The sequence below is a fragment of the Podarcis vaucheri genome, assembly GCF_965113315.1.
Source record: "Podarcis vaucheri genome assembly, chromosome: 5".
NCBI lineage: Eukaryota > Metazoa > Chordata > Lepidosauria > Squamata > Lacertidae > Podarcis > Podarcis vaucheri.
The window spans coordinates 23,966,380-24,027,327 of record NC_138763.1 but is presented as its reverse complement, the minus strand read 5'-3'; the positions used below and the strand labels follow the sequence as shown (position 1 = coordinate 24,027,327).

The following is a 60,948-nucleotide window of genomic DNA, read 5'->3' as shown; positions in this document are numbered from 1 at the left end:
TGGGCCATTGGAGCTGTTGGAACAAGGGGTTTCTGTTCTTGAAACTAGCTTTGGTCAGCAATCTGGCAATAGCAGCTTGGTCCTGCTGAAGTTTCTGAATGCTTTCCAAAGGTATTTCAGTAATCCAAACAGGATGTAACTTTCAAAAATTATTCAAAATGAGAAACAAAGAGACGTCATTCCACTTCACATACCACTGGCTCACAAACCACAATCCTGCATTTGGTTGGTGTTCTTGCAGCATAAGCCTAAACATCTTTACATGGGAGTAATCCTACACCCATCGGAACATGTTGTTGCTGTTTAGTCGTGTCCGACTCTTCATGACCCCATGGACCAGAGCACGCCAGGCACTTCTGTCTTCCACTGCCTCCTGCAGTTTGGTCGAACTCATGCTGGTAGCTTCAACATCGGAACATAGGAAGCTGCTTTTTACTGAGACTATTGGTCCATTGAGCTCACTATTGTCTACACTGGCCGGCTGCAGCTCTCCCAGATCACAGGCAGGGACCCTTCTGAGTCTTACCTGGAACTTCTGCATACCAAGCAGGGGCACTGCATTGAGCTCTGCACCTTTCCTCGCAACTTGTAAGTCCAATTGAACTGACTGAACTTCTGATTAGAAATTTCCCTGTACGCCCTACTAAGTTGGGTAGAATTCGCCACTTGCGTGAGCTAATTTTAATCACTAGAATCCTAGAACTGTAGAGTTGGAAGGGACCCTGAGAGTCATCTGGTCCAGCCCCCTGCAATGCTGGAATCCTGCAAACAGCGGTACCTGGGTAGTCTCAAACCACCAACCTTCTGGTTAACAACCAGATGCACTGACACATTGTGCCACTGGTATACTAGAGCTAATGAGATGGGATAATTTTAACTTGGTAGAATAGTTCATAATACCAGTGCTATTTTTCTAGAGAAAAAAGGTGCCAGAACTCACTAATAATAATAATAATGATAATATTTCTACCCTGCCCATCTGGCTGGGCTTCCCTAACCACTCTGGGTGGCTTACAGCATATAAAAAATTGTAAAATCATCAGACATTAAAAATTTCCCAATACATGGCTGCTTTCAGATGTCTTCTAAAAGTTGGATAGTTGTTTATTTCCTTGACATCTGATGGGAAGGCGTTCCACAGGGCGGGCGCCACTACCGAGAAGGCTCTCTGCCTCCCTTGTTCTCTTATAACGGCAATGGTGCCCACCTAAGTGGTGCCGGAACTGAGTTCTGGTGAGTTTTAGCAGAAAAAAAAGCCCTGCATAATACTTTATATGATTATGGCAATATTGTTTCTCTAACTTGTCTGGGCCAGAGGAAGCCCCATCTGTACTATATATTTCAAACAGTTGTGTGTTAAGGGTGCTGTTAAGGGAATAAGGTAAAAGGTAAAGGGATCCCTGACCATTTGGTCCAGTCGTGACCGACTCTGGGGTTGCGGCGCTCATCTCGCTTTATTGGCTGAGGGAGCCGGCGTACAGCTTCCAGGTCATGTGGCCAGCATGACTAAGCCACTTCTGGCAAACCAGAGCAGCGCACGGAAACGCCGCTTACCTTCCCACCGGAGCGGTACCTATTGATCTACTTGCACTTTGAGGTGCTTTCGAACTGCTAGGTTGACAGGAGCAGGGACCGAGCAACGGGAGCTCACCCTTTTGCGGGGATTCGAACCGCCCACCTTCTGATCGGCATGTCCTAGGCTCTGTGGTTTAACCCACAGCGCCACCCGCATCCCACCTCGCAGAGCTACAGTTTTTGGACTGGTTTAACAATCCATCTACCCAGGGAACTCTGGGAATTGTGTGGGGAATAGGGGTCTGCTAGCAACTGTCAGCATCCTAAATGAACTGCAGCCCCCAGGATTCATTGGGGGAAGCCATGACTGTTTAAAGTGGTAGGATCTGCTTTAAATGTATAGTGCAGAGGGGCCTGAGAGGTGGATGAACAAGCAAGCAGGTGAACAGTTCCAAGGGCACTTACCAGTGGCCCTTCTGTTGGGGTGTGAACCCTTCGCAGATGCTCAGCCATGCTGACCTTTGACCCTAACCCTGAAACTCAAATCCATCAGTGAGTTGTCAGCCTCTACCAGCAGTGGAGTTCAGCTTTCCAAAGGAAGTTCAGTTTCCTAATGCTCAAAGCAGCAGAGAGTTGATGTTCTGCTAAGGTCCGCTTTCCAACTAAACAGGAATTGATCTCTGGGGTGATGGCAGAAATCTGACTAATTTAGCTGAGAATGCTCTCAATACTGAGCTTCCCAGTTTTCAGTGTGATGTGAAATGCATTATTCAGTAGTCTGAAGCCACCCGGTAAGCTTGGGTGTAAGTTGCATCTGCTTTCCATATATTCCCAAGCTTTTTCTGCTTCCCTGCAAAGGGCTGGCTGGAGCACATCTCTTTGAAGTCACCTTCAAAAAAGGTCACTTTGACAACACATCCTTTTGCCTGCAAATGTCAGGCCTGTGTTCTGGTGTACATTAAAGGTCACAGGAAAAGAAAAGGGGGTGGGGGGATTCAAAGAGGGAAAGGATGAAATCATTTCTCATTAGATATTTAAAAGGGTTTTAAAATTTTAAATCCAAGAGGGCTTCTAAAAATGATAAGCAATGCTCCATTTCCAGTGTTCACTAATGCATGAACCAGAAGAAGGAAGAGGAACTGTGTCTCCTTTCGCACAGAGCAAGTAGCTCTTGACTGACAAATAAATGGGATGTGGTTGTTTACACTTAGGGATGCCTGAGAAATTCAGTTTCCGTGGGTTCTGAGCTGAACTGATTTGATCTGCACCTCCTGGGCTAGTGTGCAGGTCTAAACTTAATTATTTGGATTTTACGCTTCTTCAGTTTTTGCGACACAGTTCTTCACTCCAAGAATATACCAAAATTTGTTTAAAGTGTATTTTATGAGGAAAAAAAATGGGTTTAGAAATGTGTGCATTGAGATAAAATTCATATATATATATATAGTTATGTAGTTATATAGTAAGTTTTTAAATAGATATTTAAATGCGCACACAGTTTATCGCAAAATGCATAGGGCAATAGCCAAACTTCATCATACTCCAAGTAGACTCATTGTACCCAATGTATTTGAGTCCCATGGGCTGTATTCAAAGAAGCCCTGCTCAGAGTATACCCATTGAAATGAATCAACCTTAGTTATGTTCATTAACAACAGTGAGTCCATTCAGAGTAGGACTAGTATTGAATACCAGCCACAGATTTCAGTGGGCCTGCCCTGAGTAAGACTTACTTGAATATCACCCCTGTTTAAATCAGCAGGAAAATTTGTATTTTGATGCAAATTTTCATATGAATTTGGGTTTGTTTTAATTCACTGATTAATGTGGACATGGGATGGAACTGCGTCATGAATGAACACATGCAAAATATTACCATGAATTCAGAAAAAAACACAGACACCGAACAGAGCTCAGTTTACAGAATTGCTGTACAAGGAAATTTATTCACTTTCTATCATACAACAGCAGTACATTACTTTACAATCAGGTTGAGCTGAGGACCACTTTTATGCTAAATTTTAATGCATCTAAAGTCTAACCCAAGATAAACACAACTAACCAGCGTTAAAGTATCATCTGCAAAATTGTTTCCTACACAAAATATTGAACTCTCTTAAAAGAAAAGACACCCAGTTGAACAGGATTCTAAAAGCCAGGATGGTTTTTACTATTTCTAACAACTTTGGCCTATAATATTCCCTTCACCGTCTTGTTGCTAGTTCACAGTTCCAAAATATTTTTGCTTAGTTACAATTTGTAATTCAAATTAGGAGCTCCCTGCTTGGGAACAAAAACACTGACAAAAGCAAAGTAAAAAAAAACAACCTTATTTCTAGCAGAACTTCTCTGGGCAGATCTGCACCCCACCACATACTGATTCCAGCTATAAAAATGTTTTCTTTGGTACATCCACAGGTGTCCTGTGCGAGAATCTCCTGCTTTGTACCATTACCTTTAAAATGTACTCTCAGCTTGTTTCATCAAGGAATTCTCCATGACCCTTGGAGAAGTTGGAGTGAGGAAGTGTAACAAGCCCATCACAAGCATTTTGAGAGCTCTAAGTCAACTTCTGCAAGTTGCATTTCACTTCTGGGCTGCAGTTTCTCACCTCTGTTCTAGCAATTTAAAAAGAGGGATCCCCCTCACTTCCACCCTGTTCTCCATACACCATAAGAATACAATTTGCATCCATGGACTTCCAAGTTGCAACAACAAATGATGAACCGAGATTGGAGTTCCAAATTAATAACTTGAAAGGTTGAAAATCCCCTTTTGTATTAATGAAACTCAGTAGAGTCTGAAATATAAATTAATCACTGCCATTGGCAGACTGATGGCTTCAACACAGATTAAAAGCAGAGCACCAGTGAATCTCAGGCACCCCTTCTGTTGCCTTTGTAAGATCATGACCAGAGTAAGAAGTAGTTGATTCAATCAATTAAATGTGGGTTTTTTGGGCAATCACTGCCCTTGTGGGATTCTTGTGGAAACAGGTTACCTGAAGTAGTCAAAAATCTTAAATCACAAGAAGATGCGTGGGGTAGTGCTTAGAGTGTCAGACTAGGACTGAATAAAAATGATAAAAAATTGTCCAGGGTCTGGTGACTTCAGTGTATCTGAAGAAGTGTGCATGCACATGAAAGCTTATATCAGAACAAACTTAGTTGGTCTATAAGGTACTACTGGACAATTTTTTTTATTATTATTTTGATGGCGGCAGACCAACATGGCTACCTACCTGAATCTAGGACTGAAGAAACTCAGGTTCAAATTCCCACTCGGCCCTGAAGCTTACTGGGCGACCTTGGACCAGTAACCAAACCTCAGCTGAAACCTATCTCACAGGGCTGTGGTGAGGTTACAATATTGGGAAAGACCAAGTAGTTCCACCAGCTCCTTGTAAGACAGTTGGAATTTAATAATAATAATAATAAATTTTTATTTATACCCCACCCTCTCCAGCCAAGACCGGGCTCAGGGCGGCTAACAACCAATAATAAAAACAAGTTGATTAAAATACAATTTAAAAGATTAAGATACAACATTAAAACATTAGGATGCAGTCTCTTCATAGGAGGAGAAAGGAAAAAGAAAGAGGGGGAGGGACTCAAACTGATTCTAAGCCAAAGTCAAGGTGGAACAACTCTGTCTTACAGGCCCTGCGGAAAGAAATCAGATCCTGTAGGGACGTGGTCTCATGAGACGGAGGCCGGAGCCAGTGTTGAAAAGGCCCTGGCTCTGGTTGAGGCTAATCTAACTTCCTCAGGGCCCGGGACCTCTAGGGTGTTGCTATATATGGACCTTAAGATATTGGGAGCTCAGAGCCGCAGCATATGAACGTGCCACCATCTTGGAACGGAATCCAACTCTAAATGAACTTTAAATGAAATAAATAAGAGTTGGTAAATTTCAAGACTTGTTCTACTAGTTATTCCCATATATGAGTCAGGGCCTAATATTAGTTAACCAGTTTCCCATTGGTATGTGACTACAGTAATGCAGCACAGGTACAGTGAAGAATTGACTTCCTCATATGAGATCTGAAACATGGTGTGCCCATAACTACAGGAAGAATCATTTGGCATCCCTGTCTACAAAATATTTAAGGCTACATTACTTTCCAACTTCATATATTTGGCCTGTGATCATATAAATTGTAACTCATAAGAAGAGTTTTGCAGTACTGACATGGTATTGAATTTGTCATCGCTGGAGAGCCCAGTCTGTGATCCAGGTAAGCGACAGTGTTTGTATTGAATTATCAAAACCAAAAGTTGCAACGCAGGGTCTCAGCTTTTTGGATAGCTTGTGCAATACGATACAAAGCAATTATGTCAAAATACATGTTTCCATATTTACAAGATGTGAATACTTAAATTTTAATAAACAGTTTAGAAGTAAAAAACCAAACGATGCAAAAAAACTCACGTAATTTGTTGTTATTTATATATGCAGATGTTTCGTAACTGATCTAAAATGTGAAAACATTTTAAAATTCACCGTGTTAATGAAATGATTGCAAATGTGTGTTTTAAATGTTTAATGCTCTTTAATATTTTAATTTGTGAGTAATGAAAAACTGAGCAGTATGTTGCATCATATTGTTTCTGACTTTTGTTCTTTGGTACTGATTAGTCAGGGATTATCTTCCTTTCTAATTTTGGTTACTCAGGTTTAATGACAGTTTGCTGTCATGCTAGAGTTGAACATTCATTAAAACTGGACAATCTATATGTGTTTTTTTGAAACAGCTTAAACTGAACATATAAATTTGCTTCCTTTAAATCCTATACTATAGCTATCATCAGAAGTGTAACCCCTTCCCCGTGTGATTAGTATTGGGTGTAGGGTAGAGTTGGGACAAGCCCATGGACCCTGTCACATTCATTTCTCAACTATGCAGCCATCCATGTAATGGGCATTGAACTTCTACAGAACATAAGGAGAGACCTACTGGATCAGGCCAAAGTCCCATGTAGTCCAGCATCCCATTCTCACAGTGGCCAACCAGACGCCAATGGGAAACCCACCTGAGTGCAAAGCACTCTTCCAGCTAGAGATTCCCAGCAGCTGGGATTCAGAAGCATGCTTGCTCCAACACTGGAGGTAGTACACAGCCATTATGGTTAGTGCCCGTTTTGGTTCTCTCAATTTCTCATTTTCCCCAGTCTTAAATTCAGCTCTTCACATTTCTGCTATACTTTGCAGGTCCATATATATATCTTTATGAATTTTTTTTCAGCATTTCAGTGCAAATTTCTCATAATAAGCATGTTTTTGCGTGCAGTTTTGACTAATGTACACATTTTTGGAAACAATTTCTTATAATGCAATTTTGTAAATTATTTCCACCAATATATTGTTTTATGCACATTTTCCTCTTAATATGTGCATTTTTGTCGACATGCTTGGGTGGGAGAACTGCATTGCAAAATTCAAATTAATGTGAATTTTGAAGGATGGCTGTGTTTCAGTTCTCATTTTGTTCTGAAAAGTGCAAATCTGATAGATTTGGCTTTAAATGCATACTAAATTTAATTTCTCCCCATCCCCAATCATCACTGCTGAATTCCATGGTTTATGTGCTGTGTTTGTCCTCAATCTTCCAACATTCAGCATCACTGGATTTAGAACCCTGGAGGAGCTTATTCTGAAACATTTTATTATAATAAAAAAGTTTTGAAATAAATGATTAAAAATTCTGGTCGGAAGCAGCTCTTCAAGCAGATCCTGTATATTTCCAAAGGTAGGTAGCTCGTTACTGAAAACCAAAACAAATGCAATAAAGTATTAATTTAGAAAAAAAAGATTATCTCCTCCCTTCCCTGGTAGCCCATTAGAGCTGCTTTAAAAGCTTTAACTACAATTCTGCACGCAGTTAGGCTGCTTAAATCCTGCTTAAATGATATGCAGGATTGTGACCCTTGCTGCATTATATCTTGATTTCTATCTTAAATGTGCTGACGTTTTCCATTGCCGCAGCAATATTCTTAACTCTGATTTCATGTCCAAGCAAAAAGAAAAAAGGAAAAAAAAAGAACAGAATGTATTGACTTGGAAAACCCAAATTATTCAGTTCTGAAGTAAACTGTTTATTTTAGTTGCTGGCACCGCTTTCTTCTCTTTTTCTGTATGCTTTGTTTAACATTTGTATCTCCTCTTGATAGCCTTCTTTCTCCATGTGTTGCTTTTTGCTATTCTGCCTGTGGGCTTCCACAGTGTCTGGGATTGATATGTTAATATCGTTGTTGGGATTGTTTGACGGTATGAAGAGCGAATAGGAAGCCGTTTCCCCTAAATCACACGAGACAAATCTGTTCTCTTTCCGAGAATAGCGCAAGGATGGAGACCGGACTTGGGTTGATGACTGGCTGATGTTGCTGATGATTGACACTGTGTCCATAGCTTCTTCGTTGTCACAAATTTCAAGCACTTCTAAATGGATCTTGACGCTCGTGTCAGCAAATGTGGTTGGAGAATCCTCAGGGTTTGGCTCATGACCCACGCTCTTGGAGCGATACACTTCAATTTTCTTCGATGTGGGTGTTATTTTCTGTCCCTCCGTGCTTACCTCATATGTAGATAAAGAGAGGGTTTTTCCTGTAGGTGCATGGAGAGATACGGTCCCTTGAAATGCACACAAAGGAATTGCTAAGGAGCCACCTGAACGCTGGAAAGAAACAAAATTGTTAATATTCCTTAATGTCGCTTCCAAAAGTCAACAAGCCATTGTTAACAAACTAATTGTGCCTCACTTATTATATTCATTGCTGAAAACACAGCAAACCAATTATCCCTACTTATTTGCATTGCTGAAAATGCACTCTTCGCTTTCTTAGATGCCATGAATTTAATCAACAGTATGAAAACATGTCCCCTTTCTTAAATTTCACGGTTCTTTATTGAGTTATAATACTACAATGCAAGTTCTACAAAAATGGTCTGTGATGTATTGCTATGTGCATAGGTTTAATCTTCCCCATTCTTCCATTCTGTTACTGATTTGCTCTGTGCTCCTTCCTCTACAACGTATAGCTCATGTTCTGAGTCGCTCTATAAAATGATGTTCTGTGTTCCCTTTTCACTATAATGGGGAATCTTAAAGCTGCTATAACTTTTTTGCCTTTTGGTCAAAGTGGGTGAAATTTGCAGGCACGAGAGTGCCTTTAGAATGGATTAAGCCTGCCCAATTGTATACAGATAGGTCCAGGAACTTTTTATGGGGGAAGTAAAAGGGATTCACTTTCCTCCATGGTCCCAAAGGAGGAGTAAGTGGAGTGTATTCTGACGTCTACATTTTTAAAACTTCACAGTTTCACACTGGCTTTTCCAGTACTTGCTTCTTTCCTCTGACAGCCTCAAGCTATATGTCCTATCTAGAATGCTACCTGTAGAATTCTAAATAGTTCTGGGTTGGTTGGTTTTCTGAAATTAAAGCAGAGCCATGTAGGAATTGGGGTTGGGTTTTTCGTTTAACTCTTTAAATAGAGCATTTAGCGTTTAAAAAAGTAATCTGCTACTGTGGTTTAAAATAAATACAGAGCTCTTCAGTGCTGTGCTGGAAACATTTTGGACACCCTCGCTTGTTTCAAATCACACAGACCTAGAGAAACATAGATATATAGAGGGGCAATGAGCTATAAGGCATAGAAAAGAAAAGGAAGTCCTAATCCAACTTTGATTGGTATCCATATCTCTCTTTGACTTGGGAGGGGGGAAGACCCTTAAATCAACAGATCTGCTGCATTATTTGGCTGAAGCCCCTAATATTTAACTCTTCTACAACTGACTTAACCTATCCTCATAAAACTGCCCTCAATCCTATGTGAGCTTCCATCTTCATAACATCCCAACCCCAGAAAGCGCAAGCCATGTAAGATGCAATTAACAAAATTTGTAAGGAAATGAAAGCGAGCAGAGTACAAGAGAAATAGTGAATGGCAATTAATAAAACCAAATTAAATCAAGTACAGTGGTGCCTCGCAAGACGAAATTAATTCGTTCCGCGAGTTTTGTCGTCTTGCGATTTTCTTCGCCTTGCGAAGCACGGTGTCGGGAAAGTTTTGGAAAAGCTTCAAAAATCACCAAAGTCTTAAAAAACCTCAAAAAAGACTACCACACCGCGTTCTATGAGTTGCTCCTCGAAGTCAAGTCGCAACTGTATTAGCGGTGTTAAGAAAAAGGAAACAAACTTGCAAGATGTTTCCGTCTTGCGAAGCAAGCCCATAGGGAAAATCGTCTTGCGAAGCAGCTCAAAAAACAAAAAACCCTTTTGTCTAGCGAGTTTTTTGTCTTGCGAGGCATTTGTCTTGCGAGGTACCACTGTAACCATATTAAACATGAAAAGGCTACCTAAATAGACAGACTTTTAAAGCATCCTTGGTTGCTATGGATGACTCAAAGAGGTGGGCTACTTACGCAGTGAATGTCGGCTGTGGTTGTGAGAATGACATCTGTATTTTGGGTGGGGCAGTACTCTGGGAATGGGAGAATTGTGTGAAGAGCCTGTTTGCATGCTATTGGTCCCTTGGCCTATCACTCAAGCTTGATATAACCTCCTCTAGTTCCTTGCAAGTATTTATGGCAGGGCAGCCAGAGGCAGAACCTTTGCAACACCCATTGTTCAGTGCTAAATGAAGGATGTGCCAGAAGACTTAGGACAGCCTTTGGACAGCCTAACACTGAAGTAGCTGGGTAAGAAACCCCAACGAGGTTCTGATTATTTCCTTGCTCCTGCAAAGAAGCCAAGTGGAATGCAATTTGCTGCTTCCAATGCACAGCATCAAATGATAATCATTTTTACTTGTCTTCTGTTCTGAAGTACAATCTATTATATTGTACTTTGATTGTATATTTCTTTTTTCATATGTATTGATGTTCTTCATGGCTCTGGGGTCCTTTGGACCAAAGAGCAGTACGTATATAACTAAACCACACCATACTACACCATGCCCCAGGCTACTGGAAGCTGGAGCCAGAATATCAATTGTGGTTCAACAGGGCCACGTTATTACAAAACTGGGAAGTAACCAAAACTCCATCAGTAAATAATTGGACTCTCGATATGCTGACTTTGGTGGCACATGAAAAAATATTTGATTACATGGACTTACAAAAAGAGGCCTATTCACAACAGTGTGACAAGAATTTCACATTCTACTGAGGTGGATGTGAAAATGAAGGTGCTTTTTCTAAAGGCGTATTGCAGGAACCTATACATGAAGCATCAACATTAAATCAAGGGGAAGTGATAGAACATATGCTTCCTCTTAATGCAGGGATGGTGGACTTTCTCAGCTGGGATTTCTCGCATTGCATTCTGGGAAACCTTCCAGCAGTCACATGTCAGTGGTGGGCACTGGTGAGGGCTGCTGGCCTGAGGAGAGGAACAGTGGTCTTGGGAGTGACAAGAAACAGAGAGAAATGCTCAAGGGTCCACATTTGGCTCCAGGGCTGAGATTCCTTATTCCTGTTTGAATAGATTATTCTTCTTTTTTTCCATTTTTTAAAATTCATTTTATAACACAAATAAACAACACAAACAGAAAAACAAACAATACAAACAAATTCTTGTCTTATCCTTATTTTTTCTAAACATTGTTAGGTGGGCTTCCCCAAGTCCCCCCTATCTGATTTTCATTTTACCTCATTTTTAGCAGTTTACATATATCATAATTTCTAACCATTTTTTTAATGACGCTTAAAGGTAAAGGTACCCCTGCCCGTACGGGCCAGTCTTGCCAGACTCTAGGGTTGTGCGCTCATCTCACTCTATAGGCCGAGAGCCAGCGCTGTCCGCAGACACTTCCGGGTCACGTGGCCAGTGTGACAAGCTGCATCTGGCGAGCCAGTGCAGCACACGGAACGCCGTTTACCTTCCCGCTGGTAAGCGGTCCCTATTTATCTACTTGCACCCGGGGGTGCTTTCGAACTGCTAGGTTGGCAGGCGCTGGGACCGAACGACGGGAGCGCACCCCGCCGCGGGGATTCGAACCGCCAACCATGCGATCGGCAAGCCCTAGGCACTGAGGTTTTACCCACAGCGCCACCCGTGTTTTATGACGCTTACTTTAACCATAAAAATCTTCACATTTTATCAGTTACAAATAATACTATTTTAAAATACACTATCTTCTACTTCTAACCCTACAGCCTATATCCACTTCCAAAGCTATTCTAAGATTTAAATATTAACATATTTTTTTTCAAATATTCCTTAAACTTCTTCCATCGTTTCTTCTCTCTGGTCTCGGAGCGTCCCAGTCAAGGACATTCCCTAATGTACCTTTATCATGCTAGCCCATATCCCGAGACTGCCCCCTGCTCCCTGCCCCCACTTTCAATAAGCGTGGGAAAGCTTGGAAAACGGATTTGTCTGTAAAAGTCAGGAAAGGGTGTCTCATTTCACAATGGAGATTGTCAAGCCAGGCAGTGAAGGAGTTTCACAATTTACTTCCAAATCATCTGTATGAGGCTCATGTACACTGCAATGCTCTAGGCAGCTGCCTAGTGTTACCTAGTGGCTGCTTTGCGCAGCTGTCAGAGCTCTGGCTGTAAACATCTGGGGGATGCTTTGCGCTCAAGGCTCAGACTGCATTAATGTGCACAGCCTGGAGTTTCAGTCTGAAATCCACTTAGTACATCTGAAGCACCCAGGAAACTGAGATGAATGAAGGCTGATTGTTCTAACACCGATCAAGTCCAAAAAGTGATTATGGTTTGAGGCGTGTCTAATTAAATTTCTGGAAGACAGGACTGTATCTCACAGGCCATGCAAGAATTCTTGGTGTTGTTCCAGGAGAATGAATTCTTGCTGAATAGAATGGGAACTTGTAATGACTATGGATCTGTTTTTTCTCTTGTACATTTCAAAAAATAAGAGATGCAAGATATCTTTGAAAGTGCCACCTTGTCTCTTTCCATTGCTTTGCTTGCCTCTTCCTTCCTCCCCTCTTTCCATGGTTTCCCAAAATGTAAAATTTATCAAGAAAGCCAGGGGTGCCTTCCAGATGTTATTACAGAATCACAGAGTTGTAGAGTTGGGAGGGACCTCCAGGGTCATCTAGTCCAACCCCCTGCAATGCAGGGATCTCCACTAAAGCATCCATGAGAGATGACCATCCGACCTAAGAACCTAAAGTAAAACTTAAGTCTTCAAAGGTATACAGTTTCTTTAGAACATAATTTTTACACCACATTTGCATTGATTTTAGCTCAAGGTAGTACGAGACCAACTTGATGATGATCGCTAACTTAGATGGCGTTCAAAGATGATTTGTTTGTGAGGTTGAGGCTACTAGCCATGATGGCTATTCTCTGCTTCCACAAGGAGAGGCACTAATGTTTCTGAATACCAGTTGCTGTAAACTGCAGGAGTGGAGAGTGCGCTTGTTCTCAGGTCCTGCAGGTTGGCCATTGTGAGAACAGGCTACTGGTTTTGATGATCTAGAAAGGCACTTCTTTCTTCTTATGCTGTACTGATTTTTGGATCTTTCATGTAGCCTAGCCTAATTTGGTGGGAAACTGCAGCTCAGAACTTGAGCACATCTGCAGCACAAGGCCCCATGTTCCATCCCTGGCATCTCCAGATAATACTGGAAAAGATCCCTGTCTGAAACCTGCGAGAGCCACTGCCAGTCAGTTTAGACAGTGCTGAGCTAAACAATCATAGAATCGTAGAGTTGGAAGGGGCCTAGACTGTCACCTATTCCAATACCCTACAATGCAAGAATCAAAGCTAGGTGGTCCAATGACAGGACTTGGTAGAAGGCAACTTCCTAGGTTCCAAATTTCACAGTTCAGCACTTTTTCTAACTTCATGTCTTTGAATTAAGGCCACTTAGCTCTTCACAGGTAGCGCTGTGGTCTAAACCACAGAGCCTAGGGCTTGCTGATCAGAAGGTCGGCGGTTCAAATCACCACAACAGGGTGAGCTCCCGTTGCTCGGCCCCTGCTCCTGCCAACCTAGCAGTTCGAAAGCACGTCAAAATGCAAGTAGATTAATAGGTACCACTCCAGCGGGAAGGGAAACCGCATTTCTGTGCGCTGCTCTCGTTCACCAGAAGCGGCTTAGTCATGCTGGCCACATGACCCGGAAGCTGTACGCCAGCTCCCTCGGCCAATAAAGCGAGATGAGCACCACAACCTAATGGTCAGGGGTCCTTTTACCTTTACCTAGCTGATCACCACAGGATTTCCTTGCATTCTGGCCTTTAAACTGACCATTAACTTTGTTGCCTTTAGCTAGCAAACTCATGTGAAAATGATGTTCCAGTGAATCTACCAGTGACTTGATTTTGGCTTGAGGCTGAGTAGACACGGAATCCCCTCTCTTCAATGCATAGACCTTGTGTCCAAACCACCTTGCTTCTCAGTGGGTAGACCTGACGCCCCCAAATCATTTGGCTTTTCCATGAGTAGACCAGGCACCCAAATATCCCTGCTCTCTGAAAATCCCTGCCCCTTTGTAGCCTGGATTGTGTTGACTCAAGTACTGGACTTTGCCTCAAGGGCTGATTCCTGACCTCATCAGCTTTGTAAATGGGTGTAGCGAGGATTTATGTTAGTGGAACAGGATTTATATTGTCAGAAGCAGAACCGAGCTATCTGCGATATGACTGGTCAGTTATTTAAATACTTTTATTTACTTAATTGGTTTAGGGGTGGCAGCTCCCCCCCCCCCGGCTACACTCATGGCTCTGTTCAAGTAACAGAATGTTTTATTTAATTCCAGCTGTATTGATTCTAGAATGTTTAATTACGAAAAGGGGTTCCTGTTTCTAAATCACTCCTTTTTGTGAATATTAGGTGAGCACTGAACCAAAGGTTGTCATGAACTAAGTACAGTGGTACCTCGGGTTAAGAACTTAATTCGTTCTGGAGGTCTGTTCTTAAACTGAAACTGTTCTTAACCTGAGGTACCACTTTAGCTAATGGGGCCTCCCACTACTGCTGCACCACCGCTCCGTGATTTCTGTTCTCATCCTGAAGCAGAGTTCTTAACCCAAGGTACTATTTCTGGGTTAGCGGAGTCTGTAACCTGAAGCATCTGTAACCTGAGGTATCACTGTAACTGATAATGCCTCATTTCTACCCTCCCAGTACTTTCTTCTCCTTTCCATACCCAGCTTTGAGACAGCTGCTTTCTGTACCTAGAAGGATGCCTGGTTTTCTAGTGGGAGGAGCCAAGAGCACCTCTGCCAATAGAGTTGCTGCCTGTAAGACCGATGCGGACAAGGTGGTAAGTTGGAAACTTACATTAATAGTATCTACTTAATGAACATAGAATCATAGAATTGTAGGGCTAGAAGAGACCCCAAGGGTCCAAGGCTGTGGCCTTGTTCATTGAGGCAAAGGCTCACTCAGGAAGAAAGGCATACAGGCAGATGTAAAAGGCTTCCTTGCCTTTTCTCTTTTTCGGAATTTGATGAGATATTGATGAGAGGGATGGCTTGCTTCTCAACAGAATGCTTTTGCTGAACCGACTCTGGATAGGTTTCACCAGCCTCTTGGGACAACTGAGAATCTCCGCACATTGCTTTAGGAAGCTTTGCTGTATTTTCTCTCGACTTGCCACCTCTTCTTCTGACTGCTGCGAGCAACTTATTTCAAGAGCACATCAAGCTCATTTAGGTATACAACAAATTGAAGGAAACAAGATCGACTGTGCATTGGGCCCCCTTAGATGAGCTTTGCTGCTGCTGCTGATAAATACAGGTTGAGACAAATAAGCCACAGTGCAGCTTACCAGATTGCCGGCAAAGATGTCAGAAAATGACACACTCTCAGTTGATGTATAGACCCAGAGACTGAAGTTGTTCGCTCCTCACACTGTATTGGTGTGCTATATTCATTTGCTCAGACACAGCAACATTTGCTGCAAATATTCTTCCAGTGTGAAGATTGCCTTCTATAATAGGTTCCTACATTTCCTGGGAGGATAGGGAACTGCTGTGCCTTTAAGAACTGCACTGAAAGGAAAATTCCATCAGGCACAGCTTTTCTCTCCTATAATAAACTTCATCTGTCTGCCCTAAAGCTACCTACATTTAGTTCCCTGCAATTCTTAGAGGTTCGTCTTCCAGGATAATTTTCAATACACTTGTAAAAGGGGACACTACGAGAAGCATTTTGAAGGGTGACATAGCACATCAAAAACAGGATAGGGATTATGCAAACAAATTATCCATTACCATAGCCGAAAACCCCATGCAAAGGTCAAAGGATGTAAATTTAGCTTTTATGTCTTGTCTTGGAATGTTTCTGGTTTTCCTTTTAATGTGAATTTGCTTCCACGTGTAAATGTGGACATTGTTCTGCCCGATCACTGGTTTCCATGCAGTCTGGGGTGGCCTCTTGTATTCTTGCTCCTCCAGAAGGAGATCCAGATTTATTATAGGCTTTTTAGAAAAGACAGCAATTATGCCCTGTGTGCCTCTGTGTGTACGTGCTGGTGCTTTTTAGAGACGTGGAAATACTATTTATTGCAAAGGAGGAGAGGGAACAGGAAGCATTTTGCATGCATTCTAAAAATAATGTTGTAGCTTACATTCCTTTGAAATTATTTGGAGGACAAACTCGATGCAGTTTATAACTGGTTTTGTCTTAGTATTTCCCTTGTGGAAATAGGCTTGTTAGATTTTTAATAAGCTCTTTGTTAATAATCCATAAACATCTCTTATATCGATCCACAATCTCTTGGTTCCTCCCAGACTGACATCTTGTTATCTACTTTTAGTTACTTCTCCTACTCTGCATACTTTTATCTCAGTAGTCCTTGTCACATGATAGAGCCACATTTAGTGTATGCATGGTTCTTTCCCACATCCCACATATTCAGTATGAGTACAACTGCATAGACAATCAAGGATCCTCAAGATATTTCTCAAAAGCCACTGCTTTCAAGACAGAGCCGCAAAACGTCAAAGGAATCACCTGGGATAAATCTCAGGTGATTCTTTGGACATGCATACATACACATGTACACACACATATAAAACTGCCCTCTTTCTGGGAGAGATTATTAATATCCTGAGTGAGATAAGAATGTTTGTAAACCTTGAAGGGTTTCACTGCTGAAATTCCATGGCCTCTCTCCAACCAAGTTATACTCAGAGTAGACCTACTAAAATGTATGTACCTAAATTAGCCATGTCCATGCATTTCACTGGGTCTACTTTGAATCTGAAGTGGTTGGATACAACCCCATGTTCTCAGTACTTGTGCAGAAACAACAATAACCTCTGGTGCCTGCTGCTTTTGCAGCAGCAATAGCAGCTGGGTAGACCTACAAGCCTCCTCTTGTCACATACCCCTCCTTCCAGCAGCCATTTCAATTCATGTGATTCTCTGTTTCAGATAAGAACATGTATTCTAGTTTACAAGAAACTCATGTGGCAAAAAGACACAGGAAAATTCTGATCAACAAAAGACTTGGGAATGAATTTATATCTTCGAATAAAGAGAAAAAAAGGGGAGTTGTCTTATATATCAAAAACAAAATTGAATCTCACCAAATATTCAAAGATGAAGAAGGAAGAATTATAGCAGTCCAAATCAAATGGCAAAGCGAAAAATTAATAATTGTCGGGATCTATGCACCAAATGGAAATAAGACTGATTTCTATAAAGTATTGGAGGAAAAACTATTTGAATATATGGATCAGAAAATTATAATAATGGGAGACATGAATGGAGTGGTATCATTGGAAATGGATAGACTAAGGGATGTAAAGAACAAAGATGGGAAACTGCCTAAGACATTTTTTACGATGACGAAGAATTGTAACCTGATCGATATTTGGAGACTTAGACACCCATTGGAGAAACAATTTACATATTATTCAGAACCGAATCAGTCAATGTCAAGAATAGATCAAATATGGGTACCGAACGAACTGACTCCAAGAATCCAACAAATCGAAATACAAGCCAAAGTAATCTCAGATCATAATCCAATAAGAATGGAGTTAAAAGGTTTTGAAGAAAGAACTTTTAGATGGAGAATGAATGACAACTGGTTGGATGATCAGAAGGTTGTTGAAAAAGCACAAAAGAAACTATCCGAATATTTTATGGACAATATGAACAAAGGTACTAAGATGAACATAGTTTGGGACGCAAGCAAAGCAGTTATGAGAGGTTTTTTTATCCAGCAGAACTCATTGAGGAATAAAAACAAGGAAAAAAGGAAAAAAGAGATTCTAAGGCAGATTATGGACAATGAGCAAAAATTGATCAAAAAACCAAACAATTTGAAAATAAAGCAGGAAATCAAGTCTCTCCAAACTCAATTTGCAATGATAGTAAATAAGGAAGTTGAATGGAACATTAAAAGGTTGAGACAGAAAAACTTTGAGTTTGCTAATAAATCAGGAAAATGGCTTGCGTGGCAACTTAAAAAGAGAAAGGAGCAGAGCATAATCAACAAAATTAGGATAAATGGCGAAGGGACAGCTAATCCGAAAGAAATTAGGAAAGGATTCCTGGACTTTTACAGGCAATTATACAGAAATAAAGAAAGGAACAATATGAAAAAAATAGAAAGATATCTAAGAGATAAAATGGTGCAGAAGATCCCGACAGATCAAAAAGACCAGCTGAATGCCCCAATAGAAAAAGAGGAAGTAAAAGAGGTGATAAAAGAGCTGAAGAGAGGGAAAGCTCCGGGACCTGATGGATTTACATCTAGTTATTATAAAGAAATGAAAGACGTGTTGATGATCCCTTTGATGGAAGTTATGAATAACATTTTAAAAGAAAGAGACATCCCAGAAACGTGGAAAGAAGCATATATTACACTGATTCCCAAACAGGATTCGGATCTAACTCAAGTTAAAAATTATAGGCCTATCTCACTATTGAATACGGATTATAAGATATTTGCGAGAATCTTAGCGAAGAGATTGAAAAGGATATTAACAAGATTTATACATAAGGATCAAGCAGGTTTCCTACCAGGCAGACAAATGAAAGATAATATAAGAAATATAATTAATGTCCTAGAATATCTGACTGCTAGGAATGATAAACAAGCAATTTTAATGTTTGTGGAAGCTGAGAAGGCCTTTGACAATGTTATATGGGAATTTATGTTGAAAAATTTAGAATATATGGAGGTGGGGAAAGAGTTTTTCAATGGTATAAAGGCAATCTATACAGAACAGAGAGCAAAACTGATAGCTAACAATGTCATTACTGAAGATATAAAAATATCTAAAGGAACAAGACAAGGTTGCCCACTTTCGCCATTGTTATTTATAATGGTTCTGGAAGTCCTTTTAAATGCAATTAGACAAAACAAGCAAATAAAAGGGGTGACAGTAGGTCAAAATGAGTATAAAGTTAAAGCCTTTGCCGATGATCTGGTAATGACCATGGAAGAACCAATAGAAAGTGTAAAAGAGGTATTGGATGAGATGGAACAATTTGGAAAGGTAGCTGGATTTAGACTGAATAAGAGAAAGACTAAAATGATTGTAAAAAATATGGAACAAACTAAGATTGAAATAATGCAGCAACAAACGGAGATAGAGGTGGTGAAAAGGGTAAAATATTTGGGAATTTGGTTATCATCTAAGAACATTGATTTGTATCAAAATAACTATATTCCGGTTTGGAAGGGAATAAAGAAGGATCTGGAGGTGTGGGGTAGAATGAAATTATCCTTTTGGGGAAGAATATCCATGGTAAAGATGATCGTACTGCCAAAGATGTTATTTTTATTTCAGACTATACCCATTATAAAGGGTATAGGAATTTTCAAAGAATGGCAAAGAGTGATTTCAAGGTATATCTGGCAGGGGAAGAAGCCAAGAATAATATTTAAGTTATTGACGGATGTAAAAGAAAGAGGTGGCTTCGCCCTGCCAGATATGAAACTATATTATGAAGCAGCTTGCCTATGTTGGTTAAAAGAATGGATAAAATTAGAAAATAAGGAATTATTAGATCTTGAAGGTTTTGATAACAGATTTGGTTGGCACGTGTATTTATGGTGTGGCAAGAAGAAAGTTCATAAAGGCTTTGGAAACCACATCTTCAAGAGTTCTTTAATTGAAGTATGGGATAGAGACAAAAATATATTGGATCCAAAAGTCCCACATTGGTTGTATCCGCTGGAGGTAATGAGCGTTAAGAAAATTAATATGAGAGGTAAATGGAGTACATATGGTGAATTGGTAATTAAAGAAGGAGGAAAATGGAAACTGAAACCATTTGAACAAGTTAAAGATCATGTATATGATTGGTTGCATTATTTTCAAGTAAATGAAATGTTCAAAAAAGATCTGAAAGAAAAGGGTTATGTAGAAAAAGAATCTATTTTTCAAATAGACATAATAAACAATGAATATAAAACTCTGTCAAAAATGTATAAGATATTGTTGGAATGGCATACGAAAGATGAAGAGGTTAAATCGGTAATGATACAGTGCGCAAAAGATTTTGGGTATAATATTCAATTTGATGAATGGGAAAAATTGTGGAAAGAGAATATAAAATTTACTGCATGTACGACATTGAAAGAAAATGTTATGAAAATGTTTTACAGATGGTACATCACACCTGTAAAGTTAGCAAAGATGTATAAGATGTGTAACAAATGTTGGAAATGTAAAGAAAAAGAAGGGACGTTTTTTCATGTGTGGTGGGAATGTAAGAAAGTGAAAAGCTTTTGGGAAATGATATACAATGAAATGAAAAAAATGCTAAGATATACTTTTGTTAAATAACCGGAGGCTTTTCTTTTAGGGATTGTAGGAAAGGATATAAGAAGAAAAGACTGTAAACTCTTCCAATATGCAGTAATGGCAGCCAGAATCTTGTTGGCCCAGAAATGGAAGCAAGAGGAAATACCGACGATAGAAGAATGGAGACTGAAATTGACAGACTATGCGGAACTAGATAAATTAACTGGGAAAATCAGATACACCAAAGACCAAAAGTTCATCGAAGACTGGGGAAAGTTCGTAGATTATCTGAAAAACATATGTGGCGTGAACACAACGCTAGTGGGAATTCAAGAGGCACTGTAAAAATAGAGAAGTATTGTTAATATGAAATAGTGGGAGAAGGGAAGTATAATGGCAGTACGAAAGAAGGGAATGTGTAACTAAAGTTATAAATACGGATGATTGTCAGAGACGCTGAAGGAAGTTCAAAAAAGAGACAATTGGTTGTATTTTGGATAAAAATGTATAATTGTATGGAAAATCAATAAAAATTTATTATAAAAAAGAACATGTATTCTAGCCACAAAAACTGCTCTAGTAGGCAAATAACGTCTTCTTAAGCCACGGCACATGTGAAAGTTACAGTTATCAGGTGAGAAGGATAGCACACCAGGCTGCTATAGAATACCTGAGATGAAAACCAAGAGACTCAACATGACATCCACCCATTAGTAAAGATATCAGGAGAACTCCACAAGTTGCATTGTTTTGTAACAAGATTTGGAATAGATGGCCACTGTAAGTTTATGACTGCATGAATACTTGACCTGATAAGAACATAAGAAGAGGGCCCATCTAGCATCCTATTCTCACAGTGGCCAACCAGGTGCCTATGGAAGCCTGCAGGCTGAATCTGAGTGTGACATCACTCTGTCTATCTGATATTCCCAGCAACCAGCATTCAGAAGCATACTGAGTGGCAGTGGAGTTAGAATGTAGCCATTGTGGCTGGTAGTCATTGATAGCCTAATATCGTCCATGAATTTGTCTAACCCTCTTTTAAAACCATCCAATCTGGTGACCATCAACAGATCATGTGGGAGTGAGTTCCATAGTTCAACTATGATATGGACACGAGAAACCTTTCCTATTTGCTCAGGCTCTTTTAAAATGTAGATATTTTATCCTGCTCTTAGTTTGCTGGCTGTTTATTTTGCCTTGTTATATTTTGTAACGTTTCTTTCCTCTGAGAGTTGTATACTGCCCTAGGATCTTTTGTTGAAGGTGGTTCAGAAATATTCTAAACAGAAATTAGAAAAACTGGTGAGTACAGTTTTATGGCTCAGTTTAATCTTTGAGCTGAATGCATTTGCATAGATATATTTTAAATTAAAATGGAATTTTGTCCCTGAAAATGTTGAGAGTATAACTTGTGTATTCCCCCCCCCCAACCCTTCATGCAAAGTATTTATTTCTAACCTCGAAATACTGAACTCAACTGATTGAGGGCCAATTCACTTAATCTGTTATGATGACCTTCGAACATCAACGCCTACCCATGCTGTGCTTTCTGAGTTAATGGAGGATTATCTTGACTGTCTGAAACTCATATTGCTTCCCTGTCATTGTTTTCCAGCACTATTCTACTTTCCCGCTTTTGCTTTTAGAACGCTTGTGTATTCTGTACTGAGAACAAGGTCAGACAACAGGCCGTAACATTCATCCTTCAACATCAAGTGAAATAAGCAATTTAAATGGTGACAACGATAAGTGTTTTGTTATGAATTGTACCACAAAGGAAAATTTATAATGGGTGCTACAAAACTGCCTTGCTTAGGCTCCTATTTGTCATAGAAAATAGGGAGCAGGAATTACAGATTTTCTGTAATTGGCTTAGAGGACAACTATTTGCATGAAAACTCAGCAGTCAGTCTCTTGAGTTCAGTTGGGTTTGCTCCCAAGTAAGTATGTATAGCAGTGGTTTTCAACCAGTGTGCGTGGCACCCTGGGGTGCCTTGAATGATGGTCAGGGGTGCTGCGGGCAACACTAGCCTCTGTCCCTCTTTCCTTCCCTCCCTCCTCTGATGCCCCTCTCACGTCTCTGCCTCCCAAAGGCTTGCACAGCTGTTTATTGCACCAGCCCTGGCTATAAGCTCTGCAGGCGAATGAGGCCTCTGAGAGGCACCTCTTTGGTGCGGGGCAGCTTAGAGACCAGGGACGGCAGCACCAAGGGGAAGGGAGAGGAGAGGAGGCTGAGGGAACCCTCCACAAAGCAGGGTGTTCGAAAAAGGGTGAGCGCCTGCCAGCTCTGCAGGCAAAGGGTGACATGACTGGGTTCCTGAGTCCCACAGGGGTGGCGCAGAAAGAATGCAGTTGGTCAAGGGAGCCGTGGACTCAAAAAGGTCCCAAACTTCTCATGTATAGGATTGCTTTAGAGAAGGAAGTGGTCTATGGCTACAGTCCTATATACTCTTACCTAGGAGTTAGTTCCATGGAACTCAGGAGAATTTATTTATGAGAAGACATGTGTAGAATTTCATTGTAGCAATGAGCATAGCAGGGGACTGGTTGTTCTTGATTAAAATAGAATGAAATATATGGCCTGCAGCCAATTTTTTTCCCAACCCTCAGGGTCCCCTTCCACCCATCAGCCATTCAGTGAGAGGGAAAGGGGTTTTAGTATCATGGAAAGCATGCAACGGCAGCTACGTGCTCTGCAAAAATGAATAAATAAATATTTTTTAAAATAATAATAATAAGCAATGTGGAAAATGTCTCAGTGGAGAAGTAGATATGTGTTTCTTGAAAAAAATCAAAAAGTGTCCATACATTTTGCTGGCAGTTCAGTTGTACAGTGGTACCTCGGGTTACAAACACCTCGGGTTACAAACACTTTGGGTTACAGACTCCGCTAACCCGGAAGTAGTACCTTGGGTTAAGAACTTTGCCCCAGGATGAGAACGGAAATTGTGCAGGGATGGCGCGGTGGCAGCGGGAGGCCCTATTAGCTAAAGTGGTACCTCAGGTTAAGAACGGTTTCAGGTTAAGAATGGACCTCCGGAACGAATTAAGTTTGTAACCAGAGGTACCACTGTACATGCTTCTAGGATTACTGAGGGTCTGAGCAGTCAGAAAAGATAAAGGTGTTGAAGAGCTTTTTAAAAACTGAGTTTATAAATAATAATAAACAGTATATAGAGAAAATTGAAGACAAGGCTGTAGCGTTAGCTTGTACACACAGTACACACACAACTTTGAATGGCTCACTAAATCGCATAGCTCTTTTGTTTGCTCCTAAGAACATACCCAGGTGCCAGAATGATCCTATGTTTGCCTACAATTGACAGAGGAAACTCAGAAAAAAACTAGCTAGGAGTATGTGCTGATCTATGCATTTGGATTTAATGCATTTAATGCATTAATGGATTTAATGAAAATAGAAGACGGAAAAGAAAATCAGAGTTACTGTGTGTGTGTGTGATTGTGTGTTAGTTTGTCACTGGTGCTCATTACAGTTCTGTAACCCCCAAACAACTTTTTACTGGTGTAATGTGGCACTCAGCCTGAAAAAGGTTCTTTGCCTCTGCTTCAAATATTTAAGGTATGTTCTTGTGTAACTTTGATCACACAGGGGCCTAAGGAAGATTAGAGCCATTATCCTTCAAGGCCAGATACCACAATCAGTTGATCAGCCTTGGAGGTCTAATGTCACTCATCTCTCTTAGTTAGTTACATGCTGTCTCTAGATCCCAGTGGGATCTCACTGCCTGAGACAGTCGCCTCAGGCTGCCTCATGGTAAGGCCAGGCCTGGCTTCACCTGCCTTTCGATTCCTGCATCATCACCCCTCATACAGTCTTTTCCATGGTGTTGATCTGACCCCCCCCCCCAACAAATCCATTTCAGTAGCCACAAACAGCCTTGATATGAAAACAGCTAAACCCGCTGGGGCCAGCCTTTGACTCCTTGGAGACACTCCTGTCATAAACATCCTGTGAATATTGGGAACAATTGGATAGGTGCTTTCTGTTTCCAGATGACTGCCTGACTCAGCACTGGATATAGCTAAAAATCTCACACAGCCCCTTGAGGACGCTTTGGATAAATGAGGCTATATTCATGTTTTGAGTGCAGCTTGAGAATGGTCCAACGGCTTCTGATGCAATGCCTTTGCTGAAGCTTAAACTGCTGTAGTCAGTGCCTGGGTGACAGAACTTTTTGGAATCATGTGCACTCTGTCAGGGCTCTCTCTTTTGTACTCCACAAAAACTTATGCCATTATACATGTGTTAGGCATTAAGATACCACAAGACTTTTTTTGTGCTACCTAATTTCGTGAGTTCCTTTTTGGTGGAAGAAGGGGGGAATCTTTTAAGAACTGCACCAGGTCCCCTGATCTCCTTGCCCCTCTGTGTTAGAAGAACAGAGTGCTTGCAGCAGATAAGGAATCAACTGGAACTCGTTTCAAACAATGGTTCCTTCATATAGGCTTGTATTTTCACCTTGCAAAAGCTCTTCCTCTCCCCACTGCGAGCTGTGTTTGCAGCCTGGAGAAGATTCTCTCTCCCTTTTCACCTCGCTCAGATTTTCATTTCAGAAAAATCAGTTCAGTGATTTACATGTGCCTGCAGTGATGCACCCCCTCAAGGCTTGCTCTCTGTTTTCTTTTGCATTCCAATAAGCGTCTGTCTGTGTGTGTTTTACAGAAGTGGAACTAATCACTGATTCTCACTGTGAAGTCATTAAGGCTTTGAAAGCTGAGACGGGAGGTCTCATTAATTTTCTAGGATTCAACACCGGATAGCTCTATGTCATTGTAAGAGGACATCCTGGAGTGAAAAGGAATTCCAAGTCTGTAGTTTTGTTGCTGCAGTGTGGGCAGTTCACGTAACATGCCCATGATGCTGTTTATTAAAAAGATTTTCATTTCAGTAACCCACTTGGCACAGATACCATTTGGCACAGATATCGCACAGCAGTTCTACTGTTTGGGTGCTGCCGTTGTTCAGAGCAAAAGACTACAAGGAAACAACATACAAGATGTGTGCTTGTTGAGGGGGGTTTGCAAAGATCCAGTGCTCTTGCTCAGAAACAACGAAGTAACTTCTTATTTCTTGGATTCTTCTTTACTCTCCAGGCTAGTCTAGAGATTAGAATAATCGGACAACCTAGCTTCACAGCATGCACATCACATGCAAACACAATATTCACCCAAATGTTAGAAGATAATTAAGAAATTATCTTAAGGGCAAAGGAAGTCACCTATTGAAAAAGACTAATGGTATATCTAGCTCACTATCTATAGAATCATAGAACTGTATAGTTGGAAGGGACCCCGAGGAATCACAACTAGATCATATATGACTGATTGCCACCCAACCTCTGCTTAGAAACATCAAATGAAGGAGAGTCTACCATCTCTCATGGGAGTCTGTTCCACTGTCAGAAAGTTCTTCCTGGTGTTTAGAGAATCTCCTTTCTGGATAAGGCCTTTCCTGTATGTGAACTATCAGTCTATACAGTAACGTGTCTGAAATTAGAACCCTGACACTACTGATTCTTCTGGACCTCTCAGCAGCTTTACATTCTGTCAGCATTGTTGATATTCTGGAGCACTTCACCAGAATGGCCGGGGGGGGGGGGGTTTGCTACATTTAAGCATATCTAGTTGTTCTGAAAGGCTGCCCCACCCCAGTGTCCTACGAGATCCCACAATGACCCGTCTTGTCTCCCAGATGAGCTGCTGCTCAATTTTTAAAAACATGCTTTTGTGTTGTAATGCTACTTATCAGTTGAGTTTTTCCACGAAAACGTATTGATTTATATGTTTAACAAGTCATTTTTAATCATCTGTGCTTGGTTTTCTTGGGGTCCCATTGGGATAGAAATGGCAGGTTATTAAGTTCTATAATTTGCAATGGCCTGTGGTTACAAGCAATAAATATTTATTGGGGGGGATTAAGCCCTCTAAAACCAACAGATAAATTACATTTAGAAATGATCTGAAACATGCTTTGTTTGCTTTTCCTTACAGATTAAACTGTGAGTACAATGTGATAGGACTGTGAAGCTGCAAATGTATATGCATTTACCTATAAGTAAGTCCCACAGATGTTAGTGGAGCTTACTTCTGAGTAGAGATATAGGATTGTGCTGAGCCATTTTAATAACAAACTAGTTACAATGCAAGTAGAGATGAAAATTATTAAACCATGAGCATGTTTTTTGCTCTTTTATTCATGTGTGACAACCGGAGTTGTGCTGAAATCTCTCCTCCAGTTTCTTGAAAGTTTGCTTCCTCTGAGAATTGTGGATTCTATTTTTCATCTGCAGGGAACTTTAGAATTTATGGGCGAGTAGGGTTTTGAACTTGCCTTATCATGGCAAGGTCGTGAGAGGGAAAGTGTGTTTCTTTTCATTAAACATTTCTCCAGTGCTCTGCAGTAACGCTTTCTGACTGGAAAAAAAAGTCCTATGGGAGGAATTGCCTCGTGACAGCTTCTCCTGGGCTTTGACTGAAGTGTGGGCACTAGGAAAGGTTGCAAAGTGTAGACCCCTGGAGATACGAGGTTGCACTCACATTCTTCCAAAATCTGCTCCAGAGAATCAGGATAAGTATGTGCCTCAAATACTTTTGTGTATGTACTTCCATGCCTTGTAGGGGGTAGACACATTACTCTTGCTGGACTGTGAGCGTTAAAAGAGAACCATAGGGTTGCCTCCAATTCCAGTGCCAGCACAACCCCATTGAAAATAATGGACACAGCTAACTTAGGTCCATTCATTAATAATAATAATAATAATAATAATAATAATAATAATAATAATAATAATTATTATTATTATTATTATTATTATTTATTTATTTATACCCCGCCCATCTGGCTGGGTTTCCCCAGCCACTCTGGGCGGCTTCCAAAAGAATATTAAAATACTATGAGTCTGCTCTGAGTAGAACTAACATTGGCTAAAACCCATAGTGCTGGAGTTATCTAAAAGTGCCCACCATCACCAGTGTCAAAGCAATGATTCTTCAACATCAACTTCGTTGGACTGGTCATGTTGTTTGGCTGCCTGATTATCATCTTCCAAAGCAACCACTTTATTCCAAACTTGAAAATGGAAAGCATCATGCCGGTGGTCAACAAAAGAGCTTTAAAGTCTCTGTCAAGGCAAATCTTAAAAAAATGTAGTATAAACACCGACAACTGGGAAACACTGGCCTACGAGTGCTCCAATTCAAGAACAAAGGTGTCATGGGTTTTGAAGATGCTTGAACGCAGGATGAAAGGGAGAAACGTGCTAAGAGGAAGGCACATTTGGCAAACCCTCACCATGATCAAGTCTCACCCAGAAACCTACAGTATGTCCCCACTGTGGAAAGAGGTGTGCATCCAAATTGTGCTCCACAGTCCCTTCCGGACCCACTGTTAAAACCGTGTTTATGGAAGACAATCTTACTCGGCTACAAGTGATCGCCAAAGAAGAACAACCCATAGTGCTGGAGTTATCTAAGAATGCCCACCATCAGCATTGCACAGCCAGCAGGTGGGAGAGCCACAAAACAGGTGGCTGGCATGAAAACACAGCCTTCACTCTTAATCGACATCTGGCCGGTCAGAACTCTATTTCTAGGTAGAGGGAACAGGGATAGCCGTTGGGCCAACACAGGCAGAAGTACCCTGACAACATTGATGGGGAAACCATTAAGAAAAATTTTTGTGTTTGTTTATGGCAAGGTTCAGTTACTATTTCCATGCATAGGGAGGATTTAGGCTATTTGTGAGCCCGTGGCTGTTTCTGTTGTCTGTTTCCAGTAAAATGATCAGGGTCGTGCATTTTGAAACTGCGCCCCTGTCCTTGATTTGTGCATGGGAAAGGTGTTATTAGCTTATCTGTGGAGAACAGAGAAGGATGGGTGGGGGCAATCAATGTGTCGTGGGCAAGGGGGGGGGGAGGATATGGCATTTGGGAAGCATGCCGAGTATAAGGTTACCAGATTTTTTTTTTCCAATGAATCCAGGGACACTTTTCAACTTCAATGGATTTTGTATGGGGGCTGATTTGTAAATCTGAGGAGTGTCCCTAAGAAACGGGGAGGTCTTCTAACCTTAGCCAAGTAAGGGGAAAGGTGGCTCAAACAGTTATTGGCTATACTGATCTCCCCCACCCCCTAGCCACTGGATCTGCTAGTGCTGCTTTTAAACACCAGATCAGTTTGCAATAAGATCTTGCTCATCTACAATTTGATAATGGATGAGGAAGTTGACTTGCCATGTATGTTTGAGACCTGAGTAGAAATACTCTCTCATAGCTGTACCCACTTGAGAACTCAGATCAGCACCAGAGTAGGCTCATTGGCTATGAATGGAGTTTGCTATAGTCTATGGAACGTCAGTTACTCTCTCCGGACCACCTGTCTGAGTGAGTAGAAATGGGGAGTGTTTGTATATTGTGTGTTGGGACAGATTTGGAATTCTGATGGTGGAGAAGATCCACTGTCCAGCAGTTCCTCTACTTGAGCTGACAGAGAGTTGGCATGAGAGTTGGTGTTGAGGAACCCCCAGGATGCTGATTCTCTGGGATGTCTATGCTGAGGATCTGGGGCAGCTCAGGACTTCGTGACTGTCCTGACAAACATGGGGCTGTCCCAACAAGGCTGTCCCAACAACACACACTGGATTTGGGTTTCTCTCCTAGGCAGGAAGAAGGTGATCTGAAGGCAGAATATGTTACAAGTATTCTCTTGCCGTGGTTAGAATGCTGTTGAGATTGAGACTTACACCATCTTTTTGCCTTTGCAAGGCCTCCTATTAAAATGGACTGCCCCCCAGCCCCCTACGAATGCTGATGGATTTTAGAAGAAGATTTTATCACTCATATGACTGGTGCTCCTGCTGAAGCCCTGATTGATTAGAGGAATTCAGATGGGGCCTGGATAGCTGACAAAATTGCCCCCAAGCATCTTGTCCCAATTTGGAGAGCCCCAGGGGCCCCATGATACACTCTAGAACTCAAAACTGACATTTTCATTTGTCATCATTTCATATCTGCATTGTAAAAAAAAAAGCTGAGCCAACATTATAAGGAGATACTTATCAGAACAGTGTCAAAACCAATTCATTGCATAAAGAGAGTTAGTGTAACATAGTGGTTGAAGGCAATATACTTCTGAATGCCAACTGCTGGAAAGTGTGGGTTAAAAAAATGTGGGAGGGGATGCTGGAATAGGGAGAGCTACTTGGATTATTGAGCCCATAATAATTTATAAATCTGGTTGGCTTGAACAGTCCTGTTACCAAGTGAGGCTATAGTGCAGCATTTTGTTGCAAGTCTTACTTATGGAGATACAAATATTGACCTACCTTACAGGCTCATTGTAAGGATAACAACAATACCAAGTCATGTGGTATTTGAAGGCTTAGCCAAGTGTTATTATGAAAGCAGCCCAAGGCTCTCTTTCACATGCAGACTGGAAAAGGAACCCTCCTTTGGACACAGCAGTGCATTCTTAATTTATGCGCTGCATTGAAAATAACTATTTAAAACCGCCCTAATATGTGCTATCAATGCACTTTTGACTCTAGCATTTAGAAGCAGAGCAGCATTTGTGCATGTCACTGAAGAACGAGTCTCTTGCTTCGCTCCATATCACTAACAAGCGTTTGCTCAAAAGTTGGAAACAGAAAGCTCTTAGGAATTGGCAGTAAGGGAAACATCATATTCTTGGGAATTTACTGCAGTAATAAAACAGTGATTAATAATACTGAAGTACTTGGTTCATCCGTCTTGCCATAGCCCTAGGGTACAGCAGTCAGTTCTGCTTTTGGCACTTGCAAGATTCCCCCCTCCCCCCGTCTCCCCAGTTTGTTCAAAAGATCAAATGTCATACTTGTGGCAGGCAGTCTGGCAGCTACTACTGGATGCAGGAAGCAAATGGACCTTGTGGATAGAAGCCCTGAACTTTAGAACCTGCCGAGCATGAGGGCATGACAACAGGGCTCTGGGCGACGGTTTGGAAAATGTCAAGTGTTCATGCCAAGGGAATAGGGAAGGCTGGTAAGCAGGCAGAGAAAAACTTTGTCTAGGAAAGGATAACCCTCACTTCTAGGGCAGAAGAGGCTAGCCACACACACCAGTTTGTTGTTGTTGTTGTTTATTGCATTTATATACCACCTTTTCTTCCAAGAAGCTCAAGGTGTGGCATACATGGTTCTTCCCATCATTTTATCCGCACAGTGACCCTGTGAGGTAGGCTAGGCTGAGAGGCAGTAAGTGGCCCAAGGTCACCCAGTGAGCTCTATGATCAAGTGGGGATTTGAGGCCTGGGCTCTCAGGTCCTAGTCCAACATCCTAACCACTACACTTGCTCTCAGACCTATCTTGGCACCAACTGGTTGTAGAAGCCAAGGAGCTAAGATTAATAATAATAATAATAATAATAATAATAATAATAATAATAATAATAATAATTTATTCATACCCTGCCCTCTGGGCAATTCCCAACAGAATATTTAAAACATGATAAAACTTCAAACATTAAAAACTTCCCTAAACAGGGTTGCCTTCAGATGCCTTCTAAAAATCAGATAGTTGCTTATTTCCTTGATATCTGATGGAAGGGTGTTCCACAGGGTGGGCGCCACTACCGAGAAGGCCCTCTGTCTGGTTCCCTGCAATCTCACTTCGCACAGTGAGGGAACTGCCAGAAGGCCCTCGGCGCTGGACCTCAGTGTCCGGGTTGAACGATGGGGGTGGAGGCGCTCCTTCAGGTACACTGGGCCGAGGCCATTGGGCATTCTTGCTGCTGCTAATTTGTGTCCCTTTCTTCTTCCCAATGAAACAATAAACACATCATTGAAACTATTCTAATACAGCTGCAGACCGGGAAAGATCTCAAGTTAAAAGGCTTGTTGTTGCAAAACACCTGGTGACTCCTATTGATATATTCACACAGGGGTATTAAACCCCAAATACCACAACCTGCCATCTAGTTTTGACATCACACATTGGGCATAAAGACCTAAGAGAGCAGGCCAAAGGCACAGCTCATCCAGCAGCCTTTTCTCACAATGGCCAACAAGATGTACAAGCATGACCCAAGAACATCAACAATCTTCCCACTGATGCGTCCCAGTCATTTGTTCATATGAAGCTGTCATGGGCCATATTCACCCCAAACATTTAAAGCACTATGGTGCCACTTTAAACAGTCAGGGCTTCCCCCAAAGAATTCTGGGAGCTGTAGTTCCCTAAGGGTGCTGAGAGTCATTAGGAGGCGCCATTCCCCTCAAATAAGTAGTTTTGATCTCAATTTTCTAGAGGAATTGTGAGGGGAATGGGGGTCCAAGGTACATTAAGAATTGCTGAAGCCTTTACATCCCAGTTTAATCACTGAGGTAATCTGCAGGAGCATCGTTCTTTGTCCCCCGAGTTGATGAGGCTCACCTGACAAGAAAAAAACAAACCTTTAAGGTCATCAGCCCAGCCCAGAGATTCAGAAGGTACCTTTTGTTTCAACCTTTAAATGCCTGCTGAAAAAATTATACACTGCCAGGCTTATTCAGGCAATTAAAGAGAACATTTTCCCTATCATGGTTAGTTGATAGTCTTTGATTTTAAAGGCTTGTGTGTTTTAATTCCACACACGTATTTCTATAAATCACCTTGACATTTTTTTATGATATAGTAGTATATGAATATTTTGATAAACATACAAAAAAATAACAAATTGAGCTGAAGGTAATTGTGGTGGGGTGAGGTGAGTCCGGCTCAATTTCTCAGTACCAGGAATTCATGAGAATACATATGGAGAGGCTCAAAAAAGCTAAGATGAATAGACATGAGATGAAGCCCTCACTTTGAATATCTGCCCTGGCTTGCCCTTTCACAGCTTGAGGAATGCAAACACCATTTTTGAGGAAGGTAGATGTGCAGGGGCAGCAAGAACAGCAAGTATTGGGCTTTCTTTGCAAAGATGGTTCTTGCGTCCAATATGTATTCTCAGAAAGTGCTTTGGTCTTTAAGTCTAAATCATTAATTTTTAGTTACCAGAGTAGCCATGAGTGGGAGTGCATTGCAGAGAATATTTCTGTCCAGGGTGCTGAACTCTGGGTGAAAACCAGCGCTTTCTTTTCAGGAGGTACTCAAGAGTACACAAGTTGTTTTTTGGTTGTTAAAAAGTGTGGCACTTACTGTAACAACTTCATGGTGAGTATCACCACCTATTCTTCTGGGGGGGTGAAAACCATTTTTAAAACTTACACTACTTCTTTGAATATTTAACCCCCTTAAATAGCAACGATCTTGCATAATCTGGTTGGTACATGAATGTCCTTCCTTGCTTGCATGCCTGCTTCAAATAGGGAGCCAATGTGGTGTAGTGGTTAAGAGTGGTAGACTCGTAATCTGGTGAACCAGATTCGATTCCCTGCTCCTCCACCTGCAGCTGCTGGGTGACCTTGGGCCAGTCACACTTCTCTGAAGTCTTTCAGCCCCAATCACCTCACAGAGTGTGTGTTGTGGGGGAGGAAGGGAAAGGAGAATGTTAACTGCTTTGAGACTCCTTAGGGTAGTGATAAAGCGGGATATCAAATCCAAAATCCAAATCCAAGTAAATGAAAGCTGAATGGGTTCTTCACAGACAGAGGCACCTTTCCCACTTCCTGTTAAAACTGCATAGAAGCTGCATAGGTTTCAAACGGAAGTGATAGAAGGGAAAGTGAAATTACAGCATACTATTAGAATGGGAGACGGAAGATGAAGAGGTAAAATCAGTTATGATTAAATGGGCACAAGATGTAGGTCAAAACATTATGATGGATTTTGTTATGGAATTATGGAAATTATGGAAAACTGATTTAAAATTTACAGATTGTTCCCTATCAAAGGAGAATTACATGAAGATGATGTACAGATGGTACACAACACCAGTGCAGTTAGGGAAAATGTACAAAACTAGTTCAAATATATGTTGGAAGTGTAAGGAAAAGGAAGGGACATTTTATCATATGTGGTGGGATTGTAATGTAATTTTAAAAAATTTGGGAAATGATACACAATGAGTTGAAGAAAATGTTCCATTTAACATTTGTTTAAAAACCTGAAGCATTTTTGTTAGGGATTGTAGGGAAAGATCTGCCAAAAAAGCTGAAAAACATCTTCATGTATGCGACAACGGCTGTGAGAGTTCTAATAGCACAAGGATGGAATACTGAAGAAACCCCAACTAAAGAATCATGGCAAGAAAATTTGATGGACTATGAGGACTGGCAAAATTGACATATAAGCTATGGGACAAGGATAACTGTGACTTTAAAGATGAATGGGAACTCTTTACAAAGTTTTTGAAGACGCAACAAAGCGAATTGGACTCCTTAGCTGGCTTTGAATAAACATTCACAAACTTTTTATTGATGATATTCAGCTAAATAGTTTGAGGATCTATGCAACTGTGTAACATGCAGAAAACAGCATTCTTAGAGAAATCAAAGACTGGAACTGAGGGAAGAATAAGAAGAAGAGTTTGGATTTGATATCCCGCTTTATCACTACCCAAAGGAGTCTCAAAGCGGCTAACATTCTCCTTTCCCTTCCTCCCCCACAGCAAACACTCTGTGAGGTGAGTGGGGCTGAGAGACTTCAGGAAAAATGGGGGGGGGGATAAGGATGATATGTTTCTGGATAATATGTTTTGTTTTAATTTTGGATTAAAAAAAACTGCATAGAAGCTACTTTTATGTGATGTGATCCAGAGAGAGGGTGGCGTGGGGTGGTGAATGAGCAGGGAGTGCAACCCGAAGGCTTTTTTTCACAGCAGGAATGATGACATCATCCACCAGAGTTTCAGGACAATTGACAGAGTGTCTTTGCTCTGACAAGTGAATGAGGTGATGATGAGACTTTCAAGTTTGTTTGTGACAGGTTAGCATATCAGAAGTCAGCTGATGAGGAAAAGAATCAAGCAGAGTCTGGATATTCCTTTCCTTTGATGGAGTTCCTAATTCATCCTAGCTCATGGATCCACACTTCTTTGTGAAATTGTCTGCATTTCTAATTGCAGGCTACAAGTTGCGTTGCAGCTCCATGTGGTTTATAAGTTGAACCAATGCACTCAGAACAAAGCCCCGCTGAGTGCAATGCAGATTCTAATAAATTGGGTGTGTACTGTGGGGTGGGGGTGTCTAATAGTGGAGGAACCCAGATGACTGCTATGGGGACTGTAATGATGTGCTCCTGCACTTACCACTACACCCTGATCATGAGGAAATATGATTATTTCAATTAGAAGATGAGAAAGAGAGTTGGTGGTTTGTAGCAACCAGGCACTGAAATTGGTGAACAGTAAATAAGGATTGCCATATGTCCAGGAATACCTGGACATGTCCTCTTTTTGGAGACCAACATGCCCATCTGGTGGTTTGGTTTTTTAAAAACATTTTAAAGGAAATGTCCAGGTTTTATGAGTTTCTTAATTTTAGGGGTTTTTTGGGGGGGGGCATGTGCATGCTCGGGAGGACACTGTGCCCTGGAAGCAGAAGGACTGCAGTGGAGTGATCAGGTAGGAGCTGGGGTCCTGCCTCGGCTCGGGCTGGCAGCAGCTTGAGCCTGGTGGCTTAGCCTTGGGCGGTTTGGACGTGGGCTGCTTTGCACGCCATGGCCACTGCCAGTCTGAGCCAGGGAAAGAGGAGCGCTGTGGTGGTCCCGTGTGCCCACGCCCATGTGCTTCTTTCCCCAGCTTGGGCTGTCCTCTTTTTTTGCTCTTCGAGATATGGCAACCCTACAGTAAATGGAAGTAAGGAGAGACTGGCAGGACTTGTGTACACTCAAGGACTACATGGCCTAAAAGCACAGCGGGCACCTCTCAAGGTGATGGTGATGCATTGCAAAGAAAGAAGCAGAACTCCTTGCTATCTTCTAAGCATTTATCCACTCCACCTGTCAAGGAATCAGGTTTGGTAATAGCAAAATCCCTTGCTTTTGATGATATGATCAAACAAACAAACAATGAAAAAACCAGCATGGAAGAAAGTCATACCCAAAAGATGGAGAGGAAGTGGAGATATTGTGCAAGAGATTGTGGTTGTTGTTGTGTGTGTGTGTGTGTGTGTGTGTGTGTGTATCCCATAATGATTTTGCACTTTCTCTACCTCCCATGGTTGATGACACTCATGCTAACAATACTGTTTGCAATTAGTAGTCTCCCACTCCCTCCCTCCCGCCATCTCTCTCTCTCTCTTTCTGTGCATCCTAACTGCCAGAATAGAAATAGACTCCAGGGTAAAGCATACTTACTATAGCTCTACCCTACCTGCAATGTTGGTAAACCAAAGTCTTTGGGCTTCATTTATTGCCAGTGAAATAAATAGGAATACATTCCACGAAGCTGATGTACACTGGCTCAACTGTGGCTCTTTTTCACATAAATCTGAGTCATATAGATGCTCAAGTTGCAAAACATAGAAGTAAGGCACAGACCACCAAGCCTGCAAGTTATTCATCACATACTACACATAGACACTTTTAGAAGATTTCAAACAAGCAAAGACTCTACCTGCCGAGGGGTCCTCTCCGACTTACTTCTGCACCACTCCCAGTCAGAGAGTTCTGGTTTTCGGCACTCCTCATGAGAAAGCCTTCTTTCCTTCTCTTCAAAGAAAGCACACTTCTCAATATTCCTCACCTCTTCTTTTTTATACGTTCCCATTTTGTCAGAAAGCAGGCAATCCATAAACTTATCCTTGTTAAGGTCTTGTTTGGTGTCTGTGCCAACAGTTTTTTTGCACTTGGTGCTCTCTTTAATCAGGGAGCTGTCCTCCAGGGAGATGGTGCTGAACTCAATTTTGCTGCAGTCCTTTTGAGTCTCTCTTATATTCTCACAGTCATAGTTGAGCAAGCTGTGGTATGATATAGAGTTACCATCGTCGCTGTGATGGTTGTCATGAGATATCTTATAGATTCCATAACCTTGTTGGAATGACAGATTAAATTCAAAGCCTCTTCTTTTGGCTAAAGAAAGGAAAGAAGTGTTTGCATTAAAAATAGCTGGTAGGAAGTGCAAATGGCAGATACGGGCATTAAAAACAACAACCGTATACCCTAAAATGGGATAAATTTGGATTGCATTGCACACTTTAAAACAATATTTTAAAAAAACCAGCTAATGTTCCAAGTGCTTAAACACCAATGCTAAATGAAGACAGACATATGCTCTAAGGGTGAAGACATTATTTGCCCTGAATACATATACCTTGGAATGGATTTAATGTGTCTTCCAGCTACTTCCACCACACCTGGAACTTATATCTGACATTACCCAATATTAGCTGACTCATTTTCTCAGGAAGAAAACAGAGTGATTTCCCAGATATTAGAAGTAGTTTTGATCTCTGTTTTCTGGAGGACCCAGCATGTGAAAGCTGATAACATGCAAAACAGAAAACAAACTTTCTGCCTCATCATGATAGGATAGTCAGCAGGGTGTAATTTGAACTGGCTGACGTGGAGTTGGTATGCATAAGACTACTAAAAGGCAAGTCACATGTCCTGTTGATTTCAGTGGGAACTAAATTCAGGTAAGTGGATCTAAAACCTTGGATCAAGGGCTAGTGCAGCATGCTACTTAACAAAATGAACTGTGAAAACAGGCAAAATTATACACATTAGGTTGGAACTAGACAGGCATGACTTAAAACCCACTGATTTCGGTGGGAACTCTGCAACTAACCTACTCTGGATCCCATCCATTGTTTGCCATTTCAATCTTATCTTGCCTGGTTTTTTTGAGGTGTGTGTGGCTTAAGTCAGCAGATGGTTTAGCATCTGTTGCATCTGAACGGCTTTAATCTAATTTTAATCAGATCCTTTACATCTGCTTTGTGGCATTGATTCAGAAAGGGGAATAGGCACATGGAAGCATCTCTTCAGAATTAAGAAAAGCATGCAAAAAAATTGGAGTTGCATTCGCAGTCATTTCGCAGGCTGGATCCAACACTGTTTCTGATGTAGGATTGGGAACTGTGGAAGTCGCTTATGATATTGCTAGTCAGAGGCATCATCTCCCCACCCCATTTGTTCTCAAAGGAAAAGAGAAGTGGAAGGAATGAACCCCAGGCCTCCACATATCCAAGCAAGTGAGTGCTGTTCTCAAAGTCAACAGCACCATCTACCTGTTTGGAGGCTAGATGTGCAAGGGATTATATGGATAGCCCTATGCTGCATGCAGAAAATCTCTGGATCAAAGCTTTAAACCAGGGATGGGAACCCTGTGGCCCTCCAGCTGTTATTGGACTACAGCTTCCACCAGTCGCAGCCAGTGTGGCCATTGTTCAGGGATAGTGTTAGTTGTAGTTCAGCAACATCTAGAGAACCACAGGTTCCCCATCCCCATTGTTTATCATTCCCAGTCTTTGGAACAGAGTGGGATAGAAACAGAAGCAAGCTAAAAGGGGATTTTCCAAAGAGCCCACTTAAATATAGTGTAGGCTTTTTGCTTTTATAAGGTCCTTCTTACTGCTAGTTAGATGGTGGCGCCGTGGGTTAAACCACAGAGCCTAGGACTTGCCGATCAGAAGGTTGGCGGTCCGAATCCCCACGACAGGGTGAACTCCCGTTACTCGGTCCCCGCTCCTGCCAACCTAGCAGTTCGAAAGCATGTCAAAGTGCAGGTAGATAAATAGGTACCACTCCGGCAGGAAGGTAAACGGTGTTTCCGTGCGCTGCTCTGGTTTGCCAGAAGCGGCTTAGTCGTGCTGGGCACATGACCCGGAAGCTGTACGCCGGCTCCCTCGGCCAATAAAGCGAGATGAGCGCCCCAACCTCAGAGTCGGCCACGACTGGACCTAATGGTCAGGGGTCCCTTTACCTTTAACCCCCAGATCACTGACCTGATCTGGGCTCCCTTGCAATTATTTTGCTCACCCAAGAAACTACATATTGGGTAGCTGCAGCAGCAGCAGAAAGAACAAAGAAACTGAGCAGGCACATCACTAGAACGCAGAGAGATTTGTGCACTTGTGAGGCTACAAATCTGATACATCAGATCAGTCATTTTTATGAACAGAGAGGGACTGATACCTGCCTCCCGCCCACAGATCTGCATGGATCAGCCAATAAGTGGTGTGCATGTGTGTTTCTGTGTCTGCATGCATGCAATGTCACACCCAGTTTTTGCCACACCTGCTCCTGGCATGTGACCCCCCCTGGGAATTGGACAAGGGTTTGGTGCTCAGGCCAAAGATGTATGTCTGCCAGTGCCTTAGCAGTATGCATGGCACTGCCTCTTTACCAAGCATCAAGCAAAAAACCTATTTGCTTTGCCCAGACACTTGCAGAACATTAGCTGTTTAGTTCTTACAACTCACTTGTGTTGTTAAGAATCTGTGCCTTGAGGATTTTAATCTATTTCTTTTATCAACTTTAGTTATTAAATTGTTTTCTTATTGTGGTTGTTCAGTCTGGATGAGTTTTAATTGTACTGTATGTACCGTGCTCAGAGATTGGTTATGTTGGGACGGGAGGGGGTGATTTATAATTATTCTAAATAAATATATTAAGGTCATTCTGGCACTGGGCACATGAGCTATATTTTAAGTTGCTTAATTCTGCATGGTAAATATTTTGCATGGGGTCCTGGTGAGATAGAATAGCTCTTGGCAAAAAATAAAACAAAAGGAAAATTCAGTTTCGAAACAATTAGGTAATCGTTGCTTTGCCATCTGTCACATATTTCACTTTGTAAATATTGAATTGGAGCCAGAGCCAGTTTGTTACAAAGCACTATCAGGAACAAATTGCTTCTTGACACACAGCAAACACTGTAGTTGGGGAAACAGGTTCTGAAAGATCCAGAGGAAGAATCAATTTAGAGCAAAAGTCATCTCCGTCATAAGCATAGATCCATTTTCAAGAAGATTTTTGTAACAACCCTGGTCAAACTACTGAAACATGTTCTGTTCTACATGAGCTGCCTATAAAGACTGTAGGTGGGACTTCGTGTTGAGAGATTCAGGACCAACAAGAGGAGGTAATTCTTCACACAGAACCTATCTAGACTATAGAATCTGCACCCAAAGGATGGGAGAGATGGCCATCAGTTTGGATAGCTTCAGAGGGGAATTAGAGGAATTTGTGGAGGATAAGGTTATCAATGGCTATTGAAGCACCATGCCTCTGAAGACCAGTTGCTGGAGAACAACAACAGGAGAGTCCCTGTGGGCTTCTCCAAAGCATCTGCTTGTCCCCTGTTGGAATGCTGGATTAGATAGGCCTTTGGTTTCATCTAGCAGAGCTCTTCGAATGGTCCTGCACTGTGCACATTTAGATATAAGATATCCTCCTTAAATGTAGATAGCTATGATTCTGAGGTTACATGCATAGAATCAAGGCACATGGAGCTGGGACACCGACACATCAATCAATCACCTAGTCCAGAAGAGAGGCTCTCTTTTGGAGGAAGAAAGATCACACACTGGTCTCCTTTGGGAAGGATATAAATTTAATAAAATAATAATAATAATTTATTATTTGTACCCCGCCCATCTGGCTGGGCTTCCCCAGCCACTCTGGGCGCCTTCCCCAAAAACATTAAAATAGTCTAATACATCAAACATTAAAAGCTTCCCTAAAAAGGGCTGCCTTCAGATGTCTTCTAAAAGTCTGGTAGTTGTTGTTCTCTTTGACATCTGGTGGGAGGGCGTTCCACAGGGAGGGCGCCACTACCGAGAAGGCCCTCTGCCTGGTTCCCTGTAACTTGGCTTCTTGCAGTGAGGGAACCGTCAGAAGGCCCTCGGTGCTGGACCTCAGTGTCCGGGTAGAACGATGGGGGTGGAGACGCTCCTTCAGGTATACAGGACCGAGGCCATTTAGGGCTTTAAAGGTCAGCACCAATACTTTGAATTGTGCTCAGAAACATACTGGGAGCCAATGTAGGTCTTTTAAGACCGGTGTTATATGGTCTCAGCGGCCGCTCCCGGACACCAGTCTAGCTGCCGCGTTCTGGATTAGTTGTAGTTTCCGGGTCACCTTCAAAGGTAGCCCTACGTAGAGCGCATTGCAGTAGTCTAAGTGGGAGATAACCAGAGCATGCACCACTCTGGCGAGGCAGTCCGCAGGCAGATAGGGTCTCAGCCTGCGTACCAGATGGAGCTGGTAAACAGCTGCCCTGGACACAGAATTGACCTGTGCCTCCATGGACAGCTGTGAGTCCAGAATGACTCCCAGGCTGCACACCTGGTCCTTCAGGGGCACAGTTAATAAAGTAAAGAAACTGCTGCTCTCTCATCTACACCTTAAAAAAAAGCCAGTGTAGACAGTGTTACTCGGATCAGTGAGACCAATCAGTGAGACAAATGTTTAAATCCCAGCACAGTCATTAAGCTCACTGGGTGACCTTCACTATAGCTCTATCTTGTCAATTTCCTCATGTGCTTAACCATTGCATGAAGGGGAGAGTGGGGTCATGCTTGCTAGCCCTGCCCCTTCGTCACATCCTCACCAGCCTTGCCCTTCCACCAGCCACGCACTGAGGCTGAAGGTCCGAAGTACTTGACGACCCCTCCCACTTGTAGCCATATGTTGTTAAAAACCAGGTTTATCAGTGAGGAGGCATCCAGTATTGTTGATGGGCTGTGTTTGACTTGGTTGGTTACAAGTTGTTCAGAACTGGACAGCTCAGGGATTTCAAATGAAGCAGCACAGGAAAGCATCTTGTGCTAAGTCAGACCAGTGGGTCTATCTAACTTGGTATTCTTTACACCACCTGGAGGCAGCTTTCCAGGGCTTCAGATACTGGGCCTTCTTAGCCTTCATTGGAGATTGAATTTTGGACCAGCTGCATGCAAAACAACTGCTCTGCCACAGATCCAGAGGGATCAAGGAAGTTACCATGGGTGAAACCCATGTATTCCTAGCTTTGTGGTGTTCATGTTGAACAGCCATTCACATAATACAAGAAAGGGACATGAAAACACCATGTGGACCAGATTTTGATGAAACAAACTGTAACTCTGCACAGTTTTCCCTGGGAAGGGGAAGTTGTTCAGGGCCAGGCAGAATCAGAAGCTTAGCCTCCAGTCCCTTCCCATCATCCTTCTGTACTTACTTTTGCCTTCCTCTGAGGATACAGTGTAGACATTCCTTCTGCAGTTGATGATGCAGCCGCAAGGCAGGTGACTCCAGTGTTCTGACAAGACAAATACTGGGGTGACAGTAACGGCTAGCAGCGTTAGCAGAAAGCTGAATATCTCAAGGGAGAGGCTTTGAAACCCAACAGTGTGTTGAACAACCATTTGAATCTGAAAGAGAGAGGCATTTTAAAGAAATTAAAAACACTCTAATTGTCTGTTACTAAGAGTAAAAGGAATAAAAACAAACAAACCATACAAGGGTAAATGGAAAATTGTACGCGCCATCTCTCAGTTGCTCACAGAGGGTTGTAGATAGTGCTGCTCCAGCAAAGTTCCACTGTTGCAATGGGACTTCCATCTCATCCCTTATATACACACAAATTTGCTCCCAACAGTCCCCCAACACTCTGGAGCTGATTTTGGGGGTGCACAGGAGACTGGAAGAGACTGGCAAAAAGATAAAGCTCCATTGCATGCACATAAGTTCTTTCTGCCAGAAGAGATGCAGGGCTGGATATGGCCCATCATCTGCAAAAAAGGCCTATTGAACCTAATAGAACTTACAAAATACATATGATTGCACCATATTAAGCTTTTATAAATCATGTTCATTTAAGCATGGGCTTAACACTCCTACTGAAATCAATCAGGCATTTAAATGTTTTTGCTGGATTGTGTCCAATCTGTTGCGGGATGAGTTTTGTGAGGTGGGAGCAGCTGCTTTAATGTGAGACTCTAGCCCTACTCGGGTGATGCATGAGTGTGTGGATTCATTAAAATAAGCAAATTAAAAATGAGCCCCATTTGTTTTATTCACATAGAGAGTCAAACAAATGAATTCTGAGTGCACAGTCTATTCATTTCTCATTTGTTTTGTTCATTTTCATATTTGTTTTTATTAACATAGAGAAATAACCAACTTTCTGCACAGGTTACAGGAAGGAGGGAAGAGAAATAAGAAATAGAATAAAATGAGGAGCCTTTTCTTTGTGTCTTTGAAATTTGGTAAGTCTGGTTCCTTGGAGGAACAGAATAAGTCTTGCCTGAAAGTGTCATACCAATGGAATGTGTAATACAGATGTTACAAGCAGCTGACTCTTGGTGGCTCTAATTAGGCCCCTGGGGTGGAGGTTCTTCATCTCTGCAATATAGACTATGCTTAGGTCCAATATTCTTAAATTGTGGTGCCCAGAACTGAATACAGTATTCCAGGTGTGGTCTGACCAAGGCAGAATGGAGTGGTATTATGACTTCCTTTTATCTGGACACTATACTTCTGTTGATACAACCTAGAATAGCATTAGCTTATTTTGCTTTTGCATCACCCTGTTGACTCATGTTAAGCTTGTGGTCTACCAAGACCCCTAGATCCATTTTACACGTTCTACTAGTAAGCCGATGTGGGTGGCACTGTGGGTTAAACCACAGAGCCTAGGACTTGCCGATCAGAAGGTCGGCGGTTCGAATCCTCATGATGGGGTGAGCTCCCGTTGCTTGGTCCCTGCTCCTGCCAACCTAGCAGTTCGAAAGCACGTCAAAGTGCAAGTAGATAAATAGGTACCGCTCCGGCGGGAAGGTAAACGGCATTTCCGTGTGCTGCTCTGGTCTGCCAGAAGCGGCTTAGTCATGCTGGCCACATGACCCGGAAGCTGTATGCCGGCTCCCTTGGCCAATAAAGCAAGATGAGCACTGCAACCCCAGAGTTGTCCGCAACTGGACCTAATGGTCAGAGGTCCCTTTACCTTTCCTAGTAAGCCAGGTGTCCTCCACCCTCTTACATTTGTGTAGCTGGTGGTTCCTGCCTAAGTGCAGAACTTTACATTTCTCCTATTGAAATTCATTTTTTTAACTTTGGCCCACTTGTCCTATGTGTTAAGGTCATCCTGAATTCCGATTCTGCCTTCTGCAACATTAGCTAGCCATCCCAGCTTGGTGTCAGCTACAAATTTGATGGGCATCCCCTCAATTTCTTAATCCATGTCATTTATAAAGATGTTGAACAACAATGGGACAAGGACAGAACCCTGTGGCAGTGGGGCACCCCACTTTTCCCCCCTGGGTGATGAGGAGCCATTGGTGAACACTCTTTGGTTTTGGTTACTCCACCAGCTACAAATCTACTTAACAGTAACCACATCCAGCCTACATTTTACCAGCTTCTCCACAAGAACAAGAAGTGTAATAAAATGGAGACGCCCTCGTGAATGAGACACTAGCAAGCCCGTTGGACACATTCCCCAGCCAACATGCAATCAATGGCTTGTAAATGGCTCTATGCATGTGTGTGTGGATATACTGTATGTGTATAGGGTTTCTTCCTGTAAACCACGGTTCTTCAGGGTTCATGTCGCTGAAGACTCAGGACAGATTAAAAAAGTACTCCTTTATGCAGCAGCAGTGCATAGTTAAAATATAGAACTCACTCCCTTGGTAGGCAATGATAGCCACCAACCTAGATGGCTTTGAAAGAAGATTAGAGAGATTCATGAAGGAGAGGGCTATTGATGGCTACAAGCCATGATGGCTATCCCCTGCCTCCCTAGTTGGAAGTAGCAAAGCTTATCCATACCAGTTTCTGGAAACCACAGGAGGGGATAGTGTTCCTGTGCTTGGGCTCTGTTTCTGGATTTCCTACAGGCATCCAGCTGGACTAGGATGCTGGACTAGATGGGTCCCTGGCCTGTACCAGCAGTGTGGTGTAGTGGTTAAGAGCAGTAGTCACGTAATCTGGGAAACCGGGTTCGTGTCTCCGCTCCTCCACATGCAGCTGCTGGGTGACCTTGGGCTAGTCACACTTCTCTGAAGTCTCTCAGCCCCACTCACCTCACAGAGTGTTTGTTGTGGGGGAGGAAGGGAAAGGAGAATGTTAGCCACTTTGAGACTCCTGAAGGGGAGTGAAAGGCGGGATATCAAATCCAAACTCTTCTTCTTCTTCTTCTTCTTCTTCTTCTTCTTCTTCTTCTTCTGTTCTCCTGTTCATAACTGGCTTTGTCTTGGCAGCTAGTTTGTTTAATGAACCTACACTTAACTCTACCATCCCTGTGGCACTATTTCTCACAGCTGTGATTTTACCATACAGATGCAAAGGCGTTAGGCAGGAACTTGGGTCCAGAGGAACTTGAGGAGGGCTCCATGATCTCTCACACTGGGAAACCCACATCTTAAGGGGCTATGGGGCATAGAGCAGCCCATCTTTGTTTCTGAATATCACCATTACTGCACCCGTTGGGAAGAGCTACAGTCACAGGAATGGCATTGGTGGTTGGCAGAGTTGGCTTCCTGCCCATCTCCCATCATGATATAGTAGTTTGTTGTGGTCAAGGCTTTTGGGCAGCATTTTGCATCTGGAACAAGACTGCCAGAATCTCATGCCTTTCCTCAGTCAAGCTGTACTTGATACAGTGTGTGGCTGATCTTCTGCCATGGTTCTGTGTCATGAGTCTTATTTCCTCTCATCTCTCCCCTGCTCCTGGTACACACCCATTTGCCATAAGCACACTTAAACCACCTTGAATCATGCATGTGTACACCGAAGGTAATGTGTGAAGTTGCCTTTTATTTTAAAGAATCCATGAGGAATAATTGAATTCAGAACAGAATTTATCCACACATTTGCTTGTGTCTTCTGTGGTTTGTATTAAGGATTATGTGGGTTGTTCCATTATGTATATTTACAATCTCCAATTTCTCACTGCATTGTATTCAGGCTCTAGAATCGCATGACTTCTGTGTGCTCATTATCTTTTTCTGTTGTTGTTAAAACCTTGGTTCTTAGGAATGCACCTGCTGCAGTACAGTTTTTGATAGCCCACTGTTTCTTGAAAGCCTATGCATAACCTTAGCCTTTATTTTCAATAACTCCCAGTACACTCTAAATATGTAACAGTGTAATATTTGTGGCATTTTAAAACAAGGATGGACACCACAGTGCCCTCCAAATAATTTGGATTCCCAACTCCCATCAGCCCAGGCCAACATTGCCAGTAGCCCAGCTACATCTATAGGGCACCACAGTGGTTAACCCTATTTTAAAAGAATACAGGTCTCAATAGGCATTGGCTCTGAAGCACAGATACACAATGAGGTTGCCATCTCCAAAAGGATACATGGTTGTAAGCCAGTTAGGCTTACCTGGGCATATGCCCCATGGAACCCATCAGGGCTTGCTTCTGGTATGTTGCACTGCTGGTCTCTAAAGTGTTGGTGCAGCTTGAAACCAGCATTCCTGTTCCTCTGGAATCTGTCGAAGGCGAGCTCTGTGACTTTGAATCCTGACAGATGCTGAGAAGCAAATGTTCCAGTGCAACTCCCATCTGTGTCAGTTGCTTCAAGTGAAACAATAAATATTGATGCCTTTGCTCTGGCAGAGAAGTAGCTTTGACCCTGAGGCTATTAATAAAAGTCCACTTGAGGTAATGCTGGGAGAGAGAAACACACCTCTTAGATGATGGCACTGATAATGATGATAGATGACTTATACAGTACCATCAATGAGTGCCGTTTCGCAAGGAAAAGAGAAGGTACCTACTGCCACAAACCTTACAGTCTAAATCTCACTGGTGAGGAGGCCACAGAAGGAGGGGGGAACCACCTTCAATGGTGCTGACTCCCAGGAAAGTATGCTTAGAAATTCAACCATAATCACAGTTGGGGGGATGATTTGAAGGTCAACTCAAAGGCTTCCGGGTCAAGGTGAATTTGGGGAAAGGAACTGGAGAAGAAGAGAAAACTTAAAGCAGAGGATTCTTAGTCCAAGGCATTCACATGTGCTATGTGTGGCCCTGAGTGAGTTTCACAGGTGTCACACAGCACTTATCCTGAAGCAAAACAGTTTTCAGCAGCTCTCATTATTTACAAAACCATAAGCAAACACACAAACCTTTGCTTCTGAGACATCTTTCCATTTTACAGCCTCTGGCAATCCACTGCCAAAGGGTGTGCCTCGGAGCCAGGAAAGGAGGATTCTGCAGATGCTCCAATTAATTTCATGCAGCCAACCCACAGCCTGTCCAGTTGCTTGAAAAAGTAGCCCTTGGCCTGCCCTTCCAAGTAGTTTTCTTGTTTGACTCACTCTGCAATGCTTATTCGTAGAATGCTTACCCTAGCATAAAACCAGAGTCAATTAAGTAATTAGCTGGAGCCTTGGTTTGGCATGATCCTTTGTTGATGCCCATGAAAACATATGTTCAATACAAATCTATTCACCCAAATCTGGATAATCAGAACGTGCAATTAAAAGCCCAGCCCTTTCCATAAGAAGACACTGATACACATGGAGGGGGCTCCTGCACACTCAGCAAACTCAAATAATTAAGAGTTGCTGATACAGGATTTGCCAGCATACTAACAGCACAGGGTTTGATTGAAATGACAATAATATATGCAATGAATCTCTGATGGGCAATCCGTTTAACTCTTAGTAGCTGATTTGATGGTCTTACAGGATAAAATGATTAAAAAGCAAACAAGCCAGTAACTTTTAACTGGACTATCTGGTGTTGAAGATGTCCAGTGCAAGTTACATGGGAAAGTTGCCTCATTTGCTCTGTGTTCAATGGCATGTTTTAAATTTCATCCAAAACTCCCCCCCCCCCACATTACACATTACAAATAGAGAAAGAAACTTGGTTTGATTTTACCATCATTGGGAGCCAAAGTGTGACTTTGGTCAGCGCCAGAATCAGGGAAAAGCGCTTCTGAGCAAATTCCACAGTGAGGGTTCGGCTGTTGTAGGGCCCCTCTTGCATGCCGTAGCGATCCAGTCCATAATGGTCCACTGGGCTTTGCCTAACTTTGAGGTCAGCATTTGGACAAGCGCCTTGGAAATGCTTCAAGGTTTTGCTCACAGTGTCTTCCGGAGAGAGGGAAGGGGTGTGACGGCTGCCAGTCGGAGGTGACCCAGGGGAGAAATAGCCTCTGGCAATTTGGTGATAATCGTCGTACAGATGCTGCTGCTCATCTGAACACAGCAGTTGATAAATTAAAGGGATGGAGAGCACGAGGAGGAGGCAGAAGCACAGCGAGTAGACGATAAAGAGAAATAAAATGTAAGAGCTTGTGCAGTCTGTCAGGCACCCCCAAGGGGTGGAGGCATAGCTACCCCAGCCGCAAAGAGGCAAAATACAGATCAGTAGGCTGACAATCCAGATAGTGAGAACGGCCCAGACCATGCTGACCGGCCTCTTGTTGGCCCCTTGGCCGGTTCCCATCTTGCTAAGGCTGTAGAAGTTATAAGAAACTATGAGAGACCCCATCAGATTGCTGGAAAAGCCCTGGAATAAGTACAGCAGCGCCGAAGCCGTGCACAGGTTCTGGGGGAGCATCTCATCCAACCAATGCTTGAGCATGAAGATGGTTGCTGGTGCCACACTGATCAGATCGTCCACTGTCAAAGAAGTCACCAGCATGGATACAGTACTTTTGCTCTGCATCCTCAGCAGAGACACCAGCGAATAGATGCTGCCCAAGAGGGCGGTGAACGTGATGACAAAAGTAAAGCAGAAAAGGAAGAGATTCAAAGGCTTCTGCCCTTTGGGTATATCCATAATCCCATGGTGGCTTGTCCCGTTTGACGAGACATTGCTCAGAGTGACCGACATGGTTCTTGGGATGGGTGGGGTGTTATTTTGCCTTCCCACCAATTCTGGGAGTTGTCATCTGGGGACACAAAAACTGTTGGCTTCACGGTGAATTTCTGATCTTCTCCACCAAGTTTGTTGGACTGCATAGATAGATCCCTTGTCCAGCACCCTTTTTCCTGGAGACCTGCTTTAGGATGCAGTCAAGCAAGCCCAGCCAAGCTGTCACTTGAGAGAGAGAGAAAAAAAGAGCACATGGTTTGAAAAAGGAGCATTAAGTGCCAGGGAGAAAAAGATGCAAGAAAATAAGGCAACGTGATTTCCTCTGTTTTTGAATGGGTCCCGGATCCTCTTGATCAAGTTTAGCTCTGCAAGTCAGACGCGTCCAGCAGGTACCAGAAAACGTGCCGTAGTGGAAAGAAAGGAGAATCTCGGTCTCACGCTGCCGGCTGAGAAGGAACTATAGCAGCGGGGGGAAGAAAAGGAGAAGCTCGTTGGCTCGCTCTGCACTATTCAGAGCTGCAGGAGGGAGGAGTCAGATAGAAGCCGGGGAGCAGAAGAGAGGAAAGTGTCTTTCTCAACGGAGCTGGCTCTCCGAGCAGGAGCCGAGGAAGAGGGGCGCGCCCTCGCCAAGCCACGCCCTCGACGCTGACACTTCCATCCAGCGCAAAAAAAGGAGAGACCTGCTGCGAGCCAGAAATGTCACCTCTCCCAAGTCCGGGTGAGGCTCCAGGCAGCTGCAACCTTCAGCAATGCCATTTCTATCGCTTGCGCCGTACTTTTGGCTCACCACGGAGAAGGGCGCGCGGGGATGCCATTTAGCCAAAAAGGATGTACTCTCGACCACACCAAAATGCTGCGTTTGAGATACATTTAGGGCACGTTAGATGCACTTCTCTCTCTCTCTCTCTCTCTCTCTCTCTCCCCCCCCCCCCGCCCCAACTCCCCGGCAGCCTAGGTAAAGTCCACACAAAATCCACACAGAGCAATGCTTTCATGAAGCCACCCAAACGTCACGAAATAGTGAGCAAGCTTTTGAGGTCTCCAGAACTCTTCATCAGGGAGGGTATTTAGCAAAGGGTGGCGGGAAGCGGGCTTGGTGTTAAAGCCATAAAGGCTGTATTGTTAGAGTAGTTAGGGAGGCAAGGAAGTACTGGCGCACAGTTAGACTATGGAACTCACTCCCACAAGAGGGAGTGATTATGACCACCAGCTCGGATGCCTTGAAAAAGAACACTAGGCAAATTCACGGAGGAGAAAGCTATCAATGGTTACCAGCCATGGGCAGAGGCATTAATGCTTCTGAATACCAGTTGCTAGAAGCCATGGCGGCGGCGGCGGGGGGGGGGGGAGAGAGCTCTAGTGCCAAATGCCGCAACCTTTCCTCATATGGCAGTGGCTCCTCCACGCCCTTGATCTTTTGGTATCCCTTTTCTGAACCTTTTCCAACTTGTTCAATACCCTTTTTGAGGTAAGATGACCAGAACCGTGCAGTATTCCAAATGGGTTTGCAGCATAGATTTATGCAATGGTATGATGTTTGCAGTTTTATTTTCAATTCTTTTCCTAATTACCACTAGCATGGAATTAGCTTTTTTTCCACAACAGCGCACAGGGTCAACACCTTCAGTGAGCTACTATGACCCCAAAGTCTCGTGCTTGGTGAGTCACCACCAGCTCAGAGCATATATTTCTGAAATTATGATTATTATTATTTTTGCCCCAACATCCATTACTGTACACTTCTTTACATTGACTTGCATTTGCCATTCACTCCCTTTTGGAGAAGCCCTTTTGGAGCTCTTCACAATCTTCTCGTTCTTAATAACCCTGAACAATTTAGTACCATCAGCAAAAACTGGCCGCCTTGTTACTCACCCCTCAGTAGTTAATAAAATAAATTTAATCTGGATATGGATGACTTGTGTGGCTCCAAAATGCAAAGCCTGATGGAACTTCCAAAACTCCTGAGCTCAAAGTACAAGCTAGAACTGAAAACTGATGGACCACCTGACTAGTCCGCTGAAAAAATTGCAGAGTGGGGGGGGGGCTGTGATTTTTCTCGCTGATTGGGAGAGAGGGCTGCGCTGACAAATGGTGACCTGACAATTTGCATGAGTCATACACACATAAAAAAACCCAATATCTGAATTTTTACCGGGCATTTGTTCCTGTGGACAGTTCTGACTTAGATCCAGCCTCTTCTTCTCCCAGGTTCCCATTTCTCTGACAAATGGTTCATTCCATGATATTAGAAGCATCCTGTCTGTGAAGGATGCTTTAGCTGAGATTCCTGCATTGCAGGGGGTTGGACTAGATGACCCTTGGGGTCCCTTCAAACTCTACAATTCTATGATTCTTTGCAGCCATAGACAGAGTGGGATGGCTGAGGGCAATGGCTCACCATGTGTGTTGAGTTTGTACACTCCTGCTTCTCTTTGCTATCTCTTTGCCTGAAGGAGCATCTCCACCCCTATCATTCTGCCTGGACACTGAAGTCCAGCTCTGAGGATCTTCTGGCGGTTCCCTTGCTGCAAGAAGTGAGGTTACAGGGAACCAGGCAGAGGGCCTTCTCCAAAGTGGCGGCCACCCTGTGGAACGCCCTCCCACCAGATGTCAGGGAAATAAACAACTATTTGACCTTTAGAAGACATCTGAAGGCAGCACTGTTTAGCGAAGTTTTTAATGTCTGATCTTTTATCGTGTTTTTAATATTCTGTTGGGAGCCACCCAGAGTGGCTGGGGAAACCCAGCCAGATGGGCGGGGCATAATTATTATGATGCTATCTGCCATTCATCCTGATAACTTGTGCAAAGATTACAGATCAGATGGGAAGGAAGATGCACCAGACATTTCTCCCTTCACACCTATTATGCTGCACTGAAACAATGTGTTACATGGAGCAAAACCCTACCATGAACTCAACAAGCCTCTTAGGTAATTCTGTGCACACTCCCACTGGGGCTGCAAACATTTCTTTCTGGAAACAATTAGCACAGAAATGAGTGATAAACATCCACTAGATTTCCAGAAGTGGCTTTTACATCATGTGAAATCACGTAAAACATGAAAATTAATAGGTAAGGAAGCATTGAGAAGACGGAGTGAAGTGCCATCTGAATGCAGTTAGAGAGAGATGCAGAGAGAAAGGAGGGGGGAGAGAAACACCTTCCTTTTAGCTTTTGCCACCATTGCTGCAAGAAGGGGAACAGGAAGGGGAATAAGCAGACAAGGAATAGCATTGTGGGGACACATAACTCCTGCAGTACAGTACAGCGGTTAGAGGGTCAGACAAAGGTGCTGCTATTCCAAGGGAGCAGAAAAGACTTTTTGTGTATGTGACAACAGCAGCATGGATGCTACTAGCCCAGAAATGGAAAGAAGATAAAGTCCCTACCAGAGAAGAATGGGAAATTAAACTGTTGGATTATGCCAAAATGGCAAAACTGACCGGAAAGCTCAGGAACCAAGAAGACCAAACCTTTAACAAAGAATGGGAGAAAAATTATAATTTATCTTGGAGATCACTGTAAGCAAATGAAAACATTAGCAGGATTGCAGCAACATTTGTTATGTAGCAAATATTATGGAGACAATGGAGTGATTTAAGATATGGACTATTGAAAAATATGCAGTAGAAAAGGTTAACAATAGGACCCATGGAAGAGAAGGTGGGAAGTCCAGAGATTCGGAGGAATTTTAAAATATGGATGTGTATGGTTGTATTGTTATAATTTTATACTTATAAAACCAAATAAAAATTATTCCAAAAATAAAATAAATAGTGTCCGACTAAAACCTGGGAGGTCAGGGTTCAATTCCCCATCCAGCCCATGAAGCTCACTGGGTGAGGTTGGATCAGTCACTCCCCCTCAACCTAACCTACCTCAGAGATTAAATGAGGAAGGGGAGAACCATGTGTGCCATCTTGAGTTCCTTGGAGGAAAAGATGTGATAGAAATGGAATAAACAAATAGAGATGAGGGAGAAATTTGGTTTGATTTGTAGAGAAAGGTCAACTGACCTAACTCATGATGCCTGAAACATTGCCATCCTTCAAAATGTGTACAAAACTCCATATAGTAGGGTAAAGTGTACATAAAAATACATGTATTTATGAAGATGCATAGAAAATGCATTTCATAAGGGAGATTTGCTGACAAAAATATGTTTGCTAGGCAAAATTGTAATTAAAAATGTGTATATTAAGAGAAATTCATGCTAAAATGCTAATGAGAACTATTTTTAAAAACACACACACACAAAAGCTGAAGTGGAAATGTGAAGAACTGGACAGAAGATGGGGAAAATGAGAAACTGAAAGAACCTGGAATCAACAGATTTGCCTATCCCTAGTCCTGAGTACCTGATTTTTTTATCTTATCAGAAAGGGAGTTTGGGGATCAGGAAGCTCCCACACCACCTTTAAATGCACCTTCAAATGGAACTTTCCAAGTGGAAAAGTTCCCACAAGGTAACATACCTGTCTCAGCGTTCAAAAAGTCACATCACTTTCTCTCAGGGCTGTTGCCGAAGACATTTTATTGTGCATTCATTATGATTTGTGTTCATGATACTATTGGGCCGCTCAGACGCAGTCCTGCTTCTGAGGCTATTTGCACCTGCAAATTATTTTTTTTTTGGGGGGGGGGCAGTCCTAACTGCTTTGTTTCCAAGGCACATCCTGTAACGTCTTGCTGAAATCTCGTAACTTTTCATTCCACAAGTGCCCTGGGGTCCCGAGTTAGAACTGATAGTCTCCCATCGACTGACACCTTTATCAAGTCCAGAAGCCACCTTCTTCTGTGGCCATTTCACCTTGCCACTTCTGCCTGAAAGCTGGAAAGTCAGGTAGCAGATAAGTGAGTTGGCATCTTCAGTTTAGCTCCAGTACATGACAGCACCAGACTCTGCTTCCCTGCTACAGTCACCTGACAAAATGCAGACATCTCTGCACAGAGCATGTCTTTTGAGAAGAATAAATGTGTATATTTAGTGAATGCCCGGGTGATCAAAGGGATAAGCTGACAGCACAGGCTAAAGGCAGAACAGCAGGCAGGTACACAATGCTATCTTTCTGCAGATAGCTCTCTCTCTCTGCCTCTCCACACCACCAGCAATTCAATTATAGGCTTTGGGAGTATGCTTTGTACGGCAGGCTCTGCTTCTGCTCAGTTGCGAGCAGTTTTCAGGCCTCCGTAGTCATGCCTGACAAAGTGGATCAATACTTCAAAATGAATAATAATTATTATTATTGGCTTATTATTGGCTGTGTCACATTTGGCCAGCATTTCACAGAACTGAAAAGGATTCACGGCGCTGACATGTCCAGCTCCTGCCTCAAGGTAGCAGTCTGCAAATTAACTCTGTATTGTCCAGGCTTATAATTAGAGAGTGAGAAAAAGCAAAATGGTCCAAAACCAACGTGCCAGAAGAGTTCTCTCTCATTCCACTGTCTGCCTCGGGAACTGCTGGACCTGTGTGCTACTGCCCCTGCATGGTGAACCTTTGAATTGCAAGTGTCAGCAAATGAAAGAACTTCAGGCCCTGAATTGACTCTGCCCAGTAAGGCTGGCCACCTCATCCTCCTGGACAGGAAGGTGTATAAGAAAGTTTCCTGTTTCCACTGAGCCTTGATTGAGCAACAAGGTAACCCAGAACTCTGGCATGTCCCCATATTCTTGATTAGTTTTCAGCCTTATCCCTTGGCTGTTCTTCACCAGGGGTAATGCTAAGATATTTATTACATATGCAATGGAAACGTAAGCTGCAGACATTTGGCTTCGCTCACAAGCCTTATGGGGGAGGGAATAATCAAGTTATTTGAAAGTATGTTTGCATTTTAAAAAGAATAGATGATACAAGCTAGGATAATATTTAGTACACTCATACCTCGGGTTGAAGTAGCTTCAGGTTAAGTATTTTTGGGTAGCGTTCTGTGGCGACCTGGAAGTAACAGAGTGCGTTACTTCTGGGTTTTGCTGCTTGCGCATGCGCAGATGCTCAAAATGACATCAGGCACATGCGTGGAAGTGGCGAAACGCAACCCGCGTACGTGCAGACGCGTGTTACATTCTACTCAGGATGCGAACGGGGCTCAAGAACGGATCCCATTTGCATCCAGAGGTACCACTGTACATTTATATCTTGGAACTTGGGGCACTGAGCATAGAAGTGCCATGTGGTTCCTACCCAGGCACGGACTGCAGTCTAACCTGCTTAGCTTCAGCAAGTGCAATGTCATGTGCTGGCCTCAAACCATAACCTGGGATCTTTAGGCGCTTATGAGATCTCCCTGATCCTGTTATCCCAATCATGGGTCAAAAGGGGACATGGGTCATGGGCTCAGCAAGATCCTGTAGAGCCATGGGGACACAGCCCTCATAGGTGGGCAGAGGAGGAGCAGGAAGAGGGTGCACTTTCAAAGTTCTGGTGCTCATCTATAAAAAGACCTCTGTGATTTAGAACCTTAGTCCCTAAAGGAGAGGTAGCCATGAAGCGGCTTCAACAGAGTGATGACACATAGCTCTATTTCACTTTTGCATCTCAAGCAGGTGTGACAGAGGCAGTAATGGACAGTAATGGGCAGTAATGGACTGGATGGAAGCCAAGAAACTGAAGTTCAATCCATTGGCACTCGTGGAATATTCTTAGGAAAGTTTGCATGGTGCCAACATTGCCACAGCTGTCAACCTTCCCTTTTTTGTGGGAAATTCCCTTATTCCAGCACCATTTCCTGTTGCTTCCTGCTGCTATACCGGATTGTTAGATATCCCATAGACTGTCCCCGGGACAGGTGAGGCTGCTGATCCCTTATTTTCGAGGCTGCTGATCCCTTATTTTCAAATCTGAAAGTTGACAGCTATGAACATTGCCATCTTTTTGATGCTGGGTGAAGACATTTTTATTCTCCTAAGCATTAACAGTGTTCTCTTTTTTGGGTGGCCCTTTTGACAGTATCCTAGCATTCATCCTGGTGATGGGTGGGGAATGATATTTTGGTTTTGCAATGGATTGTTGTGGGTGAACTTTTTTAGTGGGTAGTCAGCTGATGAGCAGTGGGTTGGTCTGCTTTAGGTCCTATGAGATGTTCTAAAGCGCTTCCTAGGTGTTAAACATTTCATAGTTATGGTTAGTGTTTCCCTCCCTAATATGCCAGTTTGCCATTTTTGTTGCGTTTTGAATCTCGTTATATATTTTTTACGTATTGTACATCACCAAGACAAGTTATTTCAAGAAGGGGCTAACTGATAATAAATAAAATGAGCCAAAGACTCTCTCCGTTTGATCTTAAACTTTTAGTAGGGACAGTCAACAGCCCTCTTATTCCCCTTTTCCAACCTGTAAATGCAAATATTAAGCATTCGTGATCAACAAAGACATTGTAGGAATTAACCAGAGTAATGCATAACAATAGTACTACAGAACTCAAGCCTCCATCCCATAAGTATAGCTGCTGGCTTTTAACACAGGGGATTTTGAGTGAAGTAATTCCCCCCTTTGTAATTGCTCTGCTGTACTACTGAGTTTCACAAACACAGGAACTTTGTAAAAACAGCGCAAACCTCTTTGAATGCTTTTAGCTTATTTAGGAGTGGGAGGGGAATCCAGCATGACACATGCTACAACCTACATTTTTAAAATTTATACCGCTTGCCTGGAATAAATAAGCCCAGGATCACCCACCTTGGAGAAGGATGAAAGTAACAATCTACCATATTCAAGGCAGCCAACATTCCAGGCCTTCACCCAGTGATATTAATACGTGCTCTTCGGAGCCATTCAAGCTGTTGTCATCACCACAGGATCTGTGCCAAGCAACGAACAGTACATGGACATTTAATTTATAGCTTGATTTCCATCTGCACTGCAGAAAACTGTCTCTTTGAGGGAGCCAGCTGCATTCTCCTGCCATTTCACAGAAGGGTATCTGTCACGTAGAGAGTCTGCTTCCATTTAAGAGTGCATGTGAAGGATCAGAATGTTCAGCAGCCATTAATTACTTGCAATCAGCAAATGCAATTTGCATTTATCACTTCCATTCCTGTGTGTGTTTGCTGGGAACAATGAGGCTTACTTACAAGTAAGCGTGCACACCGATTTACAGCCTTCATTTTCGTCTGTTGTCTTGCATTGGTCTTCTGTCCCCCCCCCCCTTCTCTCCTGCTCGGCAGAGATAGCGGGGAAAGTGAATATATTTTAAGCCTCCCCACTTGCCAGATCACACACTAAATGAATTAAATGGTTGGATCTGAAGCTTCTGGGGCCTTCTCAGATGAGCTGCTGCATAAACATAGCAGCTTGTGCAGGAAGAATTTCAGAAGAGCTTTGCTGGATCAGACCAGTGGTCCATCTAGAGTAGCCTTTTGCTTTCTACAGTGGCCAGCTAGAAGGAAGGCACAGAGAGAACAGCTGCCCCTGTTGCTTCTTCACTTTGCTTACTCGCTTAGCATTTAGCATCAGCTTGGGCCAAACATCATTCTAGCATTAACACCAGTGCTGAAACAGGACTTGATTCTCTTCCTCTGCTGCCTGTTTCTTGCATGGTCCCAGAATGGTTGGCCCATGCAGGGGCAAATAGGCCATTTTAATGAGGGTACGGAATTACTATGTTGATGTCTTGTACTATCTTTGTGGCTGCTCAGCTCTAGGTACTCTCATTCAACCAATTATCTACCTGCTCCAGCCTTGAGTGAAGGAGCTGCTCTGGGGTTGACTGGCTCTTAGCAGCAGGGAGGATTAGCTGTGGGACTGAATTTCCAATGGGGAGCTCCATCGCACAGCCAATCCCCAGAAAAAGCAGGGCTGGAGTCAATGGCCATCAGCTGATGGATGGTGAGTTCCAAGCTTGCTGGATCAGCTGCACAACTGAGTTCCCTTGGGGGGAACTCAAGCAAGGCAGCCGATCCCTGCAGAGAACAGCCTTGCCAAGCCCTATGCTTGGTGTTTTGCTGAGCAAAGGGTTAGAAAAGCCTCTTGTGTTGCAGTCCCCTAGTGCCTGACCCCCAGACAGCTGCCGGGCACTGGGGAAAACACTGTGCCCTGTGGAGACTTTGGATTATTGAAGGGGGGGGTTGTCTACCCACCTACCAATGTCACATTAGATATTTGGCAGGTGGGTTATCCCACCCAGCTGTTAAAGTACATAATGACACAAGGCAAATAAATAATAATAATAATAATAATAAATAATTTATTTATTTCTACCCTGCCCATCTGGCCGGGCCTCCCCAGCCACTCTGGGCAGCTTCCAACAAAAGATTAAAAACACATTAAAACATCAGACATTAAAAACTTCCCTAAACAGGACTGCCTTTAATTGTCTTTTAAAAGTAAAATAGTTGTTTATTACCTTGCCATCTGCTGGGAGGGTGTTCCACAGGGCGGTGCCACTACCGAGAAGGCCCTCTGCCTGGTTCCCTGTGACTTGGCTTCTTGCAGCAAGGGAACCACCAGAAGGCCCTCGGCGCTGGACCTCAGTGTCCAGGTAGAATGATGGGGGTGGAGACGCTCCTTCAGATATAATGATGATGATGATGATGATGATGATGATGATGATAATAATAATAATATTTATTTATTTAAACCCCACCCATCTGGCCGGGCGTCCCCAGCCACTCTGGGTGGCTTCCAACAAAATATTAAAATACAGTAATGCATCAAACATTAAAAACTTCGCTAAACAGGGCTGCCTTCAGATGACTTCTAAAGGTCAAATAGTTGTTTATTTCCTTGACATCTGGTGGGAGGGTGTTCCACAGGGCAGGTGCCACTACCGAGGAGGCCCTCTGCCTGGTTCCCTGTAACCTCACTTCTCGCAGGGAGGGAACCGCCAGAAGGTCCTTCCCATCTGATCTGTAATCTTTGCACAAGTTATCAGGATGTATGGCAGATAGCATAATAATAATTATACCCCGCCCATCTGGCTGGGTTTCCCCAGCCACTCTGGGTGGCTCCCAACAGAATATTAAAAACACGATAAAACATCAGACATTAAAAACTTCGCTAAACAGGGCTGCCTTCAGATGACTTCTAAAGGTCAAATAGTTGTTTATTTCCTTGACATCTGGTGGGAGGGCATTCCACAGGGTGGGTGCCACTACCGAGAAGGCCCTCTGCCTGGTTCCCTGTAACTTGGCTTTTCACAGTGAGGGAACCGCCAGAAGGCCCTCGGCGCTGGACCTCAGTGTCCGGGCAGAACGATGGGGGTGGAGACGCTCCTTCAGATATAATAATAATAATAATAATAATAATAATAATAAGAAGAAGAAGAAGAAGAAGAAGAAGAAGAAGTTTATTATTTATACCCCACCCATCTGGTGTAGACAATACTGAGCAAGATGAGCCATCAGCCAATCTTGGTGAAGGCAGTTTCCTATATGAAGTTAACTGCAGCCTGGTTCAAAAATCGCAGCAGTACAATAAATGAGCAAGTCCATTGTTGCAAGTTAAAACAGCAGAGCTCTTATTCCTATGATGCATTCACCTCACTTTCATCTCCTGTCAGCCTCTGAAGTTTAACCTTTGCTCCCGTAAACATGCTAAAGCTTTAAAATGAACAGAGATTCTGCATCCTCACGGAAAGCAAGAATGCCTTGCAACTTTAGGCAAGGGGAGGGGGAACCCATCCTAGACAATCTTGCAAAAGCTGAGCACAGCCATACCTCTACAATACAATGTTCAGAGGCTGCTGAGCCTATCAAATCTAATTATTCTTTTCTCCGAAGATTTAAAATCAAGGGCAACTTCAATATACAAAGAGAGCCTCTATTAAATTTAATTACTTTCCTCTGTGGCTCACATGGCAATGCTGCCTATGAAAAAAACTTGCAGCAAAGGAGAGAGTGGTTATTGCTAGTGAAGAATAGCTTCTCAAACAAAGGGAGAGAAATCTTTACTTCCACTTTCATTTTAGTCAAGCTGAAAATCAGATGCGCCCAACTCTCCTGACGGTTTCAGAACAGCAGACTTTGTTTGTGGAGGACTTTTCAGTTAAACTTCATCAAGCACAGGGCTTGGGGCTGCCATCCGTCATTGCACCTCCTTAACATCCCCACTCCTTAAGTGAAGGCACAGAGGAAGGGGGAGGCTGTGGGTTGTAGTACTGTAACTGACAGCTCTAGAGTCCAATCAAAGGAGGACTTTACTCTCACTTCCAATCAAGTGCTTTTTGGGGTGGGGCGGAGAACAAGTGTATCAGCAAAGGGTTCCATGTGCTGAGTGTTCTTCATTTCTTAACTGCCTGTCTGTTGAGATCTGCTGCTTCTGCAGCTTCTAAGACTTTTGAAGATTGTACTTCTTGGTTTCTGTGGTTTTCCTTTAGAACTTGGCCACCTGCTCTTTCTTTTCTTATTCCTCACCAATCCTTTCCTAAATCTCAGCCCCCTTGTATCCTGATCTTGTTTTTTTTACCGTTGTGTTTGTCTTGAGTCTAAACTGCATTGTTAGTAAGTAGGTTAAGTCAGTTGTTTCCTGCACTCCCATTCCGGCCCTAGAAGTTTTGATTTAATTTTGGGGTGTTTGTTGTTGGTTTTGATAGATCTGTGTGCGACTGTGAATATAGTATCTGAAGTGTAGGTGGGTTCCCATGAAGCAACACACAGTGATAACAGCAAGAACCTTTATTGAACTAAGAGAACTGGACAACAGGGGCAAAGCAGCTGCTTATATACATTTCTGAAGGCCTGGGCCACTCCTACTCCCAACGTGATTGGCTATGAATAATAGCTCAGAGTTTTAAGGACCAATGGCAGTGGCCCAAATCCTGAAATGTTCTGTGATTGGATATCATGTATCGAATCAGAGCACAGGGGCTCAGAATCCTTGGTCCAGACTCAAGCTCAGGCAAACACAGACCACTGAATACATAACAGTATCTGCCTGGTTCAATGGCTGTCATTGACTGTGCATGACCATCAAAAACAAAACCCAGCAACACCCAAAACTCAAATCCAACCTTAATATTGGAAGGGGTGGGGATTAATTGGATTGCCAGACCTCTCAACTGCAAGAGCATTCCCTTTAATTTTATAGGATTTTCATATAATCCTTGCCTTCTTTCTTTCCCCACTAACTTCAGAATCTTTGGAAACTAAAATGAGGGATGAGGCAAAGCCAGGGATTTCCATTAGTTCACATCAAGTGTTGTTTTCATTTTATTTTATATAACAGCTCCCTCTCAGCAGGTACTTGTATAGGAAAATCCCAGTTTTGAGAACATTGTGTGGGAAGATGCATGGGTGTATGCGATCAGTCCACTGGGAACTGAATATTTACAATAAAAAAACTTTCATTGATTTAAGTGCATGACGTGGAGCCTTCCTAAAATGACAATAACAAAAGAAAACCCTTTTATGCATTTACAAAGCCCCCCCCCCAGTGAAAGCAGTTTTGTAGGAGAAACTCTGCTAATTAATTTTGATTGACAAGAACAAGGCAATAACAACTCTGCTGACATAAAGGGTGGCTGGGCCTGAAAGGCTGAGAAAGGCTTCAAACAATGACTGAAGGATATCAACCCATTAAAAATGGGCATAAGAGATTTTCATGCAACAGTTTAAGGTACATGTAGCAATATCTCCTATGTATGAATAGCAAACTGAGGCTGTGTACGCACCATACATTTAAAGCACATCACCCCACCAAATGATTAGAGTCCTAGGTACTGTTGTTTACCCCTTACAATTAATACAATTCCCAGTACCCTCAAAAAACTATAATTCCCAGCATTTGGGGCGGCAGGGAGTCATCTGCTTTAACTGTGTGGTTTAACTGGTTCCTTGAATGTGGATTCTTATGTGGCAAAAATGGCCTCCCCTATGAGAAGTCGCGGGAAGAAAAAGCAGATTATGGGGAATATAATTGACAGGCCTGGAAATTGGCTTATCTGGCTGGCTGGAACCCTGAACAGAAGCACTCTGTCCCAGCTCTCTCTCTGTGTGTGTGATGGCTGGATTGGTTGGATGCAGAGAAATTGTGGCAGGAGCCAGCTGGGAAACCATCAAGAGAAGAAGGCCCAGAGCCTGGGGAGTGGTGGTGGAATGACGTTGAGCATTC

At 42.7% G+C, this 60,948-nt stretch overlaps 1 protein-coding gene across 1 annotated transcript; it reads right to left on the bottom strand.

Annotated features, from left to right (window-relative positions):
* Nucleotides 1–6,655: 6,655 nt before the first annotated feature.
* GPR149 (G protein-coupled receptor 149) lies at nucleotides 6,656–48,709 on the bottom strand. The gene is made up of 4 exons (XM_082224146.1): nucleotides 46,953–48,709; nucleotides 41,289–41,481; nucleotides 35,742–36,196; nucleotides 6,656–8,188 (listed from the first exon to the last, which is right to left on the bottom strand). The coding sequence occupies exons 1-4, from the start codon at nucleotides 47,910–47,912 to the stop codon at nucleotides 7,616–7,618; spliced, it is 2,181 nt and encodes a 726-aa protein (XP_082080272.1). The 5' UTR covers nucleotides 47,913–48,709; the 3' UTR covers nucleotides 6,656–7,615.
* Between the last annotated feature and the right edge of the window lie 12,239 nt (nucleotides 48,710–60,948).

Bases quoted from the DNA above. Each gene is read 5' to 3' on its own strand.
- GPR149 (XM_082224146.1), bottom strand. From the start codon at position 47,912: ATGTCGGTCACTCTGAGCAATGTCTCGTCAAACGGGACAAGCCACCAT. The intron at 36,197-41,288 runs GTAAGTACAGAA...TCCTTTCTTTAG, and splicing joins ATCCTCAGAGGAAGGCAAAA to CCAAAAGAAGAGGCTTTGAA. The intron at 8,189-35,741 runs GTAGAGTCTTTG...GTTTCTTTCCAG, and splicing joins CGGAGAGGACCCCTCGGCAG to CGTTCAGGTGGCTCCTTAGC.